The sequence below is a fragment of the Hyperolius riggenbachi genome, chromosome 3, assembly GCF_040937935.1.
Source record: "Hyperolius riggenbachi isolate aHypRig1 chromosome 3, aHypRig1.pri, whole genome shotgun sequence".
Taxonomy (NCBI): Eukaryota; Metazoa; Chordata; class Amphibia; order Anura; family Hyperoliidae; genus Hyperolius; species Hyperolius riggenbachi.
The window spans coordinates 369333951-369406039 of record NC_090648.1 but is presented as its reverse complement, the minus strand read 5'-3'; the positions used below and the strand labels follow the sequence as shown (position 1 = coordinate 369406039).

Below are 72089 nucleotides of genomic sequence, written 5' to 3'. Positions count from 1 at the left end.
CTGATGTATATGGTGGTGTCAAGAAAGTTAATCTCCTTGTGAGAGTAGCTCAATTTCAGTTTGATTGTGGGATGGAAAGCATTGAAGTTCCTGTGAAATTGGACAAGATCCTCCTCACTTGCAGACCAGATGATCAAGATGTCGTCGATAAAACGGAAGTAGGCCATGGGTTTTATATGACAAGTATTTAGGTATTCTTCTTCAATCTTTGCCATGAAGAGATTTGCGTACTGCGGTGCAAACCGTGAGCCCATTGCCACTCCCATTTGCTGCAAATAGAGGTCCTCCTCAAAAGTGAAATAATTGTGTGTGAGAACGAATCTCATTAGTCCAGCAATTGAGTTTATAGGTGTGCCCAAACCTTGAAGATATTTGCGACAGGCCGCAATAAAAAAGTAAAAAAGGGAAGAGAAAAAAAAAAAAGCAAACCTGTCCATAAGAGGACAGAAAAAAAGAGAATGGCGGGGGGGTGTTCTTTAATTTATAAGCAAATCTATCCTATGGGGTCAGGGGGCGGAGCCTAACCCAGGAGTATGCCGCCATCTCTGTATCCAGGAAAACCCCTTAAAGGAGTTATCAGGCAAATAAAAGAAAATAAGTGCTACTTACCTAAGGCTTCCTCCAGCCCCAAGCTCCCAGCATGTTCCTCGCCGCAGCTCTCCCTTCAGCCGTTTGCCGCAGCTCCGTCCCGGTCCCCGGCGATGACGTCAGGGCGACCTCCAGGTCGGCCTGTACTGCGCCTGTCCGCTCCGGCCCACGTGGCGGTGATTGACAGCGCCGCTCGCGCAGGCGCAGTACAGGCCGACCTGGAGGTCGCCCTGACGTCATAACCGGGGACCGGGACGGAGCTGCGGCAAACGGCTGAAGGGAGAGCTGCGGCGAGGGACATGCTGGGAGCTTGGGGCTGGAGGAAGCCCCGGGTAAGTAGCACTTATTTTCTTTTATTTGCCTGATAACTCCTTTAAAGAGACACTGAAGCGAAAAAAAAATATAATATAGTGAATTGGTTGTGTACTATGAATAATTACTAGAAGATTAGCAGCAAAGAAAATATTCTCATACTTTTATTTTCAGGTATATAGTGTTTTTTCTAACATTGCATCATTCTATAATATGTGCAGATTACACAACACTCAGCATTCAAAATGAGTCTTTCAGAGCAGTCTGTGAAGTAATGAACTCTCCTCTAGCAGAGGAAAAGTAAATAGTCCAGGAACAGTTGAGATAATAAAAGTCAGATAACAGCCCTCTCCACGACTAACTTAGTCACTTAGTCGGAGAGCTTAATGGCTTGTTTGCATAGAGATAACAACTGGAGTTTCTCAATTCTTCCTGTACTGGAAACAATTACACTGATGTATCTGATCTTAATGTTTTATGTCTTAGCTGTGCTACACATACAAATCATAATATCATCATTTTTTTTTTCGCTTCAGCGTCTCTTTAAACCAGACACTTTTTTTCCATTCAGACCACTGCAGCTTTAACATTTTATTACTCGGTCATACAACCTACAATCTAAATGAATTTTACCTCCTTTTCTTGTCACTAATACAGCTTTCTTTTGATGCTATTTGATTGCTGCTGTGATTTTTAGTTTTTATTATATTCATCAAAAAAGACATTAATTTTGTCAAAAAAATTATTTTTTTTAACTTTCTGTACTGACATTTTTCAAATAAAGTAAAATTTCTATATACATTTTTGTCCAAATTTATTGTGCTACATGTCTTTGATCAATAAATAGACACTTATTGAATTTTTTTTTTTGTTTGGGTAAAAGTTATAGCGTTTACAAACTATGGTGCAAAAAGTGAATTTCCCCAGTTTGAAGCATCTCTGACTTTTCTGAGCACCTGTCATGTTTAATGAGGTGCTAGAATTCCAGGATAGTATAAATACCCCCCAAATGACCCCATTTTGGAAAGAAGACATACCAAAGTATTAACTAAGAGGCATGGTGATTTCATAGAAGATTTTATTCTTTGTCACAAGTTAGCGGAAAATTACACTTTATGACAAAATAAAAAAGTTTCCATTTCTGCTAACTGGTGACAAAAAAAATGAAATCTGCCACGGACTCACCATGCCCCTCTCTGAATACTTTGGGGTGTCTACTTTCCAAAATGGGGTCATTTGTGGGGTGTGTTTGCTGTCCTGACATTTTGGGGGGTGCTAAATTGTAAGCACCCTGTGAGGATCCGCTGGGCTGCCTGCGCAGACAGGCAGCCTTTTGACCACTGTTCAGGTCTGCATTCTGCAGGTCTCTGGAAGAGAGACCTTTTGTCAGTATTGCAGCTTGCTGCTGAGGAATTTGGATACTCCCGTTATGCAAATCCCCTACCTGCTTCCTTTGATGACTGGCAATATAAAGAGCTATGTTTCCCAGAGTCCTTGGCTGGTCATAAGGATTCCTTCCTGTGAAACACTCCTGGAGGAGTGTCAGCCTTACTCTTTGTTTGAAGATCAGCTTAGAGTAATTCCTGAAACTGCGCTAGGCAGGTTTCCCTAGTGCAGTTAGGATTGTGTATCTGTTTTGGTTATCTGTTGCGATTGTCCTGTCCCAGCGGTGGTCGACAGGAAATCGTTCTGTGTGTCTGGGTGCTAACCGGAACAGCGGTTGTTACTGGTAGCCCCTTCTGATCTGTCTTACTTGGATCGCACTAGCCTCTTTTTGCTAGTGCTGTGGATCCTTCTGATCTGCCTCCCTGGATCGCACTAGCCTCTTTTCGCTAGTGCTGTGGATCCTTCTGTTCTGCCTCCCTGGATCGCACTAGCCTCTTTTCGCTAGTGCTGTGGATCCTTCTGTTCTGCCTCCCTGGATCGCACTAGCCTCTTTTCGCTAGTGCTGTGGATTCTTCTGTTTTGCCTCCCTGGATCGCACTAGCCTCTTTTCGCTAGTGCTGTGGATCCTTCTGTTCTGCCTCCCTGGATCGCACTAGCCTCTTTTCGCTAGTGCTGTGGATCCTTCTGTCTCTCGCCTGTTCCTGTTTTCGTGTGTCTGTCTTGTCTGCTACGAATGCTTGTTGGAGGCTCGGTGAGGTAACCGTTAAGCAAGCGCTCGCATCCTCTGTTTTATGTTTGTCTGTCCGTGGTTAGTTAGGCGTGCTTGTCCCTGTTGTGCTTATCACGTGGGGACCGCGCACGAACGCGTGCACTGTTGCGAATGAGTGCGGTGTTCGCGTTCAGCTAGTGTTTGTTGTTTTCCTTGTCTTTCTCTTTGTATAATTTGCTGTGCCTTTGCTACTCTTGTGCTCTGCCTTGCTGTAGCCTTGTGTCACGTCTGGCGATCGCACCTCTCGCGATCGCGTTCCCATTTCATATCTGCTGTTGTGTGTGCACTGTCGCGGGTTGGCGACTAGTTTGGTGCACACACATACAATCTGTCCCTGTGCTCATTCGCAATCGCCTCTCTTGCGATTGCGTTCCTGCCCTTCGTGCAATTCCTGTCTGGCGTGTGTGGCAGGACAGAGGAGCTGTTCCTCTGCACTCCACAGCTCCACCTGTCGACAGGAATTTCCCTCTACAGGTGCATTGCATCTTTTGCTGGGTTCCCGCAAATTATACGCTTGTGGAGGATTTCCGCAGTGTCAGCGCACGTCTTGTGCGCTGATCACGGAGAGAATCCCATAATCGTTACACACCCCTGTAAAGCCTAAAGGTGCTCATAGGACGTTGGGCCCCTTAGCGCACCTAGGCTGCAAAAAAGTGTCACATGTGGTATCGCCGTACTCAGGAGAAATAGTATAATGTGTTTTGGGGTGTATTTTTACACATACCCATGCTGGGTGGGAGAAATATCTCTGTAAATTCGTTTTTTTTTATTTTTTTACACACAATTGTCCGTTTACAGAAATATTTCTCCCACCCAACATGGGTATGTGTAAAAATACACCCCAAAACACATTATACTACTTCTCCTGAGTACCGCGATACCACATGTGTGACACTTTTTTGCTGCCTAGGTGTGCTAAGGGGCCAAAAGTCCTATGAGTACCTTTAGGATTTCACAGGTCATTTTGAGGCATTTGATTTCCAGACTGCTCCTCACGGTTTAGGGCCCCTAAAATGCCAGGGCAGTATAGGAACCCCACAAGTGACCCCATTTTAGAAAGACAACACCCCAAGGTATTCCGTTAGGAGTATGGTGAGTTCATAGAAGATTTTATTTTTTGTCACAAGTTTGCGGAAATTGATTTTTATTGTCTTTTTTCACAAAGTGTCATTTTCCACTAACTTGTGACAAAAAATAAAATCTTCTATGAACTTATCATACACCTAACAGAATACCTTGGGGTGTCTTCTTTCTAAAATGGAGTCACTTGTGGGGTTCCTATACTGCCCTGGAATTTTAGGGGCCCTAAACTGTGAGGAGTAGTCTGGAAATCAATTGCCTCCCACACAAGTCACAGCACACAAGCTGAGTTTTTTTGCAGTGATCAGAAAAAAAAATTCTGTCACTGCGGTGGGGCGGGCTGAACGCAAGTGCAGGCGAACGATCAGGCCTGATCGGTCAAACACTGCGTTTTTAGTGTATCCTAGTGACCCTAATATAGATCTGACTGCGATCAGTAATGATCACTTACAGATACTATATAGTAGCAATGCTGATTAGCGACAGTGATGATACTAATCAGCAACTAATTAGTGACTGCGGTGTGGTGGGCTGGGTGCTAACTGACGCTAACTACCCAACGCAGGACCCTAGCTAAATAACTGGCCTAACTGTTAACACTACTGATACTAAAAAAGTGACACTTTTTACTGATCACTGTTTGTAGATCACTAGGATAGTGACAGGGGGGTGCTCTGGGGGGTTCTGAGGGGGATCTGTGGGTGTGGGTGGGTGATCAGAAGCCCGCAAGGGGCAGATCAGGGGGCCTGATCTGATGGGTAGGAGTACTAGGGGGTGACAGGTGGTGACAGGAGGTGATTGATGGGTGTCTCAGGGGGTGATTAGAGGGGAGGATAGATGCAATAGATACAATCACTGCACTGGGGAGGTAATCGGGGGGGGGGGGGGGGGGGTGAGGGGTCTCTGAGGGTGTGGGCGGGTGTTTGGGTGCCCGCAAGGGGCAGATTAGGGTCTGATCTGATGGGTAGCAGTGACAGGTGGTGACAGGGGGTGATTGATGGGTGATCAGTGGGTGATTAGAGGGGAGAACAGATGTAAACAATGCACTTGGGAGGTGATCTGAGGGCGGGTCTGCGGGCGATCTGAGGGTGTGGGTGGGTGATCAGGTGCCCGCAAGGGGCAGATTAGGGCCTGATCTGATGGGTAGCAGTGACAGGGGGTGATGGGATGATTGATAGGTGATTAGGGTGTGATTAGAGGGGAGAATATATGCAAGCAATGCACTGGCGAGTTGATCAGAGGGGGTCTGAGGGCGATCTAAGGGTGTGGGCGGGTGATTCGGTGCCCGCAAGGGGCAGATTAGGGCCTGATCTGATGGGTAGCAGTGACAGGGGGTGACGGGATGATTGATAGGTGATTAGGGTGTGATTAGAGGGGAGAATATATGCAAGCAATGCACTGGCGAGTTGATCAGAGGGGGTCTGAGGGCGATCTAAGGGTTTGGGCGGGTGATCAGGTGCCCGCAAGGGGCAGGTTCGGGTCTCATCTGATGGGTGGCATTGACAGGTGGTGACAGGGGGTGATTGACAGGTGATCAGTGGGTGATTACAGGGGAGAATAGATGTATACAGTACACAGGGGAGGGGGGGGGGGTCTGGGGAGGATCTGAGGGTGTGGGGGGGGGGGTGATCAGGAGCCCCCAGGGGGCAGTTTAGGACCTAATCTAAAATATAGCGTTGACAGATAGTGACAGGGGGTGATTGATGGGTGATTAGGGGGGTGATTGGGTGCAAACAGTGGTCTGAGGGGGTGATCAGGGGGGGTCTGAGGGGTGCTGTGTGCGATCAGGGGGCAGGATCAGTGTGTGTGTGTGTGTCATTGCTACAAGGACTGCCTCCTCCCCTGGTGGTCGCTCGATTACTGGGACCACCAGCGGAGGAGGCAGCCTGTATAATACACTTTGTATACATAACAAAGTGTATTATACATTACTAACGGCGAGATCGGAGGGTAAACAAGCTGGCGCTGCTAATTGGCCGGTGGGTTGATGTCGTGGGTGGACAGAGCCTAATGCCGGCGCGCACATCCCTGCACACGATTCCTGGCTAATCAGTCCCCCAGGTGCTGCTGCCGATCGGCGTTACGCGGTCCTGGGGAAGCCACTTTGCCGCCGCCCATAGGTAGTGGGCGATCGGCAAGTGGTTAAATGGCTGACACATGCAGACCTTTTTCCAGGCCTCTATGCTTGCATGCTGCATTATGCATATTATAGGGCCGGAGTTAGGACACGTAGAGCTTGATTCACAAAGCGGTGCTAACCCAGTTAGAGACTTTAGGCGTGATAACCATTGCACCACTCTGGTGAAAAGCCAGTTTAGGCGTGATAAGTTTAGGCATGATAAGTTTAGATAAGTTTAGATCGCGTGCAAAGTCCCACACGCAAAGCAGCGCCATTAAACTCTATGCGAAGTGCACCAGACTTTGCTAGCGCAAAACTTTTGTTCAGCTGTGCACTGCGGTGCTAACCCAGTTGGTGCTTAAACTTATCACGCCTAAACTTATCACACCTAAACTTATTATGCCTAAACTTATCACACCTAAACTTATCATGCCTAAACTGAGTTTAGGCGTAGCACCGCTTTGTGAATCAGGCCCAAACAGCCTAATGGTGCCCATACATGGTACAATTTTTTTCATTCAATCTTACCATTTCTATGTAGTACAAGGTTAAATTAAGTGAATATACTGAAAGGATAATTTAGGCAGTTCCCATACATTACATAGAAATGGTAAGATTGGGTGAAAAAAATTGTACCATGTATGGGCATCATAAGACTCACTAGGAACACTTTTCTAAGCGCTTGTGATTTGAAATGTAATGCTATGTGTGTGATCCCACTTGAGGGATGTGATTTTCTAAGAATTCCCATAGAATTACATTAGCGAGAGCTTTACAAATCACAATTGCTTAGAAAAGAGCTGCTAGTTGGTCCTGTGCTTTACAGATTATGTGACTATGTGAAACAATGGTCTCAATTCACTAAGCTTATCTCCTGTCTTTATTAACTCTTCTAGAGTTGTTACCATGGTGATAAGGCATGTAGTATTCAGGAAAAATTTTACCTCAGGCAAACCTAAAGTTAACTCTTCTGTCTTTAAGTTACCTCTTTAATCCTTAAAATAACTCCAGAGTTAAAGACATGCTGTTCATTAACTGCGTGTGAAAATAACTACAGAGGAGGTAACGTAAGGAATGAAGAGATAAGATAACTCTCTTACTGTGTGGAGGTAAGTTTTCTCTTGCCTTATTACCTCCAGCATGATCTTAGTGAATTGAGGCCAATGTATTCTAAAACCTCTGCTTTTTATTTAGCTGTAGGGATAGTGGTTTGTTATTATGCTAGAATGAGTATTTGTGTGTGAGTGTGCACAGGGTTTATTGACTTTGTGGTTTGATTGGGAACACCCCCTTTAGCACCTCCACCTTACTTACTGTAAGTGTTCTCATTAGGGAAATTAGCTTGGACGCAAAATAATGCATTGTTTTGCAAACTTAAACCTCTGCCTTATAATTAGCTGTAGGGATAGTGGTTCCTTATTAGTATGTTTGAAGCAGGAAGCACACTTGGCAGAATCACGTACGTTTTCCAAATAGCAAAAAAGGCCTGTGAAATTACACAAATGTTAGGCCCAGTTCACATCTGCGTTTTTGCCAAAAAGGATCCGTTGAGCGGATACAGTCTCCGCTTCACCGGATACGGATGGCTCAGTCCGTGGCCCGTTCACATAGTGAAAACGGATCTGATCAATGATCGGATCCGTTTTCACTCAGCAAATACATACCTTATCTTCATAGGCAGCCGGCGGTAGAGGCTTCCTCTTCTTCCGCTGTGACTACACAGTGCGTCATGTGATTAGTCACATGACGCGTCATGTAGCCAACCCACCCGGCTGCTGCACCCTCCCCTCACCCCAGAACCCCCCCCCCCCCCCGTCGCTAGATTTGCGTCGGCCCATGCCCGCATCACCCGTGGAACGGTCCGTTTCTTCACTAGTTCAAGAAACGCTCCGTTTCCCATTGCTGCAGTACTTTTGTCCAGATCCGTTCCGCTAGGCAGAACAGTCCGGAAAATTAGGGCCTGCTACATTTTTCAGATCCGGGGACCGGAACGTATCCGTACCAATGGACACATGTGAATGGATCCATAGGTTAACATTGGAACCATTCACATCCGTTCCGTTTGTACAGTATACGTTCCGGAAAAAAACGCAGATGTGAACTGTGAAGATGTTAGTCTATGGGCTGCATAAAAATCACATTGGGAAGCATTTTCCAATGCGGTTGTTTGTGCAATTTAAAATCGCACAGAAAGTTCCTTCTATTGCATACTATATGTAAATTGCATGCGATTCACATGGAATGCTATCACACGTATTGTTGAAGAATATGGTGAAGAAAGATTTGATAGTGTATTTTTTCGTGCTTTGAATATTAGTAATTATTACAAATGCAAAATGGAAACACGCAAAAATGCATCAGAAAGACAAACAGGAAAAAAAACTGAAGAAGATGCACATGGCAGAAAACTCACGGTTTTCCACACACGCAAGTGTGCTCCCAGCCTAAATAAATATCTGTGTGCGAGTGTGCAAAGGGTTAATTGACTTTGCTTCTTTCTAGGCCTGAATGAGAGAATTACAGGATGTGTTGCACTAGTGGAGAAGAGAGATGGAAATCTTTTTTTATGATGCAATTGACTGAATCTCTTGTTGTATTAATGGAAAACGTTCTCACCTGAAGCAAGAGTAGAAAATTGCATTACCTAGAAAACCTAGTTTCATTAACTTTCTCCTCTAAATCTCCATGCGGTCAGGTTCAGTCTCACTGGCCATGGATGAAGTATGTTGTTTTGGTGAAGGTCTGGCGTGACTGGAAGAGGAGTTGAAGTGTTTCTGAGATGGACAGGAGAAGAGGAATCCATGCTTACAATACTGGTTGGCGCTTTGAGTCCGCAAGGAGAAAAGCGCAATATAAATGTTATTTGTCTTGTCTTGGTTCCTGCTTCAGGTGATTTAGCAGACGAAGTAAAACAGTAAAACCCATGTCATAGTGTAAATTATATGGTACTGTAAGATCATCCAGACCTGATAAGTCTTAAAATGGATTTCTGTAAAGGAATGTTGTAAGCTAAAAACTGGATCACAGTGCAATCGAGGGGAGACGTCACAACACTTAGTATGCATGTGATGCATACAGTACATAAAAATATGCTTCACTGCAACTGTAATGTGCTCGTTGTCCGATACCACACACCTTGCCTTGCGTTATGCCAAATGATTGTCACCCCACATTGCTAATGGGCTCATGTGAACATATCATTACAATGTCATGGCATCATTTGCCATGTAATTGTATTGTCCCACGCAACCAAGAAGTGTAAAAAAGTGTACCTTTTGCTTCAAAGGTCTGAAATACCACACACATTCATTTTACTGGCAGATTCAATCAATCTGATCAAATCTGCTAGAAATCTTTGCCTGAACACGCCAGCTCAATTGTAATTTCAATTTTGTTAAATTGCTATGGCGGGTTCATTTTGGAGTGTCAAATAAAAAGCGCGTTATTCTGCCAAGGACATTTGGGCACCACTATGGGCCGTTATGTGAGTGACGGCTATAGGGGCACTCAGTAAGTAACTTGGGCACCGGCAAAAGACTGAGCCCAAATTATGCTAAAAACAGCACTCTATTGCATTTTACCCCCATGTACAATGCCTTGAATGGGGAATAGTAATTAATGACCGCAGGGAAATTTACCACGGCAGTGGGAGACTTTTTTTGGCTTCACCCAGCACCTAAATTCCCCAGTGCCTTTTTTATATTGACCTCCATATGCTTGGATTCAGCATCGTGGTTGAAGATGCCAAAAAAGGAAGTATCGGTTATGATTAGATGTGATTTAAAAGGGTCAGTGGATAAAGTAGGGGAAGTTAGTTTTTTAGTTAGGCTAGGTTTACAGTAGGACATTGCGGTGCTGCGTTATGTCTTATATCTCAGCTCACCACACTGCAATAAGAAGTCTATGCGACGTTCACGTGTTATGGTAACGCATTGCTGAAGTGAGTGATCCTACTGTGAACCTAGCCTAGTACTAAAGGTGTAGCATTAGGAATGTGTTAATATTACAGGGGTAGGTTAGGCAGTAGTTACCAGTTAGTGCTGGTAGAGGTTACGGTAAGGCATTACATAAGGTTGATGTTAAAATTAGGCAGGTTAGGGTTGGATAACGTGAAGGGGATAACGTGGGTGGACAAACGCTCACAACACTCCTGAACACAGTATTGCATTCCTGAAGTACCCGAGTCTCAGCAAGTAGTTTTCAGGTATTTGACCCCCACGCCAAACACATACGATTGGATAGACTTGATTACCTTGTCCACCACTACAGAAATGTTCTCATCTCCTTGGAAACGTAAGGTGACTCCTCTGATGAACAAACCCCATCAGCAATGCTTGCCCAAGTCAAAGAGCCCATGTGACCATCAGTTTAGTGAATGAAAGGATGCTGAGAAAGTTTAGAGACTGGGATGATGCTGAAACCAGTCTGTGTTCGCTTAATTTGAATGTTCTTTCCTGGAAGTTCCAAGGAGTTGTTTTAAGGCCAAGGTGTGTATATTCTTTATTCTGCACATATTAGCTGATATATAGCATCTCAGCCTGGTAGTAGGTACCATGTTTTTGTAACACCTATCTTGTTTCAGTTAGGGATGGTTAATGAGATGCAAATAATTCCGAATTGATGCAAAATTATGCAAATTTGTTATACAAATGTATACAGCTTGAAAATTGACAAATTAAATGAAGCCAAGGTTGGGATTTTGTTTTTAAAGGGGCACTACAGCAAAAAAAATGTAAAATTTAAAATATGTGCAAAAATATACAAAGAAGTACATTTTTTCCAGAGTAAAATGAGCCATAAATTACTTTTCTCCTATGTTGCTGTCACTTACAATAGGTAGTAGAAATCTAAAAAGTGACAGGTTTTGAACTAGTCCATCTCTTCATAGGAGATTCTCAGCAAGGCTTTTATTCTTTATAAAGATATTCCTGAAAAAGGATTTAAAGAGAACCTGTACTGAGTAAAAATATTTAAATTAAACACATGAGGTAACTTCAAATGAACATTACATAGTTACCTTGCCATCAGTTCCTCTCAGAAGCTCACCATTTTCTTCTGACAATAATCCCTTCCAGTTCTGACAATATTTTGTCAGATCTGAAATATATCAGTTGCTGTCAGTAAAATATCAGTTGCTGTCAGTTATAGCTGAGAGGAAAACTGATGTACCAGGTAATGTCCATGTTTCCCTATGGCTCAAGTGGGCGATGTTACAGTTTAACTGTGGGCTGACCAGAAAGCTGTTATGGGTAATGGCCATTTTCAAAATGGAGGACGGAAAATTCCCTTGATCACAGTGAACAAACAGGACGTGGGACAGGAAAAAGACACTGAGGAGTAGACTACATGGAAGGTAAGTATGACTTGTGTATGCTTATTTTGACTTTTAATCTTCAGTTCAGGTTTTCTTTAAACAATGATGCTGGCCAGCTTCCCTGCTCCTCACACAGTTTATTGGCAGTTGGACAGAGCAACTGCCATTCACTAAGTGCTTTTGAAAATAAATATATCCCTGAGAATACCCTATAAAGAGATGGACTAGTCCAAAACCTGTCACTTCTGTCCGATGTCCACTACCTACTGTAAGTGACAGCAACATAGGAGAAAAGTAATTTATGGCTGATTTTACTCTAGAAACCGTACTTATTTGTATATGTTTGCACATATTTTACATTTTTTAGCTGTAGTGCCCCTTTAAGCTGTATATATTTGCATAATCCTGCATCAACTCAATTATTTGAATCATAATCACCATCTCTAGTTTGAGTGGGGATCATAAAAACCTTCATCCAGAAACTAATCATCACCTACATAAGGATCCTGGAAGCCTCTGAAACACTCATTATCTAGCACAATCTAGTGCAAGGCCCTTATTTATCTTCTGACCGCACTTCCAGCAATGGCCGAGCACGTGTGGACCGGCATGCAAAAGCAAGGCCTGCACATGCCCTGTAGATTGAAGCTGCTCATGCACAGATCCTTTACCTCCATGTACAAGTACTTCATTCTTCTAGGCATGCACATACCTTGTTTGCACATGTCCAGTCCTGATGCACTCATTCAGGGCCAGGGGTGCAGCCATAAGAAGTCTATTAGGCCTCATTCACATTGCGTTGCGCTCACACTGAGCGATTTTTTTTTCAAATCACCCTGCTCTGCGTGTTAAGCACTTTAGCAGAGCAATTATTTAAATCACTTCCCGACATCAGTCAGGAAGTGATTACTTTGCGCCTGGGAATCAATAAATACAATGTATTAAAGTGCTGGGGAAATCGCTATACAAAACGCTTTTTTCAAGCGCTTTGCGATTTCCCTATACCTTGGCCCATAATCAATACACTTTTCTCCTAAATTTTCTCCTAGGGGATTATTTTTCATCTTCTGTTTAAAATAATAATACAGTGAAAGTACCAAAAAGTTGGTGAAAAACCCTGTTAGAACTTACCGGTAGCGGTATTTCAACGAATCCTCCAGGATGGCTAAAACATGAGAGGAAGCCTGCTCCACCCCAAAGGAAACACCCCCACAATTATTCAATTAGACAGACCATATAGGTCCTCCTCTGCCATAGTCCCTCAGTAAATATAGAGTACAACCTAGGAGGACCCCATAAAGTAAGAACAATACTACCATACGTATGCATAATAATTAATCTAATATCTCCCAAGATAGGGAGGGAACTAAGGTAGCCATCCTGGAGGATTCGTTGAAATACCGCTACCGGTAAGTTCTAACAGGGTTTTAACAACTCATCCTCCAGGATGGCTAAAACATGAGAGACCAACGAGAAGTCTAATAAAGTTACCTTAGGGAGGGATGATGTTTTGTAGAACTTTTCTCCCAAAAGATAAGTCTTGAGCTGATAGTAGGTCGACTCTATAATGCTTCACAAAAGTCTAATGACTAGACCAGGTTGCCGCTTCACAGATCTGTTCTAAAGAGGCCCCTGATCTTTCAGCCCAGGAGGTAGCCAGGGATCTGGTAGAATGTGCATTCACAGCTTGGGAAATAGACTGTCCTGCCTTGGCATAGGCTAAGGTGATAACCTCTCTAATCCACCTCGCTATAGTACTTTTTGAAACTTGTAACCCTTTCCTTGACCCTGCGAAAGCTACAAACAAGTGATTAGATCTTCTGAAAGGCTTTGAGGCTTCCAGATAGGACAGTAGAATTCTCCTGACATCCAACTTGTTAAATTTTTCCTCTTTTTCATTGGAAGGAGGATCACAAAAGGATGGAATAATAATATCTTGAGATCTATGAAAGGCCGAAGATACTTTAGGGAGGTACGTAGGATCTGTTCTAAAGACTATTCTATCGGGAAACACAGTCATGTATGGGTCCTTTATTGAAAGGGCCTGAATGTCCCCAACCCTACGTGCCGACGTTATGGCGACTAAGAAAGCCGCCTTTAGAGTTAGCCATTTTATCGAAATTGAGTTGAGGGGCTCAAAAGGAGACTCAGTTAAATAATTCAAAACCAAACTTAAGTCCCAGGGAGAAAATAATTTTGACGGGATTGGTCTCGATCTGGATACTGCTTTTAGAAAATCAATAACTGCCTGTTCCTTGGCTAATTTGAAATTAAGAAAAAAGGATAGAGCCGCAACCTGGACTCTTAATGTGCTAGTGGCTAGTCCTAGTTCAACACCATCTTGTAAAAATTCCAAGATACTCGGTATTGTAGTTTCTTTTATGCTTTTTCTTTTCTTCCAAGAAGCAAATACCCTCCAAACTTTACAATAAATTTTACGTGTCGTCAACTTACGGCAATTGACTAACGTAGAAATAACTCTTTTGGAGAATCCTCTTAACTTCAGAGATTCCCCTTCAAGAGCCAGGGCGCTAGGGCAAATTTCTGAGGGTTCGGGTGCAAAGTCTCGGCTTGAGACAAAAGGTCCACCCTGGGAGCTAGAAACAAAGGTCCCTGTATAGAGAGTTAAAGTATTTTCGAAAACCATACTCTCCTCGGCCAGTGGGGGGGGGCCACAAAAATTACTAGAGCTGACTCCCGCTCTATTTTCCACAGGGCTTTCGCTATCAAGTTGAAGGGAGGGAATGCATATAGAAGGTCCTTCGGCCATGGTACCGCTAGAGCATCCAGGTGTGCAAGGTTGGACGAGGGATGAAGTGAAAAGAACGTTTTGACTTTTGCGTTCTGTGGTGACGCGAACAGATCCACTGTCGGCTGTCCCCACTGAGTTACTATCAGGTCGAATACCTGTTTGTTGAGAGACCATTCCGCTTCCGTGCATGGCTCTCTGCTTAGTCGATCTGCTAAAATATTTAGAGAGCCCTTTATATGCACCGCCGAGATCGTTTGCAGATTTATTTCTGCTATCTATAAAATTTGTAGCGCTAAATCCCTTAGATCTTTTGACCTCGTCCCTCCTTGCTTTTGAATGTAAGATACGGTTACCATATTGTCTGATAACACGGTTACATGGCAATTTTGTATGGTCGGGAGAAATCTGAGCAGCGCCAATTTTACTGCCAGGAGCTCCCTGAAGTTGGAAGATTTGACTTGAATATCTGGAGTCCATTGTCCCTGAGCTTGGGCATGCTCTAGATGGGCTCCCCAGCCATCTAGACTGGCGTCCGTATATATCCTCTTCTGAACTGGCGGATTCCATAAGCGACCCTGATTGAGGTTCGTGACCTCCCCCCACCAAAGGAGGGATGAGATCACACAGGGTGGAAGCGAATAGGACTGATCCAGACTCTCCCTGGATTTGTCCCAAACTGTTAGGAACCATTCCTGAAGAATGCGGGAATGAAATTGTGCCCAGACTACCCCCGGGATCGTTGAAGTCATCAAGCCTAACAAAGAAAGAGTCTCCCTCAGGGATACTCTTGGCTGTGCTCTGAAGTCCCGTACTCTGAGAATCAGGCTTAATTGCTTGTCTTCCGGTAACAGAAAAATTTCGTTTATTGAATCCACCCAAAAACCCAGAAACTTCACTTTCTGGGTTGGGATCAACATTGACTTGTCGTAATTCACAAGCCAACCCAGCTGGGAGAGATAATGGATTGTTAGATCTATATGGCTTAAAAGAGTCTGCGTGGAGTCTGCTATCATTAGCAGATCGTCCAAATATGGAATTATTTGGATCTTCTGCAGATGCAAAAAAGATGTTATTTCTGCCATAATTTTCGTAAATATGCGAGGAGCCGAAGAGATCCCAAAGGGAAGGGCTCGGTACTGGTAGTGGTGGATTGTATCCCCCACTCTTACCGCAAATCTCAGGTAGCGTTGATATGCCGGGTGTATCGGTACATGTAGATATGCATCCTGGATATCTAAAGTCGCCATAAAGGCTTCTTTTGGGATCAGATTCCTTATTGAAAAGATGTTCTCCATTCGGAACTTCTTTTCCTGAATGAACGGATTCAATTGTTTGAGATTTAAAATCATTCTGTATTTGCCGGAAGGTTTGCGTATCATGAAAATTCTGGAGTAAAAACCCCTTCTGCATTGGGTAGCCGGAACCCGGGTAGTCACATTCTGCTGCAGGAGTGTACTTATTGAGTCTAGCAGAGCAGATGCTTTTTCCCGGTCCTTGGATAGACCCGTAAGGACAAAGTTTTGGGGAGGACGGGAGGAGAATTCGATTTTGTAACCTGTTTTCAGCAGGTCGAAAATAAACTCGTTTGTGGTAATATTTGTCCACACGTGGCTGAATGATAGGAGTCTCCCCCCGACCGGTTCCCTGTCACTTATTTTCTCTTGGATTTGAGGTGGCTGGTTTGTTAAAGAGAAAGGGAGTTTTTGATTTTGAGGAGTTATATGTCCATCTCTTTTTCTGGGGCTGCGATTTCGCCTCCCTCTGGTTAAACTGTCCTTTGCCTTGAAAGTTTTTACGAAAAGGCCGTTTCTTTCTCTTGTCTGGAAACTTTTTGCCTTTACCCGACGATCTCTCCAGGATATCTTCTAATCCTTTGCCAAATAATTGATCTCCCTCAAACTTCATTACACATAGTTTTTGTTTAGAGACTATGTCACCTTCCCATATATTTAGCCATAGGGCCCGTCTAGCTGTATTGATTAATGCTAGAGCTTTGGCTGCTGATTTTAGGGATTAAGTAGCAGCGTCCGCTAGGAACGCCACCGATCGTGCGATCACCGGAAAAGATTCTAGGATAGTAGCATGAGGCGTACCATCCACTAAATGTTTATTAAGCCCTGCTAGCCACTTATTTAAGTTGCGGGATAGACAAATAGCTGAGATTGCCGGGTTAAAAGAGAAGGAAATAGATTCCCATGCCCTTTTTAATAAATTTTCAGCTTTTTTGTCCATAGGGTTTTTCAGGACCCCTGCGTCCTCAAAAGACAAATCAGTATTCTTAGAATACTGCGATAAAGCAGCATCCAGTCTGGGACATTTCTCCCATAAGGCGATATCTTCCTCTTTAAAGGGAAATCTGCGTTTAAAAGACCTGGGAATATACAGCCTTTTTTCCGGGTCCTCCCACTGCGATATCATTTTTTGAATAGCTGGATGGACCGGAAAGGTTCTACCTTCTGAACTCTCCAACCCAGAATATATATCATCTCTTGCAGATGAGGAGGCTACTGGCTCTGCCAGTTGTTCCGCCTCATAAACTGCTTTAAGTAACTCTGACGTTTCCTCAGCGTTAAAAAGGTATTTGGATAATTTTTTTGGAACGTCTTCTGGGTCAGAATCAGGCCCACTCCTCTCTTCCTCCTCCTCTAAGGAGTCAGCGGAAGAAGAAACCGCATAATCCTGAGGGTTGGGGACCGATGGGTTCCCCCCCCCCCCAGATTAGCCGGAATGTCTAGAGGAGGAGCAGGAGAGGGCAAAGGCTGAACACCTGACGGAACAGGTAGAGTCGGCACCAAGGGTGAGGTTAATTGAGGTACCGCCCACTGAGCCGGAGAAGACATGACTGATCTAAATGTCTTAAATGTGGAGGAAAATTCCTTGCGCATGGATTCCATAAAGTTCATCATAACTACCGAAGGGTCTGGAGGTTTAGGGGTAGATGAAGACTTTATACATTTTTCACACTGTGATTTAGTCCAAGATTTTGGCATTTTTATATTACATTATTTGCAGCGCCTGGACTTGTCAACAGACTTCTGAGGTTGGCCAGGGTCCTCAGGTATTGAAGAGGAAGTCTGTAAAAACACAATAGAGAACAATATTCCTATAAGCCCTGTGATAGCTAAATCTTACATGCAGATTACACAGGAAAATATAGGATAAACCTTGCCCAGCGACCCCCACAGAAAATACAGCAGTTTTCTCTGTGGACAGACTTTTGGCAATGTCTTCCCAAAACCCCAGTCTGTCCACTCTCACCTGTCCTGCCGCTTGTGTGGTAGCGTCCGGAGGTCCGATGGGCTCAGAGGGTAAGGCGTCTGACTGCTCCATGCCTTCCTCTGCAAGCACTGACCGGCATGTAATGGCGCCGGGAACGCTGAATAACTTCCGCCTTATGCGGAATCAGCCGTGCGTCATCACGCTGCCTCCTCCCTCCGTGCACAGTTAAAGTCTCGCGCGTTCGCCTAAGGAGACTCACTCTGCCCGCAGACACGGCCAGCATCAGACCTCCATCCGTGCCGCCGCCACCCATGGACGCACGAGCTCTCTCTGCTACACCACAAGCGAGAAGAGCTCAACACGCAGTTCTGTGCGCTGGAGGGGGAAGGAGGCCTGAAAAGAAAACGTAGGAGACAGGTACTATACTGCCTCAGAGGGTGTCCTTCAGGTGTAGGAAACACACTAAAACTGAGGGACTATGGCAGAGGAGGACCTATATGGTCTGTCTAATTGAATAATTGTGGGGGTGTTTCCTTTGGGGTGGAGCAGGCTTCCTCTCATGTTTTAGCCATCCTGGAGGATGAGTTGTTAAAGTACTGTCAAAAGTATTCAGAGTATTTTCTTGCTTGCTGGTGGCTGTAAAACGCATTTTATTGATACGTAGTGAAAATATCCCCTAAGAAGGAGAAAGGGGAGGGGGGGAATACCTTAGCAGAAAATTTGAATTAAATAAGGGCCACTGCAACTTCTGATCATTTCTCCACATACTCTCCTCCTTTCCAGTATTTAAGCTTTTGTCATAGCTTTTTACCAGGTCACTGTTCCTTAGTTGTAGTAGCATTGTTGTAGTAGCATTACTCTCCTCACCCATGAGGGAGGAATGAGAGGAATATGAGAGGGAGAGAGGGCTGGTGCACACCAAAAGCCGCTAGCGGATCTACAAACACTAGTTTTTGAAGAGGTTTTTCAGAGCGATTCTAGGCTTGTTTAGAGAGATTTTCTAAACATGCCTATCATTTTTGGGGGAGCGTTTGTGTAGCAGTTTTTATATTTTGTTACAGTACAGCTGTATTTGAACACCGCCACCTCGTGTCACATGTCGGGTCTCATGTCAGTCCCGGCCATCCAGCCTGCCTACGACAGCCGCCCGCTGCTATCTTCATACTTTATGCAGGGTGGCCGGACAGACAGTCTGGCTCGCTGCAGAGTGTGCTCACTGGCAGAGGAGGAGAGTGCAGGCTGCAGCTGGCTGCTAGGAGGCATAAATGTATAGCGTGGTAGGGTGCTTTTATCTGCTTGCTCTCACTTCACTGCCCCACAGCCGCCTAAAGAAGTCTCATTTTCTGGTGCCCTAGGCCTTGGGCTATGTAGCCTTGCCAGAAATCCAGCCCAGACTCCAGTCTGAAGCAGGTAATGTGGGCACCACCATAAACTGTAATGTTAATTGCGGCTATTGTTTTATGTGTAATTTGGGTGCCGGCAATAGCCAGAGCCCGAATTACAGCAAGAATAGACAGGTAGGGGGGCGGAGCCGACTATGGAGGAGTGAGGTCGTGTGGCAGTGGAGCTCCTGTCCCCGTGTGCGTTAATCAGCTAACCAGAAGCACAAATCCTTGTAAAAATCACCCTGAGGGGTATGAAGAGAGCTGGGAAGCAATCTGCTGCCGCGGGGTCCCAGAAATATACCACACAGAGGCCGGTGACCCGGTATTTCCAGACCCTGAACTCGAGCGCAGCTTCATCCAAGATGGCGGATCCCGCTGCGCAGGAGGAACAGACGGCCATATCAACCTCTATGAGAGCAGGACCTTCCGCTCTCTGCAACCTGGAGGATATCTGGCGTTACCTCCGCAGTCTACCTACAAAGCAAGATCTAGATGAGCAGACAGAGAGGATTGTCGCGTCCACCAGATCTGAAATAGCGGCGATCCACGCGGACGTCTCAGGCCTGTCGGAGAGGGTCACCGCAACGGAATCCGACATAGTCGCACTGCGGGCTGAGGTCGCATCCCTCAAAGCAGCTGGGGAAAAGCAACTGGCCTCCTCACAGTCCTTCCGCTGGCAACTAGAGGACCTGCAGAACAGAGGGCGCCGAAATAACATTAGGATCCGTGGTGTTCCGGAATCCGTACAAGCAGAGGAAATTATTCCCACGCTCAGCAAAATCTTTAATGGTGTACGGAACCGGCCGGAGGATCAGAGAATCAAATTTGACCGAGCGCATAGAGCCCTGCGCGCTGCCCCCTCGGATCAGGACCCGCCGAGAGACATCATCTGCCGCCTGCACAATTATAAGGAGAAGGAGGAAATAATGGCAGCCGCCCGCGGGAAAGATCACATGGAGTGGCAGGGCTCTCCTATCTCTCTTTTCCAGGATCTGGCGCCCTCCACCCTAGCGCAGCGATGGGCGCTGCGTCCACTCATCAAAGCTCTCCAGCAGGCCGGAGCATCTTACCACTGGGGGTTCCCCTTCCAGCTCGTAGTGCGGAAAGGATCCAAGTCGGCCACTCTACGCCATCCACGTGAACTCCCTGAGTTCTTTGCAGCGATCTCCATGCAGTCGATTGATCTTCCAGAGTGGGACCCGGATTCTTTTGACCCCTCTCGCCCGCCGAAAAACCGCAGATCGAAGCGCCAGTAACGTGAGTACTTTGCGGGATTGACTGGTCACCGGTTCCCCTGTTAACTCTGGATCGATTGTTCCCACGAACTTGGGCCTCTGCTTGGCTCTCTCCCCCCCCCCTCGTATTTGACTGCCGCTACCCCTCGACAGACTTGTGGGCTGCCTAAAACTCTGTCAGGACTGTATCTGGCCTGGATCTGCTGTGGGACGAGGCTTGCTGTCCGGACTACTGTAGCCTGCAAAGTCCCCGGAAACTCTCGGCTCACATTTACGACAGGCCTATACACCGGTCTGGGATCTAAAGACTCGTGGACGTGGTGTACCGGGGATGGTGGGGCCTTGTGTCGATGGGCTGTCTCCCCCTGTCCCCTCTGGTACAATGATGGATCCCCGTGCCTCCCTCCCAGTTTGCATTATGGGTACCCGCGCTACATTTCCTGTACTATCTTATGCTCTATTATTATTATTATTTATTATTATTTAGTATTTATATAGCGCCGACATATTACGCAGCGCTGTACAGTGTATATATATATATATAACTGTCCCTCAAAGGAGCTCACAATCTATTCACTGATGCTGTACTAGGTTAACTACTATATACTCACCTCAGTATTCCATTCAGTATCTGTGCTCCTAGGATGAGATGTGCTGCACATATGTACCCTAAATGAGGTTGATGGCCTGGGAGGTGCGGACATAGGGTCCTAGGTCCGGGGGGGTGGGGGGAGGGGGCGGCTGGAGACGGGGGGTCCCGCATCTTGGGGTCTCCACTAGCATAATGGGAGCTAGCTAATTGCCCTCTAGCAGCATAGGGCCCAGGCCTACACAGATCGCAGCGTTACTGGTTTATAATTGCTATAGGATGAGCTCTTACAGAGCATCTAACCTTTATCATATGGGGCTCTTATGGTAGTGGGGGTGGGCACGCGCAGAGTGGGGGGGACGGACGGAGGGCTTTGGTTTAGGTTCGGGCTCTCCTATGTTGGTGAATATAAATACACACTAACGGCTATAAAATGGTTATATTTGCATTGTTACGGTTCTCTCATTTTATGCGCTGAGGATATGCTGTACTATGTTATGCTGGCACACGGGGTTTTGGAGGCAAAGACTTCACTCCTAACCATGGTGTGGACTCTTTTACCCCAGGGCGTTTTGCCACCCCGATCCCGGGAGCCCTTCAGGCCTCCGGAGGTCTTGGATATGTATGTCCATACACAGGCCTATTTGAGGCCTAGTAGCAGGGCGGTATATACGAGTATACCTCCTGTGATTCTTCTGTGGTTTGTTACACAGCTACTCAAAACTTTCTTCTTCTCTGTACCTTCTCCCCTTCTTGTTCTATCTCCCTTTTTCTCTATTGTAAGCGTTTGGCTGGGGCTGGGGTTCGGGTGGTCTGGGGGGCTCTCGGGGCTTTTGCCCTATGCTCAAACAGTCACTTAAGGTGCTATCCCTCAACGCCAGGGGGCTGAACATTCCAGAAAAAAGGTCTGCCACGCTGAACTTGTGGCGCAGGGAACGAGCCAGTTTAATCTGCTTACAGGAAACTCATTTTAAGGGGCCCGCGCCCCCCAAATTATTCAGCAGATATTATAAAACTGCATTTTATAGTATTCCGCAGGACTCCAAAACGAAAGGTACCGCTATCCTCATAGCTAAGGATACCCCATTTACACTTATTGAGGAGTTTGGAGATACATTGGGTCGCTTTAATCTGATTAAGGGCATTCTTTACAATCAAAAGGTGACGATTGGCTCGTTCTATGCTCCCAACTCTCAGCAAGAATCCTTCCTCCAGAACTTTTTATCCAAATTAAGTGCATTTGCTGAGGGCAGCATCATTCTAGGGGGTGACCTGAATGTAGCTCTAGATCCTACCCTTGACTCGTCCTCGCAGAGATCCCCACTCTCTCCTAAAGACTCCTCCGTAGATGTAAAGCTCTTTTACATGACATGCAGCTAGTTGATCTGTGGAGACTTCATAACCCCTCGCAAAGAGACTACACTTTCTTCTCCTTCCCACATAGTTCCTATACTAGGATAGACTATATTTTTGTTTCACACAATCTGCTGTCCTTCTCCGCCTCTCCGGGGATTGGAAATATGACCTTGTCGGACCATGCACCTGTATGGGCCGAATTGGCACTGAGTGAAAGTGGCTCCAGACCCCCCACTTGGCGGATCAATAACTCCTTGATTAAAGACAAAAATTTCGAAAAGCTCAAAAAAGAAATGGAGGCGTTTTTTCAGATAAAATGTGCGTGAGGACACGTCCCCCCTAGTGGTATGGGAGACACAAATGTTTTGTGCGAGGTCTGTTAATAAGAGAAGGAGCTCGCCGCAAGAGGGAAAGAGAAAAAGAGGTACTAGACTCATTGTCTCGAATTAAAGAACTTGAATTAAAGCACAGGGGGGGGGGGATCTGTCCTCAACCACGTTGTCTGCCCTATCTGAGGAGAGGGATCGTCTTAAAGGGACTCCGAGCAGTGCAGAAACTATGGAAAGATGCATATCATTTTAAAGCACTCTTTCTCCTCTTTCCAATGCTATATAAACCACCACCCTTCGTCTTTTAGTTTTCGCTATTTTCGCGATTGAAATTGCCGCGGCCGCGATTTCGATCGCGAAAATAGAGAAAACTAAAAGGTGTAGGGCAACGATTTAGGTGTCGTCAGAAAGAGGAGAAAGAGAGCTTTAAAATGATATCCATCAAGCCATAGTTATATTGTATTACACAGGACGACACTTTCCCCAGTGTCAGCAGCTCCATTCTGCTGAATGCAGCTGCTGACTTTGACAAAAAGTCGCCCTGTGTAATACAATATAACTATGGAAAGATGGATATCATTTTAAAGCTCTCTTTCTCCTCTTTCTGGCGACACCTAAATCGCCGCCCTACTCCTTTTAGTTTTCTCTATTTTCGCGATTGAAATTGCGGCCGCGGCAATTTCAATCGCGAAAATAGCGAAAACTCAGAGGCGTAGGGTGGCGGTTTATATATCATTGGAAAGAGGAGAAAGAGAGCTTTAAAATGATATGCATCTTTCCATAGTTTCTGCACTGCTCGGAGTCCCTTTAAATCTCTACTGTTCCATAAGGCAAAATATGCAGCCGAACGCTGCCGCCGCTCATTTTATGAGTGGGGCAATAAATGCGGGTCCATGCTTGCGAGGGCCTTGAAGTCTCAGCAGTCATCTAATTATATCCCCTGCATGAAGGACAAGTCCTCTAAGCTCCATCATGAGTATAAGGACATATCGAGGATCTTTAAAGAGTATTACTCAGGGTTATACAATCTCCCCCCTCCTACGCCCAACTGCACGACAGCCAATAAGCGCAGCAAAATTGAGTCCTATTTGAGGAACTCTCAAATGCCTCGCCTCTCACTCCCTGAAGTTAAAGAGCTGGAGGAGCCTTTCACGGGGGACGAACTGGGGATGGCCCTCTCTCAGATGCCGGCGGGCAAGGCCCCTGGACCTGACGGATACTCCTCAGAATATTATAAAAAATTTCAGCAGTTACTCTCTCCCCACCTTCTGAAGGCTCTCAACACAATCACAGACACACCTTTAGATCAGAACTGGTTCTCTTCTCAAATGCTGGAATCCCACATCACAGTTATCCATAAAGAGGGGAAAGACCCGGCACAGTGCCAGAGTTACCGACCCATATCCCTACTGAATGTCGACCTAAAACTGTACTCCAAAATGCTGGCTAACAGGCTGGCTCCCTTGCTTCCCAAACTAATCAATTTAGACCAGGTGGGTTTTGTCCCGGGCAGAGAGGCCAGGGACAACACTATCCGCACCCTGGATGTGCTTCACTGGGTGAGGTCCCGGTCCACCCCCACTTTGCTTCTCTCTACCGACGCTGAAAAAGCTTTTGATAGGGTGGACTGGGACTTCATTGAAGGCACCCTACGCCACATAGGCCTGGGTGGAATCATGAGAAAGAGAATACTGGCTTTGTACTCTGGCCCCAACGCCAGGGTCAAGGCTAATGGTATCCTATCCGAAACTTTTAATATACAAAATGGAACCCGACAGGGGTGCCCACTATCTCCACTTATTTTTGCTTTATCCCTTGAACCTTTCCTCTGCACAATCCGCAATAACCCTGATATTAAGGGAGTTGACTTCCCAAGATCCACGCATAAAGTTGCCGCTTACGCGGACGATATGCTTTTTTATCTAACCAACCCGCATATCTCCCTACCCAACCTCCTGCTAGAGTTTCGAACATACGGGCTTTTATCAAACATGTCAATCAATTATGATAAAAGTGAGGCGATGGGGGTGCTCCTCCCGGAACCCCTCAAACTGACAATCCAAAGTAACTTCCCGTTCCGCTGGCCTTCACACCATTTGAAGTATTTGGGGGTCCACATTACCCCTGACCCAAAAGACCTAGTTTCCAGCAACTTCCTTCCGGCGCTGCAGAGAATCAGGCAGGACCTGCAGCGCTGGAACAAATCGCAATTTTCCTGGTTCGGGAGATCGAATATTGTTAAAATGACCATTATGCCACGCCTACTTTATTTCAGACCCTTCCAATCCCAATCCCTGCCACATTTTTCAAAGCAATTACCCAAACTTTCTCCAAATTCATTTGGTTTGGGCGGAAGCCCAGGCTGAAATATCAAATTTTAACGGCACCAAAAGAACTGGGAGGCATGGCTGTTCCCAATCCCCGTCTTTACTGTGCTGCAGCAGTTCTAACCCGTATTATCGACTGGCATAGACATGCTGGTCATAAAAGATGGGTTGGAATGGAAGAAGAAATAAAAGCTGAGATTAAACATATCCCCTGGTCGACACGGTCCTGGCATTCATCGGACCCAGCGGCATCTCTCATTACCCACACAGCCAACATCTTTGCTAAATACAGGCAGATGCCCCTACTCTCCCCATGGCCGACCCCGCTCCTTCCCATATTGGATAACCCGTCCTTTCCTTTGGGCCTCCCTGCCAAGAGCTATTTAGCCTGGCGGGGCAAACATGTGCTCCGAGCTCAACATCTCACCATAGGTGGTAACTGGGTTCCTCTTTAAACACTACGGCAAAACCTGGGCTCTCAAGTTTTGGACGACTGGAGTTGGATCCAATTCAAACATTTTCTCCTGTCACACGGACCCAAAAACAACTTTGATCGACCCCTTACTGTTTGAAAAAGCATGCCAAGGTGAGGGTCAATTAAGAGGCACGGTTTCACTGACATACTCCTTACTGAATGACTCTACCTCCCCATCAGAACCCTTTAGAAACAAGTGGGAACAGGACTTAGGATTCACATTTAGTGATAAGCAGTGGGATAAGGTTTTGGTGTTTGCACACAAATCTCCATCTCTTCCAGGGCTCAGGAGGCCGGCTACAAAATCTTAACAAGATGGTACCTGACACCCCATCGTCTTCATCTTATGTTTCCAAACACCACAAATCTCTGCTGGAGATGTGGACAAGAAGTGGGTACCATATTACATATTTTTTGGTCCTGTGCTAGGCTCTCCCAGTTCTGGACAGATGTAAGAAATACAATGCATGAACTAACAGACTTTCTCCCACCTGATTGCCCAGCGTTCTTCCTGCTACACCATAACACATGGTCCATCAGAAAATATAAAAAAAACACTCACTAGACATTTGGTCAATGCTGCTAGGTGTCTGGTGGCCAAACATTGGAAATCCACTGACCCACCTACAGTGGTGGAATGGCTTAGAGCAGTAGCACAGACACAAAAGATGGAAGAGCTCACTGCCTCCATCCAGGACAGACAGGAACATTATTGGAAGACATGGTTCGGGTGGTTTGAATTTCAAGAGACACAATGCTATCGTTCACTAATGGGTAGGTGACTCACTGGTTAATGGGTATGATCTAGGCCCTCAGGGTTGAACGCTCTCATGATACAGCCTTTTGATCTGTGGCTGATCCATCCTCTACCTGGCGTTGGGGGGAGTACCTTCTCCCTCTCCTTGGGACCCCCACGCGGGCCTGCCTGGGCCTTGGCCGCAGCCATTCCTACTTTCCAATTCCCCCCCTTTTCTTATCACTCTGTCCCTCTGTCTCTCTTTCCTAAGCAGTCTCCCAGGGAAATGATTAACTTGCTGATCTTTTCAACAGTTTTGGGCTTCCTCCCATACTTAACTTGATTTAACCCAAGACGCTTGTCCCGATCCTGCCCAGCGCCTTGCCGGCTCTGCTGGACCCCCGATGGAAGTTTCCTCTGGGCCCGGGGTGTCCGGCTGGCCTGCTATGGGCGCTGACCGGGTGGGAGAGCAGTTTATATTATAGCTATGACTAGAACACTTGGGCTGCCTTTATGCTCCCCCTTACTGTTGACTAACTTGTGCACTTCTTGTTGAATATATGGAGCCGTGCTGGATTACGTCTCCACTTTATTATGTTCATATATGCTATTGGATTGCATAAACCTATTCTAATTCTATCATAGGACTCCCTGTTAAGAGAAACATGTTATTTGCTGACAATCGTCATTGTTTTTGTTCTTTTTTTCTATGTAAAAATAAAAGAATCTTTAAAAAAAAAAAAAAAAAAAAAAAAAAAAGAATAGACAGGTAGTGTTTGGCATAGGGTTTATAGTAGTGGCTTGATTAGGAAGTAGCTAGGGGTAGAATTTGTGCATGTAAAAATGCTTTAGCAGAATATGGGCAGTATTGCCAGTGCCTTTTTCCTACACATGCACTCTAGTCTACTCAAAAGCTTACTTTGCATGCTAAACATTTGAATAGAATGTTTGCAATCATCAAAGTTGCACAAAATTAATCTTTAACCTTTCAAAAATTACAGTATATCGATTGGTTTGGTTTCTTGACTTTAGCAATCAGTATTTCATCAAGGCAAAATGAGGACAACAAAGCTGAGTCTTTGTAACATTAGTCATTATCTTTATTGAAGAAGATCACAGCAGCAATCCAAAACAGCCAATCAGCTCCCACTTCCCGACTGCTGAATTATAGCTAGGCTGCTATGAGTCGATGCACATACTGTATCTGTTGTCTGCCTGTGCACTTCCTATGAAGGTTTGTTAGGATCTGAATCAGTAGTATAGAAAATATAACATTCATTTCTCAAAGAACAATCTTTTATTTTTATAAAAACAAGCAATCCAAGAACTTGAATAAAAGGCACATTCGGATGTGACAATAGCAGCATGTGTTTAGCATTACACACGGAAGAAAAAAAATGCACTGAAATTCTCATTTGAAGATCTTTCAATGTTGGAGTCACTGAACAGGGAATACTGAGAGGACAGAAAGTAGAAGACAAAACAAACTGTACCATGTGCCTAAGCGTTTGCAATTCTTTTCACTGCAGGATATAGAGTAGACGGTCCACAGTGATCTGCTGACACTCTGGAGCCTGGCAGGAAATATAAAGGCTCAAGTATGAAGTTCATAATAGGTTTATAGCACAGAGTGACAATCTGGCACAGCTGATGGAGGAAACACTGTGCCCACATGTGAGGAATGTAGAACAATTAATTTAATACAGAGCTTAAGGCAATTTAGTGAGAAGGCAATAACATTAAGGCAAATCTTCCAGGCCTCCCTGAAAAACAAAACAGAGGTGACATCAGGCATACGCAAGCTTGTCAAGTATTATACAGTAATGGCAATAAATTCTACAATATATGAATTCACGCGATCAAGGAAGCAATAAGTACACAATAAGGTGATAAGGGACAGCACTCCTAGTGAGGAGCGCTGTCATTTATCACCTTATGCTTTCCATTTTCTGGACTTTTGATAGCGAAAACTCTTCAGTGTGAATTGTATAAGTTTGAGGTTCTATTACATATTATTGAGGTTTGTCCGTAAAGTTGGAACATCTGTAAAGGATAGGCGCAGTTTGTTTGTAAATTAATAAGTACACAATACAATCTCTTTATAGGAGCAGGATTAAAGTGCAACTCTGTCCCCGTGCATGACTCGGATTAGAGCCAGTTGAATAGAGGATGAAGGCGTGGCGCATGCTCGATCCACTCCACCTCATCTTTCATGTATGCTTGCATGGCTGTGTACAGCAGTGTCCGGGAGACTTCTAAAGGACACATGCAGGGCCGGTTCTAGACTTTTTGGTGCTCCCCCCCCCCCCCCATTTGGAATGATCGTACAGCACCCGACAATTTACTCTGCTTCATTTAATGTTCTTACATGACATGCTGCAGCTCAACACAATAACACACTGGCTGGCTGTGAATCTGTGACAATAAACTGCTCCCGCTCAGCCACTCAATTTCTCCTCATTCAGGAAAGCAGTGCCACCTCCTCCCTTTTGCTGTGCAAGTCAAGTGAAACCCTGCCCTCCTGCCTCTCCCCTCCTTACTCGCTGTCAGACTCCTCACGCAGCACAACAAGCTGATTTTCCCCCAATGATGACCTCTTCACCTCGCTCTCCTCTTGCTTCTCCTACTCTGTCTGCATGCTGTTAGTGTAAACACAGTATAAACATGCTGCCCCTGTAATCTCTGCACCTGATGCAATATTTCACTTTGCTTCACGAGAGAACCAGCCCTTGACGCACACCCAGAACTCTCCCGGCTGCTTTGCATAGCCATGTGAGTAAATGCACGTATAGGGAATACAGAATGACAAGGCATGGACACAAGAACATTACAGGGAGAAAACAGTCACCACACCAGGAAGGCTCCTGCTGGTCCCCAGTACTCCTTTTCTCTGCAGATACCTTCTCTACATACTGCAGTCACAGTAGTGATGATCCATGCTCTAAAATGTTTACCTCACTCAGTCTTTCTGGTAATTAGCAATGTGGGTAGTTTAGAAGCAGCTTAGCTTTGAATGCCAAGAGTTGGAGTCAAGGAGTCTGAGTAATTTTGGGTACCTGGAGTTGGAGATTTCATAAACTGAGGAGTTGGATTTTTGTACCGACTCCACAGCCCCAGCTGCTCATTTTCCATAGCTTACATGAGTGGACATAGCCTTTCTAGGTAGCAATGTACTTTTAAGCTTAATTTTAGCTTCAGGCTATACACAGCTGATGTAAGTTAACAAATCTATATTCATATTAGTCTTCAGTAATCTGCTTCACAGCAGCAGTCACACTGGTAGAACGACAGGTATCACTGTGCAGTCTTGCTTAAACGTTTTTTTTTTTTGTTACTGAACACATGGGTCTGGACAGAGCCCACATCACTGCGAGTACTGCTGAATAATCGTGTTTCGGATAACTGGGCATCTACTGTGTATGTACATTAAATATGTGTATTTTTTATTTTTAAAGAAATCATAAGCAGTAATTTAATGTAATTTATAACAATCAGAACAAATACAAAAAGTTTTTCAAATTTTCATTTAAGAAGATTAAAATTTTTTACTATGAGCACATTCATTACCTGGATTGTTTCAGTGGAGGGGTGCATCTAAGACCAGTGGTATTTCAAGTAATATATGACGTCTGAACTCAGCTGAGGTCCAAATAACGGATTTACCTGAGCCAGAATAGCAATGAGCCAACTGCATGCAACAGAAAGAGAAATGCATTAGTCAGGACATGCAATCCATTTATTAAAATCAGTCTTAATTTGCTATCCGATCTGTAATTACAATGCAAAGAGATAGGACTCCCGGGCCAACTACTGACTACAACTGCCGGGCTATCTACTGGTTACAAACATCACTCCACAGCAGCCTGTATACTGACCAGCAGCTTTACCATCTCTGTACTGTCCCCTGCATACCTTTCCTGTTTCTGTACATAACCTGTACCGTTCCCCTGCATAAATTTCCTGTTTCTGTACACAACCTGTACCGTTCCCTCGCATACCTTTCCTGTACACAACCAGTACCGTTCCCTGCATACCTTTCCTGTTTCTGTACATAACCTGTACCGTTCCCTGCATGTCTTTCCTGTTTCTGTACATAACCTGTACAGTTCCACTGCATACCTTTCCCGTTTCTGTACATAACCTGTACCGTTCCCTGCATGCCTTTCCTGTTTCTGTACACAACCTGTACCGTTCCCTGCATGCATTTCCTGTACACATCCTGTACCGTTCCCTGCATACCTTTCCTGTTTCTGTACATAACCTGTACCGTTCCAATGCATACCTTTCCCGTTTCTGTACACAACCTGTACCGTTCCCTCGCATACCTGTCCTGTACACAACCTGTACCGTTCCCTGCATACCTTTCCTGTTTCTGTACACAACCTGTACCGTTCCCTGTCATACCTTTCCTGTACACTGGATTTCGACACGTGCTAAAGACAGGTGTAAACCTGGGATTCTACTGTAATACCAGTTTCCTGGCATCTTGATGATCTCTTTGGCTGCAGTAGTGTCTGAATCACACACCTGAAACAAGCATGCAGCTAAACCAGTTAGACTTCAGTCAGAAACCTCTGATCTGCATATCCTTCAGAGTTTACTAGAAGGAGACCCTACTGTATTTAAGAGTAAATAAATATGGCAGCCTCCATACTCCTCTCACTTTAGGATTCCTTTAATGCAAGCCAGAATTATTTGCATATCAACGACCATCTCCACTGCAGATCACCAAGATATAATAATTTAATGTGAACAAAAGAAAAAAAAAATGCAACAAAAAAACCCAAAATAGTACACCGTATACATTCTTCTCTGGTGAACATTCAATTTAAGCAGTACTCATAGCTGGGCATACATCATCCAAATGGGAAAGTGACCATCGACAATGGTAAATATATAGAAGCGGACATCAGTGAAGTACACAGCTGAAGTATCACAGGAAGATTATAAACTGTATTCATAAGAACAGGGCTGTGGAGTCAGGAGTAATTTAGGGTACCTGGAGTCAGAGTCGGTGTTTTCATTAGCTGAAGAGTCGGAGTATGATTTTTGTACCAACTCCAAAGCCCTGCATACAAATGCATGATCCCATCTCCCATAGGCCATCTCCAGGGAAGAATCGAACCAACCTGTGGGAAGGAAAAGCGATACTCACCTCTCCAGGAATGTTATCTCCAATCCTGACCGACTCTTCTCTTTCCAGGTCCCTTGTTCCCAGGACAATGGGGAAGTCTACAATGAGAAGCTCTATATGGCAATATATGGCTCCTTTCGCTCAACATCCAATAATGACCTTGTCCATCCAATCCACCCCCATGCCTTACCATGAAGCAGAGTACTAGTGCCCATCTCAGAAAAGAGCAACGCAGTATCTTCACTTCTGTCATAATGGCACCAGGGGACAAGGGACACAGCAAATCAAGACGAGGAACAGTGGTCACCTGTAAGCAGCTTTTCTGGGAAGAGGAGGGCCGACATTTCTACCCACATCGGTATTTATAGGGGGTGCCTGGAGTAGTTCATTCAATAGCCACTAAAAACAAAAACTCTTTGCAGACCACACAGTAAAACCTGAAAAGCCTACAAGCTGGGCACCTGAAAGATTTCTGCTGCAATATACATATCATAGCATACATATATAATATTTAATTAAATCAGATTGCAAAAAAATAAATAAATAATATATGAGAGATTTAAACTAAAATGAAGTAAAGCTCGTGGTGATGGAAGAAAAACAAACAGCTCTCTCAGGAGGAGCGTGTGCTGCGTTTTGTTTTGTTGCATTGCAGGATTTTAGGGGAAACACAGAGTATGCTAGGAGAGTGTGCAGAGCTGCTGGAAAGTACAAGGTTATATAATGCTGTCCCAGAAATTCCACAAGCTAATGCTGATGAATTCCACAATTCTGTTCAGCTCTAGGAGAAGATGCTGTTATCACTAGTTAGGACTGGTATTCAGCCTTCACTGCATGAAAACAAATACAAGCTTCTGTGTAATGCAGGAGCCTGGTAATGTGCCACAGCAATGTATGAAACCTGGATGTGAGTCAAATACCAGTATAGATGTACTAATGCTCTCTGCACTACAGAACAGAAGCAGAATTCGTTGTAGTCTTTGCGTGTGGTCACTTATACACTATGGAACATTTTAACCACTTGAGGACCGCCCCCAGCCGATGGGCGGCGGCAAACTCCGGGCCCAAACGACCGCAATACGCCCATCGGCGGGGGGCGGCTGCGGGAGTGGCTATGCGGCGATTGCGTCATTCGTGACGCGATCAGCCGCCGGGGACTGGCTCCGCCCACCGTTCGCTGTAACCCGCCGGCCGTTCGGAAGCACCGCCGGGTTACTAGCACCCGTATCGCCGCTGACACATTGTATAATAGGCTTTGTAATGTATACAAAGCCTATTATACTGGCTGCCTCCTGCCCTGGTGGTCCCAGTGTCCGAGGGACCACCAGGGCAGGCTGCAGCCACCCTAGTCTGCACCCAAGCACACTGATTTCCCCCCCCCCCTGCCCCCTGATCGCCCACAGCCCCCCCTCAGACCCCCCCCCCCTGCCCACCCCCAAGACCACTGTTTGCACCCAGTCACCCCCCTAATCACCCATCAATCACTCCCTGTCAACGCTATTTTTTTTTTTAGTCCCTAATCTGCCCTCTACTCCCTCCTGATCACCCCCTTACCCCTCAGAGATTCTCCCCAGACCCCCCCCCCCCCGTGTACTGTATGCATCTATCCCCCCTGATCACCTGTCAATCACCCCCTGTCACTGCTACCCATCGATCAGCCCCTAACCTGCCCCTTGCGGGCAATCTGATCACCCACCCACACCAATAGATCGCCCGCAGATCCGACATCAGATCACCTCCCAAGTGCAGTGTTTACATCTCTTCTCTCCTCTAAACACCCACTAATTACCCATCAATCACCCCCTATCACCACCTGTCACTGTTACCCATCAGATTAGACCCCAATCTGCCCCTTGCGGGCACCCAATCACCCGCCCACACCTCAGAACACCCTCAGACCCCAGCCCTGATCACCTCGCTAGTGCATTGCTTGCATCTATTTCCCCCCTCTAATCACACCTTGAGACACCCATCAATCACCTCCTGTCACCCCCTAGCACACCTACCCATCAGATCAGGCCCTAATTTGCCCCATGTGGGCTCCTGATCACTCGGCCAAACCCTCAGATCCCCCTCAGACCCACTTCCGATCACCTCCCCAGTGCATTGATTGCATCTATTTTCCCCTCTAACCGCCCCCTGAGACACCCATCAATCACCTCCTGTCACCCCCCTAGCACTCCTATCCATCAGATCAGGCCCAAAACATCCTGTTATCTAAGAGGCCACCCTGCTTATGACCGGTTCCACAAAATTTGCCCCCTCATAGACCACCTGTCATCAAAATTTGCAGATGCTTATACCCCTGAACAGTCATTTTGAGACATTTGGTTTCCAGACTACTCACAGTTTTGGGCCCGAAAATGCCAGGGCAGTATAGGAACCCCACAAGTGACCCAATTTTAGAAAGAAGACACCCCAAGGTATTCTGTTAGGTGTATGATGAGTTCATAGAAAATTTTATTTTTTGTCAAAAGTTAGCGGAAATTGGATTTTTATTGTTTTTTTTCACAAGTGTCATTTTTCACTAACTTGTGACAAAAATAAAATCTTCTATGAACTCATCATACCCCCTAACGAATACCTTGGGGTGTCTTCTTTCTAAAATGGAGTCACTTGTGGGGTTCCTATACTGCCCTGGCATTTTAGGGGCCCTAAACCGTGAGGAGTAGTCTAGAAAACAAATGCCTCAAAATGACCTGTGAATAGGACGTTGGGCCCCTTAGCGCACCTAGGCTGCAAAAAAAAAAAAAAAAGTGCCACACATGTGGTATCGCCGTACTCAGAAGAAGTAGTATAATGTAGTTTTGTGGTGTATTTTTACACATACCCATGCTGGGTGGGAGAAATCTCTCTGTAAATGGACAATTGTGTGTAAAAAAAAAAAAAAAATCATAAATGTGTCATTTACAGAGATATTTCTCCCACCCAGCATGGTTATATGTAAAAATACACCACAAAACACATTATACTACTACTTCTGAGTACGGCGATACCACATGTGTGACACTTTTTTGCAGCCCAACTGTGCTAAGGGGCCCAAAGTCCAATGAGTACCTTTAGGATTTCACAGGTCATTTTGAGACATTTGGGTTCAAGACTACTCCTCACGGTTTAGGGCCCCTAAAATGCTAGGGCAGTATAGGAACCCCACAAGTGACCCCATTTTAGAAAGAAGACACCCCAAGGTATTCTGTTAGGTGTATGATGAGTTCATAGAAGATTTTATTTTTTGTCACAAGTTAGCGGAAATTGATATGTATTGTTTTTTTTTTCACAAAGTGTCATTTTCCGCTAACTTGTGACAAAAAAAAAAAAAATCTATGAACTCACCATACTCCTAACAGAATACCTTGGGGTGTCTTCTTTCTAAAATGGGGTCACTTGTGGGGTTCCTATACTGCCCTGGCATTTTAGGGGCCCTAAACCGTGAGCAGTAGTCTAGAATCCAAATGCCTCAAAATGACCTGTGAATAGGACGTTAGGCCCCTTAGCGCACCTAGGTTGCAAAAAAGTGTCACATGTGGTATCGCCATACTCAGAAGAAGTAGTATATTGTGTTTTGGGGTGTATTTTTACACATACCCATGCTGGGTGGGAGAAATCTCTCTGTAAATGGACAGTTGTGTGTAAAAAAAAAAAAAAAAAAACAATTGTCATTTACAGAGATATTTCTCCCACCCAGCATGGGTATGTGTAAAAATACACCCCAAAACACATTATACTACTTCTCCTGAGTACGGCAATACCACATGTGGCACTTTTTTGCACCCCAACTGCGCTAAGGGGCCCAAAATCCAATGAGTACCTTTAAGATTTCACAGGTCATTTTGCAACATTTGGTTTCAAGACTACTCCTCACGGTTTAGGGCCCTTAAAATGCCAGGGCAGTATAGGAACCCCACAAATGACCCCATTTTAGAAAGAAGACACCCCAAGGTATTCCGTTAGGAGTATGGTGAGTTCATAGAAGATTTTATTTTTTGTCACAAGTTAGCGGAAAATGACACTTTGTGAAAAAAAACAATTAAAATCAATTTCCGCTAACTTGTGACCAAAAAAAAAAAAAAAAAAAATTCTATGAACTCACCATCCTCCTAACGAAATACCTTGGGGTGTCTTCTTTCTAAAATGGGGTAATTTGTGGGGTTCCTTTACTGTCCTGGCATTTTAGGGGCCCTAAACCGTGAGGAGTAGTCTTGAAACAAAATTTCTCAAAATGACCTGTGAAATCCTAAAGGTACTCATTGAACTTTGGGCCCCTTAGCGCAGTTAGGGTGCAAAAAAGTGCCACACGTGGTATCGCCGTACTCAGGAGAAGTAGTATAATGTGTTTTGGGGTGTATTTTTCCACATACCCATGCTGAGTGGGAGAAATATCTCTATAAATAGACAATTGTGTGTAAAAAAAATAAAACAATTGTCATTTACGGAGATATTTCTCCCACCCAGCATGGGTATGTGTAAAAATACACCCCAAAACACACGAGTACGGCAATACCACATGTGTGGCACTTTTTTGCAGCCTAACTGCGCTAAGGGGCCCAAAGTCCAATGAGCATCTTTAGGCTTTACAGGGGTGCTTACAATTAGGCACCCCCCAAAATGCCAGGACAGTGAACACACCCCACAAATGACCCCCATTTTGGAAAGTAGACACTTCAAGGTATTCAGAGAGGAGCATAGTGAGTCCGTGGCAGATTTAATTTTTTTTTGTCGCAAGTTAGAAGAAATGGAAACTTTTTTTTTTTTTTTTTTGATGTCTACAAAGTGTCATTTTCCGCTAACTTGTGACAAAAAATAAAATCTTCTATGAACTCACCATGCCTCTCACTGAATTAATTTGGGATGTCTTCTTTCCAAATGGGGTCATTTGGTGGGGTATTTGTACTATCCTGGAATTTTAGCCCCTCATGAAAACCTGACAGGTGCGCAGAAAAGTCAGAGATGCTTGAAAATGGGAAAATTCACTTTTGGCACCATAGTTTGTAAACGCTATAACTTTTTACCCAATCCAATAAATATACCGGTACACTGAATGGTTTTTTTTTTTTATCAAAGACATGTAGCAGAATAACTTTCGCGCTCAAATGTATAGGAAATTTTACTTTATTTGAAAAATGTCAGCACAGCAAGTTAAAAAAGTCATTTTTTTTGCCAAAATTCATGTCTTTTTTGATGAATATAATAAAAACTAAAACTCGCAGCAGCAATCAAATAGCAGCAAAAGAAAGCTGTATTAGTGACAAGAAAAGGAGGTAAAATTCCTTTAGGTGGTAGGTTGTATGACCGAGCAATAAACCGTGAAAGCTGCAGTGGTCTGAATGGAGAAAAAGGCTCTGGTCCTTAAGGGGCGAAAAGACTGTGGTCCTTAAGTGGTTAAATATTAGTTCCCTGTGGGGTCTTAATAGCAAAAGAGTGACATGCAATCCAACAGAAATCAAGACAAAAATGAGTGCCTGGACAAGAGTTATTTCTTAATATACAGTTTGTGTAGAGCTTTCTTTCTATATAAATAGAGGAACTCGGACCCTACAGGCTAAGCAATAAGAACTAGGATGGGGGGGGGGGGGGGGGGGGGGGTTTCCATAGGGATGGTCAATGAGATAAAAAGAATTCCAAGTTGATATTGAAATACTGTGAACACAACAGCGAATTTCAATGTCAAATAATTTTTGTATATGTAATCTGAACAACATGAGCTGAAAACAAAAATGTGTACTGCACGAAAAAGAACCAAGAGCCTCATATACACTGTGTAATTTCTACTAAAAACTAAAAATATTGGGAGAAAACTAAATGTATCCTTTGAGGTGTAACACTACACCTGAAGTCACACCAATGCATTACAAGGATATGCAAATGAACGGTAGGCTCCAGAAACCAATTGCAAAACAGTCCCCTTATCTTTAATGTTCAAAAATATACAATCAAGACTCTTCATCTGTGATAAACATCCAATAATAATAATAATAATAATAATAATAATAATAATAATAATAATAATAAATAATTTCAAGGGAAAAAAAAAAAGCGCTCCAGTGTCCACAATGCAATAAAAGTTATGCAGAGATATATTGCTCTAATGAATGCGCTGCAACTTGGCTGGCAAAATGTAATATGTACCGGTAAATTAATGATGTCCAGTGCAAATCACAGTATACTGTGATGTGCGCTTGACATCATTAATTTACATATTCAATAACAGTAATAAGCATAGGCCCATTACAGCTTAAATTGTTACAAAACTTGTGTTTTGGCCAATAACGCCAGCTTGTTCAGGGGCTAGATGGCCCTTCTACAGCCTGTGACGAATCAACGTTTATTCGTCCTAAAAAAGTAGTTAGAGCCTTATAAAATATTCCCTGTCGCCACTATTAACAGGGACAGCAGAGGGAAAGGCTTGGTTTATAAGAAGATCAGGGGAGCCAGGGGTTAATACAGTTTTTGGTTTAAATACACTTTTTTTTTCCCTTCACCAAAGGGCTGGAGAAATCTTTTCATGGTCAATGTGACAATCCAGCCCCGCGATCCCGTCGAGATCTGCTCCCGTTAGCGTACGCAGGAAGTACGGGCGCAGACGGACAACGAGACCAGTTGCTGGATCGTCAGAGGTAAGAAGAAAAGGCGACAGAGCGTGCCAATCCCGTCTAATCTGCTCCCGTTAGCATACGCAGGAAGTACGGTGAACAGACTGACAATAAAGATTGGTCGCGCAGCTGCCGACAATATGTAATGGGACAAACATCCCCAATCCCGTATTACTAGGCCACTGTTGCCATGCAGGTCTCATGCACTAGAGGGCTGCTGGAGGCAATTCACTGTGTGCGTAGTAAACGGTTAAGATTGGTTGGAGGTGCCCATACATGTACAATTTTGATTGTATATACAATCTGTAAACTAAAAATATCGATTTCGCGCTGGAAATCGGATAAATACACTGCCACCACTGTCTGATTGGATGAATGGAGCAGACAGTCTCCAACTAGGGCGAAGAGACCCCAACGCTATCATAAGACGGTAGCCAGCCCAATCACGTTCAACACGCTCAAGTCACCGTTCGGGGAATAAACACTTCCGACGGCTTAAAGACTGTGAGCAATGTGACGTTAAAGAAAGGTTACTGGGTCCCTATATGATGCAATCTCGAATTGTATTTATAATCGAGAAACGAAGTTATCGATTTCGCACAGTAAATCTGGTACTAGCTAATCCTAGAAGGAAGAAACGGTTATTTACAACCTAGCTAGCAAATCAACAATTTATAAGCAAATCATAAAACAATGCGGTAGTATGACTGACTCTTCAGAGGGCAGATTCGTTATAGCAGCAATCAGATGACCAGAACAGGCACAAGACTGAACGATAAAATCGTTAGTTTATTTCTAAACTACATACACACAGCTTATTTTAGAACAGATTGATTGACAGAGAGAAGAGAGGAAAAGAGAACAGAATGTCTTAATATACAGTTCAAATACCGTTATTGGTAGTCCATGCGGCAATCGCAAGTCTTTGGCGAAAGTCCCAAAATGGCGGTTGCCATGCGGCCAACAGGCCTTTGTTAGGAAGTTCCAAGAGGGAGGGTTTGCCCGCGTCCTTGCGGGCTGCCAGGATGTTACTAGGCATCAGATTGAAGGTAAAGGACACAGAGCTTTCTGGGCTCTGTCTGGTTATAGCCCCCACTCCAGCAAGGAGGGGTTAGGGGGCGTGGATCACACACCTCTTTGGAATAGGAGATCCCTGCCCCTCTTCGAGAGACAAAATTTTACCTGAATCATGATAAGTGTGCTCATCTGCACCCCGTACAAGTTGTGTTAAATCTAATAACATTTTTAGGTTTGTCAGAATTTATCAAGAACGTTGATACCAAACTTGGGGAATCAGACCCCTGGGGTATTAGAGGGTTATTTTAAAACAATCTTACGCTAGATCTGGCAGTCCGATTGGTCCGTAAACCTGTCAGAACCAGCGCCCTGTGGAATCCCATAACCTGTGCAGATTTCATGGGCAGGGAGATCTGCTATGTCAGGAATTATGAAGGAAATATGGAGGACATATGAATCTTGGGATTCCTGAGGTCACAGCAGGTTTTCCTAAGGTCATTGAGAAAGCCAGCTGTAGTCTCTAAGTGGCTTCTGCAGGATGTTAGCAGGACCTCCTGTGGCTGCTCTTTTCATGTACGGAGCTGAGGAGCCACCAAGTCGGGGTTAGGCAGTGAAGGTGTGAGATTTCCCTCCTTCTGCCTGGTTGGGGGTCCCTGTGCTGGCAGAAAATCTTTTCAACAGGAGGCTAATTAGCTGACCATGAAAAGATTTCTCCAGCCCTTTGGTGAAGGGAAAAAAAAAGTGTATTTAAACCAAAAACTGTATTAACCCCTGGCTCCCCTGATCTTCTTATAAACCAAGCCTTTCCCTCTGCTGTCCCTGTTAATAGTGGCGACAGGGAATATTTTATAAGGCTCTAACTACTTTTTTAGGACGAATAAACGTTGATTCGTCACACCTCCCCCTTTTAAGAGATTAGCTGGGGAGGAGTCAACAAGACTCTGAGTAAAGCAATCCACTGTCTGCTGGGTCTGGTACGCCACATTCGGAAAGGCTGGGTTGCGCCTGACCTTGGGGGGTTGCCTTTCACCCATGGCATTGGTCAGTGGGTTAGTCAGGAGGCTACAGGGCGTAGCACACATCCTGTAGTATCCCGCCGTTTCCAGAGAGGCCTGTACCTCTGTCATCACAATCTGATCTGCGTCTGGTTCAACGGTCAGATTGTCAGCTGACAGCTGTCCTAGTACCAGGGACGAGTGATCGCAGTGTTGCTCCCAAGTCGGGGGGAACACAGGGATGTCATCCGGGTACGTGACTGTACAACCGTGTTTGCCCTTCAACAGGTCGTTCCAGGCCTGTTGGAAGGTGGCTGGGGTATTCCTCCTACCAAAAGACATCCGCATCGAGGCGTTTAAGTCCAAGGGCAGGGTGAATGTGGATTCCAGGCGCGCCTCTGGCACGGTTGGAATCTGCCAGTATCCGTTGCTCCGATCCATGATAGTCAGGTAGTTGGCGGATGCCAGCCAATCCAACAGATCACCGAGGGGAGTCATGGGATACGCAACAGTTACTGGGATGTCGTCCGGCATCCTATAGGCCTCACAGAACATGGTGGTCTGTGAGCTAGAGGATTTGCGGAGGACAGACATCTGTAACATCTCCTCATACTTCATCTTCACTTTTGCTTGCACCTCCGGAGAGGCGCTGTAGGGGATCTGCCATAAGGGCTTGTGAGTCCCCGGGTCCCTTCTGTGAACTGCTGTATCCTGCCCAGGGTTGCTGCAAATATCTCGCTGTGGGGGGCGCAGTGCGCTTCAGCGAGGCCTTCGGGGAGTACGAGAGGTGGGGGGTGACTTTCACATCATCCGCCAATTCTCGTGTGGGAGCTATCAAGCCTGGCAGGGGACCTGTGTCTTCCTGTTCTAATTGGCCGTGCTCTCCCAGAACTAACTGCGTTCTATCTGAATAGGCTTCTAACAGATCCACATGGACCGTGCTTTCACCTGGGGTGTCAGTTACATGGGGAATGGGTTCACTGGGGTAGTTACCATTCTCCCTGTACACCTGTAGTGGAGCTTCCACTGCTGGCGGCTTAGCGGTCTGGCCACTAAGCGCACGCAGGTTGGAGTCGCTCTGTAGTATCCTCACGGATGTGGGACTACAAGTCTCAGCCAGCTGCCTAGTGTGATCTGAGGTCAGCTGCTGAAAATCAAACTCTCTGGGGTCAGAGCTGACAGGAATGCCTGCAAGCTCTGAGCTCAGGTTACCAACAGTACTGTGTGTGTCTGTCTGCACAGGTATACCACAATAAACATCACCTTTTGGGTAAATCAAAATCACGTCAATATTGACATTGGTCCGGGGGTCAGAGATATCAGGGGAAGTCGAGACTCCTCCAGATAGTCCTGAGTCCGGACTACCGGTGACACTGAAGTTGTCACCCAGCGTACTCTCACAAACATGCACAACATTATCAAAAGCATTTGCATAACATGATATGTCATTTTTAGCATGAGTGTCACCCGCCTGAAAGTCAGAATTGTCAGAGGGAATCCCTGCTGTCAGCTCTGAGTTCATGCGGCTGGCCATAGAGCCTGTAATGGCCAAAGAATGTACAGCGTTTCTATCACAATTATCACCGACACCTGCAATTTCATTAGTAATAACAGGTGCAGAAAGAGATAAAAGACAGTCAGTTGCTGGTACATGTAAATCTGAGGGTACCTCCCGCCCAGCGGCGTTAGGTACAGTAGCCATAGCAGGTAAGGGTTTGACATCTCCCTGTTTTCCCATAGGCTGGTACAGTACCTGGTGGTCAGGGAGTCCTGCTGGGCACTCCTGCATATCAGCAGAAAATTCCGAAGGGCACACAAGCATGCCTAGATCAGTGCCAAGCACAGGAGGAGAGGGAAACTCAGCAACAGCCCACTCTGGAAAACCCACCCCCCATCCGGCCTTCTCGGGGCCTGGGATAACAGGGTTGTGGTGGTTGGGCCTGACTTCAGTCAGGGTGAGGAGCTTTTGTGGGAGAATATCTTCCTCTGTGGCAAGGTCGGAACAGACCAAGGAAACATCTGCTTCTGGAGCACTGGAGCAAAAGATGATCTGGTCGTCCACTGGAGCACTGTGAAGATTTCCGGAACCGTAGAGCATCTCTGACACGCTGACAGGCTGTGCAGAAGGTGATGCAGGTGACGGATCAGGGTTGCTAGCCATCTTCGGGCTAGGGACGGTCGTTCTCTTCCTCTTGGGACAGAAGAACTTTATGTGGCCAGTTGCGCCACAAAGATTACACGTGCGAATGGCAGGTGTGTCAGACTGGGATGCAGCAGTAGCAGCAGCTGCAGGTCTCAGTGGCACAAAGCTCACTGGACCAGGAGGAGCAAATGCAGTAGGCTTACCTCCTTCCAAGTCTTGGGACAGTGTTCTGTGACTGTCCAGCACCAGAGTTCTCTGGCTGTCAGGTACAGGAACCTGATGGTACGCCCTCTCAGAGGTGCGCACAGGAAAGTCTCGTTCCGTGCCCTCTTCCATGGCAGGAAGTTTTGCTGTGGGGGGTCACGGGTAGAGGTTTGCATCTCTCCACCGAAACACATAGTGAAGAGTGCTGATTTGATTGGGTTAGCTGGGCCAACTCCAATTCACGCTGGAGCCGTAGCTCTTCGATCTGGAGATCCCGCTGGCGCAGACACTCTCGGTGCTCCTGGTATCTGCGCAGTTCCTCGCCGGTCAGGTTTGCCAACTCCAATTCACGCTGGAGCCGTAGCTCTTTGTCCTGGAGATCCCACTGGCGCAGTCGCTCTTGGTGCTCTGCTTCACGCTGGAGCATCCGTGCTTCATGCTGGAGCATCTCTGCCTCATGCTGGCGCTGACATTCTTGGAACTCCTGGTACAAGCGCAGATCCTCGCCGGTCAGGTTTGCCAACCACTCCGGGGTTATCAGGACTGCAGGGAATAGAGGCATCAAGCAAGGTGGCGACAAGGATTCCATCTCTGGCGTAATGCCACCAGCTCAGCCTTGTCTGTGCTGCAAGCAGCAATGCCGTGCGATTCGCAGAGGGCTTGCACGTCAGGAACTGACCAATTTTGGTGAAACTGAACTGAATCAGACATTCAGAAGAGAAGAGTATAAGAAAGAATAGGATATAGCAAAGAAAAAGTTAGGAAATGTAGACCAATCTATTGCTATCAATGTGTACCGTTTTGTGCCCAGAACTTCGGTTCTGCAAGACAGGATACTTAGCGACCACTGTCTTATTGTTCTGGTTGCAAAGACTGAGTTTGTCAGATCTTTGCGCTCTGATTTCCCAAAAGCTGGCTATGCCTGGTTTTGGGGTGTGCTATCCCACCGCTGCCACCAATGTGACAATCCAGCCCCGCGATCCCGTCGAGATCTGCTCCCGTTAGCGTACGCAGGAAGTACGGGCGCAGACGGACAACGAGACCGGTTGCTGGATCGTCAGAGGTAAGAAGAAAAGGGCGACAGAGCGTGCCAATCCCGTCTAATCTGCTCCCGTTAGCATACGCAGGAAGTACGGTGAACAGACTGACAATAAAGATTGGTCGCGCAGCTGCCGACAATATGTAATGGGACAAACATCCCCAATCCCGTATTACTAGGCCACTGTTGCCATGCAGGTCTCATGCACTAGAGGCTGCTGGAGGCAAATTCACTGTGTGCGTAGTAAACGGTTAAGATTGGTTGGAGGTGCCCATACATGTACAATTTTGATTGTATATACAATCTGTAAACTAAAAATATCGATTTCGCGCTGGAAATCGGATAAATACACTGCCACCACTGTCTGATTGGATGAATGGAGCAGACAGTCTCCAACTAGGGCGAAGAGACCCCAACGCTATCATAAGACGGTAGCCAGCCCAATCACGTTCAACACGCTCAAGTCACCGTTCGGGGAATAATCACTTCCGACGGCTTAAAGACTGTGAGCAATGTGACGTTAAAGAAAGGTTACTGGGTCCCTATATGATGCAATCTCGAATTGTATTTATAATCGAGAAACGAAGTTATCGATTTCGCACAGTAAATCTGGTACTAGCTAATCCTAGAAGGAAGAAACGGTTATTTACAACCTAGCTAGCAAATCAACAATTTATAAGCAAATCATAAAACAATGCGGTAGTATGACTGACTCTTCAGAGGGCAGATTCGTTATAGCAGCAATCAGATGACCAGAACAGGCACAAGACTGAACGATAAAATCGTTAGTTTATTTCTAAACTACATACACACAGCTTATTTTAGAACAGATTGATTGACAGAGAGAAGAGAGGAAAAGAGAACAGAATGTCTTAATATACAGTTCAAATACCGTTATTGGTAGTCCATGCGGCAATCGCAAGTCTTTGGCGAAAGTCCCAAAATGGCGGTTGCCATGCGGCCAACAGGCCTTTGTTAGGAAGTTCCAAGAGGGAGGGTTTGCCCGCGTCCTTGCGGGCTGCCAGGATGTTACTAGGCATCAGATTGAAGGTAAAGGACACAGAGCTTTCTGGGCTCTGTCTGGTTATAGCCCCCACTCCAGCAAGGAGGGGTTAGGGGGCGTGGATCACACACCTCTTTGGAATAGGAGATCCCTGCCCCTCTTCGAGAGACAAAATTTTACCTGAATCATGATAAGTGTGCTCATCTGCACCCCGTACAAGTTGTGTTAAATCTAATAACATTTTTAGGTTTGTCAGAATTTATCAAGAACGTTGATACCAAACTTGGGGAATCAGACCCCTGGGGTATTAGAGGGTTATTTTAAAACAATCTTACGCTAGATCTGGCAGTCCGATTGGTCCGTAAACCTGTCAGAACCAGCGCCCTGTGGAATCCCATAACCTGTGCAGATTTCATGGGCAGGGAGATCTGCTATGTCAGGAATTATGAAGGAAATATGGAGGACATATGAATCTTGGGATTCCTGAGGTCACAGCAGGTTTTCCTAAGGTCATTGAGAAAGCCAGCTGTAGTCTCTAAGTGGCTTCTGCAGGATGTTAGCAGGACCTCCTGTGGCTGCTCTTTTCATGTACGGAGCTAAGGAGCCACCAAGTCGGGGTTAGGCAGTGAAGGTGTGAGATTTCCCTCCTTCTGCCTGGTTGGGGGTCCCTGTGCTGGCAGAAAATCTTTTCAACAGGAGGCTAATTAGCTGACCATGAAAAGATTTCTCCAGCCCTTTGGTGAAGGGAAAAAAAAAGTGTATTTAAACCAAAAACTGTATTAACCCCTGGCTCCCCTGATCTTCTTATAAACCAAGCCTTTCCCTCTGCTGTCCCTGTTAATAGTGGCGACAGGGAATATTTTATAAGGCTCTAACTACTTTTTTAGGACGAAGAAACGTTGATTCGTCACAAGGCCTATGCGGTTTTTCTTTACGGTACATTTCTTTTAAGTCAGGGCTTGTACACACTTAGGGCTTTTGCCCTTTAAGCGCCGACAATTTTTAAAATCGCCCCCTAAAAGCGATTGTGCAATGATTCCCTATGAGAGTGTTTACATCTGAGTGACTCGTTTCTGATCCGCTCAGTAAAGCGCTGCCTGTACCATTTTCTCAACTTTTTGCTTAATGGAAGGTATAGGGAAATCGCAAAGCGCTTGAAAAAGTGCTTAGTGTATCGATTTCCCCAGCGCTTTTAAGAATAAATACATTGTATTCTTTCCCGGGCCATAAAGAGAAAAATTGCTCTGCAAAAGCGCTTTATACAAAATCACAGTGCGCAGCTAAGTGTCGGGAGGAGAAAAGAAAAACACGGGGGGGGGGGGGGGGAAATCGCAGGCGTTAGTGATTTTGATTTTATATGTGAACAAGCTCTCAAATCTTTCTTAAAGGTGGCCACACATCACTTGATTTTCCACCAAGAGATTAAGTAATACATTTTATTGAACGAACAACAGTTTGGTCGACTAGTGGCCCACACACTGCAAGCGAGATCTGGCATTCTCCTTCACTATTCGAGATGAACGATGTTGTGCCTCTATGCTCCGAAACCAAAAATGTATTCTGTGTCGATCTAAACCATGCAAACATTAGCCGATTATTTTACTATTGACCGATAATTTACACCCTGTGTAATCTAGGAAGTTCAAAAATACAAAAAAGAGGAGACACAGAGAGCCCAATATAGTGTAGTATGTACTGGTGATAGTGTTTGATTCAGTAAGTATATATTTGTATATTCACAAACCAGGGTTACCATCCAGGCAACCACTGCAAGGGCAGGTGGGGGAGATTAGACCTGTCTCCACTCAGGATTAAGATGTTGCTCTCTGTAGATCGGAAGAAAGGGGCAACACCCCTCCACCAAGGATGGATCCAGATAACGTATAAGCAGACAGGGGTGCCAGTAGGATAAAAATTGCTAACAAAAAAAAAAAAAAAAAAAAAGTTAAAAACAGAGGAGGCAGTGGTAGACTTACCTTCTCCAAGTACACACAAAATACTTTTGATAATATTTAACAAAATTGTTTATTTACATACTCCAAAAGTGCTGTGCAACGCATTTCGCAGGCATGCGCAGCTTCATCAGGCAATAAACTGAGCATATATCTATTGCAGGCCTAGTTTAAAGTTTGGCACCTCTAGGCTCTTTTTAGCCTGATGAAGCGGGATATGCCTGCAAAACCCATTGCACAGCACTAGGAGTATGTAAATAAACAATTTTGTTGAATATTAGCAACAGTGTTTTGTATCTACTAGGAGGCAAGTCCACCACTGCATCCTCTGTTTTTAACTTTTTTTTAGCAATTTTTATTTTACTGGTGCCTCTGTCTGCTTATAAGTTAATCTAGTAATAAGTTACAAGACAAAAGGAAAGGCATTCGGTGGAAATTAAATAGGAGGTGCAGAGGTGCTCTATATGCGGTTGACAGGATCTATGGGCACTTTTATTTGGCCTGAAGAAGTGGGTAGGATCTTATATACGAATTGGTCTTCATTGAGGTAAGCCACCTCACACTTTTCATTTTAATGGTTTTAACATTTTATCTTGTGCCGCCACCCCCCTCCCTTTGGGAGGGGTACCACCAACATCTGACCTTATAGGTCATCAGAGTGTGTGTACTTTTCACAAAAGTGCGACCGCTTCCAGTTGATCTGGATACCAGAGTGGAGTTGGAGTTCCACATCTCCACCCTCCTGCTGTGGTCGATTGCCCTTCTGCAACCCACCTATGTGAGTATCATCCAATCACCACCCATCCCTGGCTGAATTTTCGTGATGTACTGCACCATTTAGGCTCCCGTTGTATCTGTTTTTTCCTTTTAGGGTGCAGTCCTTTACACAAACTACCACAATCTATTAAGTTGGTCGATTCAACCAGATATTGGTCAATTTCCACTGATCGAGCAGAATGGAACATAATCCATTCTCCCCAATTAAATGATTAAATCAAATAGTCAATCGTACAGGAAAAATCAAGTAATTTATAAGCACCTCAAGTAGCAGGCTGAAAAAGTACAATGTTGCAAAATACATATGCATTTCCTACAGCCTCTATTTTAGCCTGGACTGCTACGCTAGTTCCCTGTCTGGCCTTTTGAGCTCCTCAGTGTGGCTGGATAGTGTAATGGTTAAGGGCTCTGCCTCTGACACAGGAGACCAGGGTTCAAATATCGGCTCTGCCTGTTCAGCATGCCAGCAGCTTATCAGTAGGAGACTTTGGGCAAGTCTACACGGCTACTGCCTATAGAGCGCGTCCTAGTGGCTGCAGCTCTGGCGCTTTGAGTCCGCCTGGAGAATAGAGCGATATAAATGTTATTTGTCTTTTGTCTTGTCTATATGATGGTTATTAGCCTACCATCTTTATGCCAATTACAGGTCTCCCCTAATGTCAGCGTTCACCTGTTTAGTGATCCAGCAAGTTTGATAATACTTATGCTCAACACACACCATACAATCTTGGTTGTACAGAATTACCAAGTCTATGTAGTATAAGGGCCAACAAATTGAAAATACCTTGAATGATTGATTGGATAAGCTCTTATACTACATGAAAGCGGTAAGATTTAATGTCAATTTGATAAAATCGGATCTCCCGAAAAAATAGAAACCTTTTTTTCATTGGACTGAAAATTCCAATCGAATTTCCCAGTTTCTTTGATTTTTATCGATCTGGAATGCCAGATATTTTTCTTCAATCTTTCTAAAGATTGTATGGTGTGTGTTAGATTGTCAATTAATACACACCCTAGCAATTTTGTCAGAGTTTCCAATCATTTTTATCATAATTTGGGAAAAATTGAACATACCGTATATCCTCGAGTATAAGCCGAGTTTTTGAGGCCAAAAAAGTGGCCCAAAAGTGGGGGTCTCGGCTTATACTCGAGTGCCCACCTCCCCGAGTGCACCTTCCTTCCGCAGAGTGTAAAAAAAAAAAAAAAGCTGAGCAGCGCTAATGGTTGATTAACTTCCCCCTCCCGCTCGCCGCAATGTATACAGTAACCCGCGTGTCCTCCTCCCCGCTATGTGTAAAGTGCTGTAATCCATGTGACAGTCTCTCCCCGGCAGACTGGAGTGTGTTGCCAACCTTGGAATTGTCCTCCGTGTCCCCCGAGTGTCACCATATGCAGCGCAGCTTTGAGTAACTCACAGTGATCCGCGCTGTGTTCGGATGCCTCTTCCTGCCTGTCGCAGGCTCGTTGCTATGACTCAATCACGTGCACCACGTGCGGCGTCATAGCAACGAGCCTGCGACAGGCAGGAAGAGGCATCCGAACACAGCGCGGATCACTGTGAGTTACTCAAAGCTGCGCTGCATATGGTGACACTCGGGGGACACGGAGGACAATTCCAAGGTTGGCAACACACTCCAGTCTGCCGGGGAGAGACTGTCACATGGATTACAGCACTTTACACATAGCGGGGAGGACACGCGGGTTACTGTATACATTGCGGCGAGCGGGAGGGGGAAGTTAATCAACCATTAGCGCTGCTCAGCTTTTTTTTTTTTACACTCTGCGGAAGGAAGGTGCACTCGGGGAGGTGGGCACTCAAGTTAAACATAGCGGGGGAGAGGGGCATGTGGGTTACTGTACACATTGCGGCAAACGGGAAGGGGGCACAGATTACAGTACACATAGCCACGAGCAGGAGGGGAGGGGGGAGTTATGTGATCATTAGTGCTGCTCAGCTTTTTTTCCCTTTTTTTTACACATTGCGGTGGGGGAGTGCAGGGGGGCACGCTGCCATTAGTGATAGCTTTTAACGCAGAACTCAGTACTTTCTCTCTGCTCTATAAGATACGCACCTTAAGATAGTAAAGAAAAACAATTCTTTGTTACAGCTGATACAAAATCCTGCAATACATCTGCAGTGCGTCTACTTCCTGCTTTCATGGAAGCAGACATATTAACATCCTGTGCTTTCAAATGAGCTTATTTACCTTGACAGGTGACACAGGAGAGTTCAAATTACAATTTGTGATTAGACAGATGAGGAGGAGGAATTATTTTTATTATTAATGCTGCTGCATTTCCTACCCTCGGCCTATACTCGGATCAATCATTTTTTCCAGGATTTTTTGGTAAAAGTTGGGGGGTCGGCCTATACTCGAGTCGGCTTATACTCGAGTATATACGGTACGTGTGTGGTACATTGGTTATATTTTTGAAATGTTACAATCTGAAAAATTGATTGCAATTCTTAAATTGAACAGATAAAAAAATAAAAAAAATTGTATGGTGTGTGGCCTCCTTTAGACTGGGCCCTACAGGAGTCGATATTGATATCCGGCCTAATCGAATTTGCTAGATATCGATGACACAAATGATTTTCAAATAATTGATTTTCATGCGTAATCAATTCCATCAATCATGCCAGATGTAAGATTTTACTGGATCGGTGGCAGGTCGGAAACACGTCGTTAGCAGCATTTGATTTCAGGCTGATTGACAGCAGAGGTGCTTCTCTAACCTGTCCACCAACACTTCCTATTATATATTCTCTCTACCACCCAGGCTTCTACCCATCTCTTCACTCCTGGGGAGCTGTGTACTACATGACAAACACTAGAGGCTCCTAGTACTCTTAGTAAGGCACGTGCTGAGTGCTCCTAGTTTTTGGCTCTAATGGCAGGGACACACTGCACCCCGGGAGGGAAGAGAGTGGTGGAGAGAAGACATGGGAGGAAGCGTTGGCAGACAGGCGGGAGAGGCTCTGCTGCCCCTACACTTTCATGCTGGATTTACTTTACAGGAGCCTATGGGCACAAATATCCAGGCACCTTAAACTTTGCCCTCCATGAACCTACAAACCCCCACTGAACCGCAAATGTGTTGGCTGTCCCAGCAGTCACTTCTCCCTTACCCATCATAGATAGCTACAGGTGCCCCTTAGTATTAGGTAGCCAGAGGTACCCGCTGTATTAAAGTAGCTAGAGGTGCCACCAAGTATTAGGTAACTAGAAGAACCTCAGTATTAAGTAGCTAGAGGTGCCCCTGACTGGGGAGATCTTGTCAGTGGAATGCCAAGAGCTGGGCGAGTAACCTCTCATTTACACTCTCATCAGGACTCTGCATAGGTAAGGAGGGAATGAGCTGTCTTTCCATCATAAGGCGCCTGTAGGCACAGGCCTACAGTTCCTTATGGTAAATCCGGCCCGCTGAAATCTATTGAAAATCTATGTATATTGTGTGCGGGGCTTTGATCAAATAGGTCCCTGTCTGGTCAGATAATGATCTGAGAGAGATCTGCTGGCCATATTGGCCAGTGTATGGCCCAGCTTAAATCAACTTATTTTAAGTGCATCTGTCACCGGAAGAATCACAAAAGATTGCTTCATGCAATATTTATCCTACGTGTATATGTGGCGTTAGAAAAGAATGGCTGATTTGAGGAGAGCCCAATCATCCAGTTAATTTGCTTTCTGATAGACTGCCTTTAAGGGGAACCTGAAGAGAGGAATATGGACGCTACTATCGTCATTCCGTTATACGCAATGCAAGTTGCCCAAATTCTGTGCTAATGCTCTGCCTCTATTATTATAAGTCACTGGCCCAGAATAAGCATGCAGATCGAAACCTTTGACTCAGGTCTGGCTCACTGGCTGCATGCTTGTTGCAAGCACGTGACAACACCAAGAGCTCAGCATGACAGCCAGGCAGCCTGCTTTGTTTATATGGGAGTGAAGATGGCAGCCGCTGTATTCCTCTCACTTCAGGTTCCCTTAAGAGCTCTTTTCCACTATGAAATGCAATCGCGTTTCAATTTCCACCATGCTATTGCGCTACTATACTCAGTATAGTAGAGCTCAATCGCATCCAAAACGCGGCAGGATAACTATTACGCTTGGACCAAAATCGCACTAATGGAAATTGCTGCTGCAGTTTCCATCAGTTTATTGTACCTGCGTTTTGCGATCGGAATCAAACCGCTAATCGCAGGGTAGTGGAAAAAAGGCCCTTAGTCCTCTCTCTCTCCAGGCTAGGGGGGGAATCACAGATACAGGTGTCACATAGGCTCTGACAGACAACCACACAACAGCTCTGAGACAAAGTCTGTGTACAGTATACATACACAAGATCACATGGGAGGTACAACAGCCTGTGCTGAACGAGAAACTGTCATGGATTTAAACAAGTCTGCGGAAGACAAAGCCGGAATTTAGCAAGAGAGAACCTGAACCTTCAGTTAGAGCGATTGTGGTCGAAACTGGGCGTTGGTCAGAAGATGGTAGCCACAAATTTACCTCAGCATCACTTAAATACCTTTAATGGGCTGTTTTTACTGCCACACACAAAAAGCGCAAGACTATTTTCTCACAAAGAAAGGCAATGGTGGCATAGGCAAAACAGTGCAGACAAAAGGACACAGATCAATATAAAGCAAGGGAAACAGGTCAGCTCACACTGACTTTACAGGCTGTGCTCATACTTACAACAAATAGCAGCAAACTGCACACGTCACTAGCATTGTGTTGATGACCCTGTAAGAGAAAACAAGATGGCTGTTAAAAGCAAATACTGTAAAGATCGATTATGCATTCAGTAAGATTAGCAGCTCCAAATTACATACACAGCAGAAATTATGTTTGATTGTTTCATGAAATGTCTGTGTGATGGAGATCTAGATGGCAGGTTTCCAACTCCAGTTTATTAAACCACTGACCGAGTACCCAGAATTGCTCCAACTCCACAGCCCTGCCCCCCCCCCCCCCCCCCCCCCAACAGCTACGGCTCAGACGGGAGCCTACTTTGGAGTTCCTGCAGCAAGGTGCTGCTCACTTGTCCTCCACCCTCAACAGAAGGGAACAAGCTGCTCCAGAACCCAAACAGAGCATTACATTAGCAAGAGGTTTTCAGGCTAGGCTCACAGTAGGATGTTGCAGCGCTGCATTATAAAGTCTTATAACGCAGCTTACCACAATGCAATAAAAGTCTATGCGACAATCACACTGCGACATTAGCCTTGCATTGTAACGTGTAGCATTATGGTAACACTGCTGCAGTGTGTCACCTCTAAACGCACACGTTACCAGGTACAGGAAAGCACACTTCATTGCCTGTATGATTTATTATTATTAATAATAATAATAATCATCATATTTAGTAGTTATATAGCGCCGACATCTTCTGCAGTACTGTACAGAGTATATTGTCTTGTCACTAACTGTCTCTCAGAGGGACTCACAATCTAATCCCTACCATAGTCATATGTCTAGTGTAGTGAATGTATCGTAGTCTAGGGCCAATTTTGGGGGAAGCCAATTAACCTATTTGTACGTTTTTGGGGTGTGAGAGGAAACAGAGTACCCAAAGGAAACCCACACGGACACAGGGAGAACATACAAACTCCTTGCAGATGTTGACCTGGCTGGGGATTCGAACCAAGGACCCAGCGCTTGCAAGACGAGAGCGCTAACCACTACACCACCGTGCTGCTTTACTGTACCCATTTTATGTGACGGTAAAAAAGCATTAATCTGCATTACCACTTTTTTTGTAGTGTTGCGTGCATTGCAACTTTACAACGCAATATCCTACTGTGAACCTTGCTTCAAATCACTGCTGCTTAAAGAGTAACAGTCAGGCATAAAATCCAAAATCAATTCTCTATTACAAGCTGTCAAATAAGTAAAAAGGATGCTAACCAGGCAACTCAAAAGTTTAAAATCAATTTTTTTTTTCTTCACCAATACATTATTAGTCCCCATGCCCCTGGCTCTCATCTCGTACACTGGCGCAGAAGAGAAGTTGTAATGCATGCTAATTAAGCCTGATTGGCTGAAGCCTCTGTCCCTCACCTCTGTTACTCTCTGATTGGCCGCCTGTTTTTGGTCGCACTCGCAGCTGCTAGGGTGCAGGAAGAGGGGCCAGAAGCTGTCTTCGCGCCCCCGTCCCTCCTGTTGTGTGCCATGTCCGACCCCTCTCAGCATTCCTGCCACAACCCCCTCGCGCATCTCCTCTCCTCCCCACACTATTACACTGCGAAGGGGAGAGGAATAAAAGCAGTGCACACAGAGTCACAGACATATGGTTCCAGGCGCTGGAGTTCTTGTCCATACCGCCGGCGGTAGTGCAGAGAGTATAGACAGAAACTTCAGAGCCACCATGAGCAAAAGGAGTCTGCTCCTACTGCCTTTATTCTTCTCCGCTAAGCTCTGTGATAGTGCAGGGAGGAGAGGAGATGCGAGCGGGGATGCGGGGGAGGCGGACGCCGAAGCCTGTGAGACCCAAGATGGCCCCTGCCATGAACAGTATTCTCTATTCATTTGATTATATAAAATACACTGAAATCAAAATGTGGGCAGCGCAATACATCTGTTATGCAAGTAGAGCAAGTAATTATCTACTTAAATGTGTTTGTTTTCATGGCATAGTATGGCTAATAGTTGCTCTTTAAACACTTCCTCCTTCTGGGTTGAAGGAGGAAACGTAGTAGTCACGTGACGTGGCTTAGAGTGGGACGGGTTAAAGAAGATGCTTGGAGTGGGACGGGTTAAAGAAGATGCTTGGAGTGGGACGGGTTAAAGAAGATGCCTGCTGGGTACTTTTAACCCCCTCTCGCACACCGGCTCAGGTGCTTTAATTACCTGGATTTCATCCAGTGAACATCCCCCTCAGCCCCACACAGAGCCGGCAGCCCCCTCAGCCCCACACAGAGCCGGCAGCCCCCTCAGCCCCACACAGAGCCGGCAGCCCCCTCAGCCCCACACAGAGCCGGCAGCCCCCTCAGCCCCACACAGAGCCGGCAGCCCCCTCAGCCCCACACAGAGCCGACAGCCTCCTCAGCCCCACACAGAGCTGACAGCCTCCTCAGCCCCACACAGAGCTGACAGCCTCCTCAGCTCCACACAGAGCTGACAGCCTCCTCAGCCCCACACAGAGCTGACAGCCTCCTCAGCCAGCACACTACAGGCCACTCTGATACCATTGCTGCATTAATCTGCCCTGTGCATACACCCAAACAGCCACAAACTTCTCATTAAGAAAATGTGCTTCAAATGGTGAGTACAACAATTCTTATATTGTCGTTTTCTTTCCATTTCCAACACCATGTTAACTGTTACTAGAAAAACGTTAAACGTTTTACATCGAAATTTTGTATGCATGTGTTCCGGCCCTCGAGATTTTTCTTGATTTGAAGTTCGGCCCTCGGGCCAAAAAAGGTTGAGCACCACTGCTTTAACTGACACTCTAGGATTCTTCTTTACCCTATTGAGCATTCTGCGCTGTGCTCTTGCAGTCATCTTTACAGGACAGCCACTCCTATAGAGGGTAGCAGCAGTGGTGAACTTTCTCCACCAACAATTTGTCTTACCGTGAACTGATGAACTGCAAGGCTTTTGGAGATCCTTTTAGAACCCTTTCCAACTTTAAGCAAGTCAACAATTCTTAATTGTAGGTTTTCTGAGAGATCTTTTGTGTGAGGCATTATTCACATCAGGCAATGCTTCCTGGAAAAAAGCAAACCCAAAACTGGTGTGTGTTTTTTTATAGGGCAGGGCAGCTGTAAACAAAAACCTCCAATCTCATCTCATTGATTGGACTTCAGCTGGCTGACACCTCACTCCAATTAGTTCTTAGTCTAGGGCAGGCATGGGCAAACTTGGCCCTCCAGCTGTTACGGAACTACAAGTCCCACAATGCATTTGCCTTTATGAGTCATGACTGTGGATGTCAGACTCCTGCAATGCATTGTGGGACTTGTAGTTCCTTAACAGCTGGAGGGCCAAGTTTGCCCATGCCTGGTTTAGGGGTTCACATACTTTTTCCACCTGCACTGTGAATGTTTACATGGTGTATTCAATAAAAACATGGAAACATGTAATTATTTGTGTGGTATTCGTTTAAGCAGACTGATTGTCTGTTGTGATTTCGATGAAGATCGGATCATATTGTATGACCTATTTGTGCGAAATATAATTCCAAAGGGTTGACATACTTTTTCTTGCTACTGTATGTCCAGTAAAATGTCACTTTGGGACAGGCAGCCGAGAGCTGCTGTACAAATGCTCGACTTGATAACAAACACCTCTGCCGAGTTTTATTTGGCGTGTGTACAGGCTGGGTGCTGGCAACTAATGTGGATGGATCATGTTTGCACATCTGACCTGGCTGTACACAATATAAGCCTAAACAAGGAGTCAGTGTGATGACAGTAAACAAGGGGGACGAGAACCTGCTGAAGCACACAGGATGGATATCACCTGACATATCTGACTATTGTGTATACACTAAACAAGAACAGGCAGCTCAGACTGGCTGATCCAGGGACAGTGCAGCAATAGGGTACTTCAGTTATTTATGACAACAGTATTGTCTATACACAAAACATAGTAAATGCCTGCCACAAGCCTGACACAGACATCAGATAATACTCAAATATATACAGCGCAATCCAACTCCCAGCTTTCTAACCAAGAATACACCAGCCAACATGAAAGTGTGTACTGATATCAGGCATGTTATATCTGAAATGATCATTCATAGTTGTTTTGGCTGCAAGTCTGCTGTGCCCATCAAAAGAAAGGCAACAACCAATTGCTCATGACGAAACTGCAAGCAGATGTTTTAGTTGTCACAAATCTAACATCTGTACTGGGCTTTACCCTTTCCACCACTGAGACCTTCTACAAACTTCTTGCTCTAGTTACCTTCAGCCTTTAGGGGTTACAGCTTATGTACAATACCTACTCACCCAATGCTACAGAATGAAAAGCCTGCCACCTGTATGAAAGACAGCAACCTGTGTATGAGCCATATAGAAATGTCTTCATGTACATCTGCTCCTACTTACCACTGCTACTAAAAGGTGTCTGCTTTGAGTATAATTATACAAGAGCAATTGATAAGCTCCTTACAACCAACTAGGGCTACAGTTTTGTATATAGGCAGGTTCTCTATCTACAGAATGATAAGCCTGCAGGTCATACACAAGGCTACGACCTCTAGTATTTAAAGGAATTGTCAGGCATTTAAAAAAAAAAAAAAAAAAAAAGTTTCACGCAATTCACTGCTTCTTCGTTCCCCCGCTGCCAGCTAGTTTCATTTTTGCCGACCTCGGGGTCCTAAACATTTACGCAATGCACCACTAATGCGTAAAAATGTGTGTGTTAATGTTCATGCACCAGCTGGAATGCGTGCAAATGTACGCGTGGCGGGCCACCAACCCCGAGGTCGGCAAAAACTAAACTAGCTGGCGGCGGGGGACTGGAGCAGCAGTGAGTGACTACGGGGGCACAGGATGGCTGCATGGGGCTGGTAGAAGCCCCAGGTAAGTGAAACTTTTTTTGCCTGACGATTCCTTTAAAAATGTATAAAAAGCAAGGACACAAACAAATGTTCCTCTGCTAGCTAGACCCATTGTTACCCAGCACTAGACAAGGTAAACATGCTACACGTGGGTACAACAGAAATAAGGTTGAATAGGGGAGCGCCCTTCTCTTTTACAAATTTATTTACAGTCAAAGAAATAGACCAGCATTGCTGGCCATGCGACCAGACCAAAATCAAACCGGCTATTATTAGATACTGATTTCATGATATTCTGATATTTTTACACATACTGCCGTGTGAGTGCACCCTCCACTCATGCCTGGCATGACTTTCAGAGCTAGTTTGGTTAAAGTGACCCAACGAGAAAGTCCATCTGGAACAGTTCTCCAATCACTGCAAGAGCTGCAACTTGAAGCTTTCTAATTTGCCAAATAGTGTGGTCGTATTACTAAAAACTGAAACCTAGCAGTTCAAGAGCATGCTGTTCACCCAATCACGTTAGCGGATTTCTCAATGGACTTTGTCGGGCCACCTCAACCATGTAGCGGCAATTTCTGCCCTTGCTTTGTTTCACAAGACTGGGGTCAGAGGAATGCAATGCTAGCCCTCTTGAATGACAGTGTTCAGTTGCGATTTTTGGGACATATTTTAGTGCAAAACAGAATTTAAAAAAAAAAAAAAAAAAAAAAAAAAAAAAAAAAAAAAAAAACTTACAGTGCAGAAATACACCATTTTAAATCTATGAAACTGTTTATATAGTACAGCAAACATAAGTGAAAGACACAATAACACTGGAAGATCTCATCAGTGTGATTGTATTAGCCAGGAGGTCTATGCAATGCACAGACACCCTCACAACAACTGAAGTGAGAGACATATAGAGGCTGCCATATTTATTTCCTTTTAAACAATACTAGTAGCCTGGTCAGATCTGGCAATGTCAGAAACACCTGATCTGCCTGCTTGTTCAGGGTCTATAGCTAAACGTTTTAGATGCAGAGGATCAGCAGGACAGCCAGGCAACTGGTATTTCTTAAAAGCAAATATATAGCCTCCATATCCCTCTAGCTTCAATTATCCTTTAATTAAACTTGGCATAATTGGGGGGTTGGGGGGGGAGAGAGATAGTTAGAAAAGAAGGTAGGCCTGCTGCTGAAAGGAAAGACTTTACCTTCTTACAGGCAGTGTCACTGAACAGGAGGGCCCAGTGACAGAACTAGGAAAGCAGAAGTTAGACCATTTACAGTCATTATTTGACCTTCAGGGGTATAAAAGGTTTAGAAACTGTAAGTGCAGTGTAATATATGTACAGCAATGATAAATTGGAATGTATCATATAGGTAGCATTACAAACTGTGGATAACATCCTGTCTTAATCTACACAACATAGAAATAACCTAACTATAACATTTTACATCACTTACATACTTGCTTAAGATGACAGATAATAGCCATGAGGGCCCTTTTCCACCAGCGCAAACTGAATCGCAAAAACGCAAACCGCTAGCGATTTTACAATCGCTACGGTTTGCTTTTTAACATGGGAATCGCGGTAGGTCATTTCCACTACCGCGATTCGTTTTTGCCGGGACCGCGAACGCGCGGCGGAGCGATAATTGCCACGATTTTGCTATGCAGTGCATAGCATAGCAAAATCGCGGCCGCGAACGTCGGGGAATCGCCGGTTTTGCGATTCAGCAATCGCTAGTGTTCAGCGTGAACGCTAGCGACTGCAGGTGGAAAAGGGCCCTAAGTGTTCTTTCAAGCCATTAAGCTATAATTTGCAGCATAGCATCAGAAATGAAAGCTTCCTTATTGTGCATTTTTAGCTAATAAAAGCATGTCTTATCACTGTGGTCACTTGGGTGTAGCACATGACCACTATCCAGCCTTAACCTCCAACATAAGACTAACGAACCCAAACCTTCCCCTGTCCATGTATTGAACGCGATCCTAGTATATGCTTAGCCCTATTATATACGCCACCTATATATCTAGCCCCATCCTAAACTCCTATATATGAATACCTAACTTATATTATTTCTTAGTGTCTATACCATACCTAGCCCAAAGATGGCCACATTCCAGGAGTGAGGTGGCCAAGGGTGTAGCAAGCACTTCTGTTTTTGTCAATGGGTAGGAACTAGCTCCTTAATCCTGTAATAATTTGTCCACACCTGCCCTAAATCACATCCCTCTTATATCCCAAAGTCCACTCAACTGTTGCTCTGCATTGACCCCGTTTGTGACTGCGCTGCATTTGCGCACTGGACATGCCAATCAGATATGTACTTGTCTGTCTATCCCTGACCTATGACACCTCTCACCCTCCTAAATTATACGAGGATAACCCATCTGACTGTCTCCCTCTCTCTTATAATTTGGCTATACACCTATCAGAAAACGTGTTTGTGAGCTCCAAACACCCTGAAGCAGCTTCGTGCCCTGTCCTCAGCCGCACCAGCAATTACAACGAGGTAAAGAGTGCAAAAGTATGAAGAGCAGCCGTACCCTCGGTTGGGTCCCTTAGGAACGAACCACGGCACCACAGCGCCCACAAAGCCCCAGAAGACGGTCATGACGATGATGGGGACGAGCAGGCCGGGATACGCCATGACGCCAACAGTCCGATCGCCGTACACTAGCTAGAAACGTTCTGCGCTGCGGGAACTCTGCAAAGTGACCGGAGAACTGACTGCATTCAGTCATGTGACTACGCTCCGGCGTCATCATACCGCAGCCACGCCTCTCTGAAGGGTAGGCACGGGGAACTTATAAGAGGAAGTTAGCAGCAAGGCCAGCTCACTTAAGGGGACACGGCCATGTTCTCGGAGACCACGTAACCAAAACGAATAGATTTATATATCCACTGACTATTTGCTGTTTTACATTAAACTAAACCGTTACATTAAACTAAATCAAATTAGTTTACACTTTTAATTTAGATGTAGTTTTGAACTATATGGTTGTTTTCAGTGCTGCTCGGATACCCCTTTTCAAAATCCGGATCCGATTCGGATCTGCATACCCCGCTATCCGATCCGGGTCGGATATCCGAGTTCAAAAATTTCCGATCTGAATCGGATATCCGACCCTAGTATCCGATGGATAGAAAACCAGAAGTGGCCTTTAAATTGCTTCTAAATCGTTTTTTTAGGGTAAATGAGGCATGTAGCATCATTATTTTTTAAAGAGGAACACTAATTGATGATGTGGGAACTTAAAATCCCCCCCCCCCCCCCAAAAAAAATGGCTGTCAATTAACATCAGGACTAGGTTCTAGGAAGCGGTGGTACTGCCGCAGTTGGGGCCTCCCCACAACTTGGACAGCACAGACACCTCCCAAAAAAAAATTACACAGCAATTGTGTTCAGTTAATCGCTATGGCACCTAGTGTTGGTACCACGGCACATGTAAAACGTTAAAAAAGGAGAGGTTCCAGGAAACGGATGTACTGCCGCAGTTGGGGCCTCCCCACAACTTGGACAGCACAGACACCTCCAAAAAAAAATTACACAGCAATTGTGTTCAGTTAATCGCTATGGCACCTAGTGTTGGTACCACGGCACAGGTAAAACATTAAAAAAGGAGAGGTTCCAGGAAGCGGTCCTACTGCCGCAGTTGGGTCCTCCCTACAACTTGGACAGTACAGACACCTCCAAAAAAATTACACAGCAATTGTGTTCAGAGAATAACCATGGCACTAACTTGGTAGTAGCACGGCTGTAAAAAAATTATAACCTGGCTTATGAATGAAGATGGAGCCAGGAGGTTGTGGTGGTAAAGGGTGGTGAGGCAGGCATAGTGATTCCCACTCAGCCACTTCATTTCCCCCTCTTGCCAACAACAGGGGCCAGGAACTCACCAACCGCCCAAGCCTGGTTCATTTTTAAAAAAAAGTCAGTCTGTCCACAGACTGGGAGGACAGACAAGAGCGCTTCTCAGTGACCACGCCACCGGCTGCACTGAAGCACCTTTCTGAAAGCACGCTGGAAGGCAGACAGGACAGCACTTTCAGGGCGTACTGTGCCAGCTCGCTCCAGATATCCAGGTGCTTGACCCAGTAATCCAAGGGGTCCACAGGGGTGTTGGTGTCAAGTCCGCTGTAGGACCCCATGTATTCGGCCACCATCTGGGTCAGGTGCTGGTTCTGGCTTTGAGAGCCGAATGCTGCTGCGGGCACCTCCTCTGTAGGCAGCGGTACTGGCGTGGCGTAGAGCGCCTTTGTCAGAGACAGCAGGTTTGTTGGGCGCCTGCTGCTGCTGGATGCAGGCACCTGCTGCTGGATGTAGGCACCTGTTGCTGTGCTTGCTGGACTGTGAAAGCAGGGGGGGGTGGGAGGCTGGGGGAAGGCTTCCTCCAAGCGCCGAACCAGAATCTGCTGCAAGTCCCTCATTTGGCGCACAGGGTCTCCTCCTACAGGCAGGAACTGAGCCAGCTTCCCCTTCAGCCATGGGTCCAGCATCAGGGTAATCCATATGTCCTCCCGAGCACGCATCTGCTTCACCCTTGGGTCTTTGCACAGGCACTGCAGCATGTGCGCTGTCATGGGGAAGAGGGCTGCCATCTCTGCTGACACATACTCATCTTCATCACCCCCAGTGCTGTCCTCCTCCTCTGATTCATAATCCTCCTCTTGCTCTCTCCACCCCGCACCACTGCAGCTGCACTGCGCTGTGCCCCCTCCTCTTCAAGTTCAGGGACCTCCAAGTCCTCAACCTCCTCCTCCTGCCGCACAGAGGTGAACTGTGCAGGTGGCTGCTGCTCCTGCTGGATCAATGCTTCCTCTCCCACTTCCAGCAGAGCATCGAGGGCCTTTTCCAGCATGCACACCATTGTCACCCACTCACACAGCGATGCATGGTCCCGGCTGACCATGTTGGTGGCCTCCAGGAAGGGTGCCAGCACCAAGCACACCAGCTGCATTTTTCCCCACTCAGCAGGGCGGATGATGTCCAGGAGGTGGGTGGTGCCGGTCCTGGACAAGTTGGCCTCCATGGTGGCTTTGACCAGGTAGTGGTTGACAGCCCGCCTCTGTTCAGCCAGACGTTCCAACATTGCCAGGGTGGAATTCCAGTGTGTTGGAACGTCTATGATGAGCCGGTGCTGTGGGAGGTTCAGCTCCAGCTGCATAGCTTCCAGGGACGCTGTGGCACCACCTGAGCGGCAAAAATGACCTACAGTTTCCTTGCCGCTCCCAAAAGAGTGTCCATCCCCTGGTAGGTGTGCAGGAATTTCTGCACCACCAGGTTCAGGACGTGGGCCAGACGGGATGTGGGTGAGGTTTCCCCGGTGGATGGCGGCCACCAGGTTTGCCCCATTGTCGGCCACCACCTCTCTGATTTTCAGGCCTCTGGGGGACAGCCAACTCCTCTCCTGCTCTCGGAGCTTGGCCAGGATATTGTCTGGCGACAGTCTATTCTTCCCCAGGGTGACCATCTGCAGCAGCCTTTAGCAGTGGCGGGCCTTCACGCTGCGGGCCTGTTTGGCGGAGGATGGAACCGGATCAGAGGTGGAACCTGCTGCACTTCCCCTGACTCTGTTGCGGGGTGGCACCACCCACTGGGATGATGATGCTGCTCTCACCCCCTTGAAGGAGGAAGTGTTTGACCGGCGCATGCGACGCTTGAAGCGCATCCTGGGAGGCGACACGTACGGACCAATGAAGACGTCATTTAGGTAAGATTGACCCCCGCACAGCTTTACTGGGAGATATCCGGATAGAACTATCCGGGTATCTCCCGAATTCGGATTTGAGCAAGCATGCTAACTAGCAGGCAGCTGCTGCAGCTCAATGTCTGACTGACTGACACTAACAAATTACACAGACTAGCTAACTACAACACAATATAACAGTAGTGTAGTGAAGGTGTTTATGTGTAAAAACGCTGGGTTTATCACTGAGATAATGCACTTGCTTAGTCAAACACACTGGAGTTGTCTCTCAGTGGCAGTCACAAAGCAAGGACGAGTTTCTCATCATGTCCCCCCTCCTTATATACAGGAGGGACTGGCCAAGGTTCCCCTCTGTGATTGGTTGCTTGGGCTTAGGCCGGGAGCCCTCTGATTGGCTCAATGACGTCATGGACGTCACCTCCATGGTAACAGTACCCGGATCCGGATATCCGCATGATATCCGCGGATATCCGGGTATGCGACCAAATATCCGCGGGTTGCCATCCGGATTTGGGCCCAGGTATCCGGAATCCGAATCTGGTCGGATAGCTGAAAGATGTTCGGATATCAATCCTGATGAGCAGCACCTGTTGTTTTTAACACTTATAAGCCCACGACAGAAATATTCTATATTTATATGTATTATCTTATGATATTATTACTAGAACTAAAGGTGCCCACTAATGATACAATTTTTTTTACCCCTTCTGTGTAATATGAGGGACTGCCTAAAATTTCCATTCAAAGTATATACACACAGTTTACCCTTCTACTAAATTGATTTGGTAAGACTGTACTATTTTTTTCCCCCCTAATTTTGCCTACATACAGATCCCTGGTGTCTAGTATCCCGCAACCCCCATATAACTTCCTTGGTGCCTTGTGCTTCCCCCTTCCTAATATAGTTTCATTGGTGGTGTTGGTGGCCCTACTCCCTCCCCAACATAGGTCCCTGGAGGTATTAGAGCCAGCCCCTTCCCAGTTTAGGTGTTAGTGCCCCCTTACTCCCATATAGCTTCCCTGGTGGTGTTAGCATCCCAAGGGCTCATTCACACTATGTGCTGCGCCGTCAGTTTTGACGAAACGCACATTGTGCACATCCATAGACTTTCATATTATCATTCACACTACAGGTGTGTGTTCCCATGCGTTATGATGTAACGCATCTGGGGACATTTTATCGCACAACGCATACATTACCAGATGAGTACAGCTGCCGACGTCTGTTCTTAGCACACCCCGACATGCATTCCGTGCGTTGACCGTGCAATGGCAATGCATGCACAAAATCGTGTTCGTGCATGCGTTATGTAGTGTAAATGAGCCCTTAGCTTCACCAGCTCCAAACTTCCATCCCATAACACTCAGCAAAATCTCTGACTTAAAGGAATACTGTAGGGGGTCGGGGGCAGGGCCGGGCCGAGGCATAGGCTGGAGAGGCTCCAGCCTCAGGGCGCAGTGTAGGAGGGGGCGCAGAATTCATTCAGCTGTCATTCCTAATTGTGTTTAAAGCAGAAAGAAAGAAGAAAAGGGGATACATGGCAGTGACTGCAAGCCATATAACTAGATATTAAGGTGTTGGGGAGGTTGTGGGCCCTGTGGCGCCTCTTAGTCTAATAGCAATCAGTGTGTGATGGCTGGGGTGGAGGGATGGAGGGGCGCACTTTGGTGTCTCAGCCTTGGGTGCTGGAGGACCTTGTCCCGGCTCTGGTCGGGGGGAAATGAGTTGAACTTACCCGGGGCTTCTAATGGTTCCCCGCAGACAACCTGTGCCCGCACAGCCACTCACCGATGCTCCGGCCCCGCCTCCGGTTCACTTCTGGAATTTCCTACTTTAAAGTCGAAAAACCACTGCGCCTGCGTTGCACAGTATGGTCTGTGCCTGCACAGTATGCTCCTGGTGACATCAGCGAGAGCGAGGACACAGCAACGCAGGCGCAGTGGTTTTCCGACTATAAAGTCGGAAATTCCAGAAGTGACCCGGAGGTGGGGCCGGAGCATCGGTGAGTGGCTGCGCGGGCACAGGATGTCTGCGGGGGACCATTAGAAGCCCTGGGTAAGTTCAACTCATTTTCCCCCGACCCCCTACAGTAGTCCTTTAAAGCGGACCTAAACTCAGAACCTCCTCTTTGCTCTAAAAGATAAGAAACAACATAATAACCTTTAGGTTAGGTGCACACTTAGTAGAAACGCAAGCCATGCGGAAAACACAGAGTTTTTGCCGCTAGAGGAAGTCTATGGGCCGCATGAAAAAAATGCCTATAAAAACACATATGCTTTTTGTATGCGTGCGTTTTTAAAAACGCTGGTTTTGTTGCATGATGTTCAAAAACGCATAAAAAAGCACATAATGAAAGTCAATGGGAACGCAATGCGACCTTTCACTAACTACTGAGATTCTGCAGGTTACTAACTGGTTTCATGGAAGCACAGAAAAAGTTAACTTCCTGTGTTTACATTTAGCCTATCTGAACTGCACAGATCAGACAGAGATAGCAGCTCAAATTATAGTGGCTCATTATATTTGCAAATAAGGGTGAATTAGGCTGTTATCTCTAACTATATGTAAATTATAATACACACAGGGTGGGCTTCTCTGTGTTTTCCTTCTCTCCTGTGGAAGAGTTTAGGTCCGCTTTAGGGCCTGTTCAGACTGTCAGCGTTTGTAGAACGCATATGAATTCAAAGAAACACAAGTTGAAAAACGCATGCATTTTCTTGCGTTCGAATGCGTTTTCTATTGCGTTTTGCACACACACGTGACCCAGGAAGAAAAAAAAGAATTATGGGAACCGCAGAGGAAAACGTACGCTAAAAACGCAATAGTACGCGTTTTTGATATGCGTCCATAGACTTTCATTGCGTCCGTTTCTATGCGTGACGCACACAAAACTGCGTGCAGCAATGCGGATGAGAAACGTATGCGTCTCATACGCATACATGTGAACGAGGCCATTAGAAAACATTAGTAGCCGTTTCTATGCGGAAAGTCTTCCTGTACGCGTTCTGGAAAAACGGCTAGGAACGCACATAGTCTGAACAGGCCCTAAAGTGAGCTGGCTTGTATCTCTTGCCAATGCAGTCACTATGATGACTTTCATCCCTGCTGGTCAGCAGACTTCAGGTCAGAGGTCATGCTGGACATTATGAACTTCGCTACAGACAAACCCATTCTGCAGAAAAATCCATCCCCACTGGCAAGTTGACTTTGGGTCAGAGGTGGAAATTGGAACCCTCTTCTAATAATCTGGTCCTTAGATGTGTGCCCTCTCTCACAAGTATCCCTTACTTATTACCAGAAATAGTTCATGTGTACCTGAATTAACCTACATGATAAAAGTGTATACAGTGTCAGGAACCGGCCTGCGGCATGCCTGCGTATACGGTTCCCGACTGCGGGTTTGACCAGATCAAGCGGGGAGCAGCCTTATTCGAGCTACAAACAAGGCTTTGACCCCTCAAAAGTTCCTTACTGCCACCACTAGCGGTTTGCTAGACACGTCCACTCGGCTGTCGGGTGCTCAGCACGCAATCCACGTTTTCGTATTCGGGTCAGCTTTGCGCTTTAGGCCGAATACGGGAACAGTTGCAATCTTACACTGTAGTGAAGCAAAACCACTAACAGTCGTTCCGAACGATACTGTTAGCTACTCTGCTGTCGAGCTACTCGCACTGGCGTTTTCGTACGTTGGGTCAGCTGCGCACTTTAGGCCAACGTATGACAAACGCCCCCACACACAATGCAATTACAATCTCATACGGTAGGGTTACTCAAACGTACAATTAGGCATGGATTTATACACAGTTGCACTTCAGTCTCTTCTAGTCTATGAGTGTTGGTTTAGTACAGCAGAAGTCAAACTTATTTAAATAACGATTTAATATTCCAGTAAAACGTGGAACAATGCAGAACTTAATATATACAAAAGATGTACAAAAAAACAAAGTAAAAAAAGTTACAAAGATAAAAGTTACAAAAATACACACAAGGATATTTGCATAAAATAAAAATGGGATATAACGTTACCGCGTAGGTTAGAAAGTGGTTTGGCGGGAGAACGCCGTTCCGATTCGCTTTTTATACTGTAAGATACGCCCAGAGGCTGCAACTTCCTTGGGGAGGGGATGAACTAGTTTTAAAAGTGTATTTCGCAGCCGATCAAAGGTGGGGACTTGACTGCTCTTGGCATAATAAGCCATTTCCTGGCCAGAGGCAGTTTCTTGCCACAAGACTAACGCAATTTCCCCGTTTGTGACATCACGGTCTGCCAAGCCACTTGTCACATCTGGGCTAGGTGTGACATGTAAATTTCAAGGTTTTTCCTGTCTCAGTTTTAAGGTCATCAAAAAGGACTTCTCCCACACCAGGTGACCATTGATTAAGGCTTCCTCAACCTTCCAGCAGGCCTGTCATATGTAAATGTCAAACATTCCTGTCCACTTTGAACTTGGCAGACTCACTTAGTCGGATATTGTTTTGACCAACAGGCAGCCGTCTACATTAATACAAAAGATCAAAGCAATGCCCCACATTTGCAGGGTGGCAGACAAAAGGGAACCTAATTACCTGTTTCTGGCTGTCCAGAGGAACTGCATGCTAATGTCGGTCTATTGACACACACACACAATCACATTAACCGTTTCCTGGGGCCAGGTGGCACCTTCAAGAGCCAGACTAGCTTTTAGCAGACATAGTAGACAGAAAAATGACAGAAATATGTTCCTGTATTCCATAACATCATCAGCACCCCAATATATCACCACATACAGTATACAGTGTCGCCAAGCATAAATATAACTAGTAGTGTTAATGGTGGCACCTCCCTCCCAAATATAGCTTCCTTGGTGGAGTTAGTGCACCATCCTTCTCTGGTCCTCTGCCGAGCTCCTCCAGCTAAGTCTATGCAGAATATTAGGGGCAGCTGGGCATTGTGTAATAGTAAATGTAAGGAAGGGAGAACAGGGAAGGGTAGAAAAGGGCAAAGGGTATGGAAGGGCCACTGGATAGGAAAGGTTAGAGAATGGGCACATGACAGGGGAGGGGTGTAGGCTGTGTTCCTTTTTTCTTACTCTCATTGTAAGAGTTAAACTTCCAGGCTTCCGAATAACTGTTTCTCTCCAGACTTCAGTTGGACTGTAAGTAAAGCTTCGTATACATGCTAGATGATTCTTAACCGAGGCAGCAATTTCACTTCAGCTGTCTGTATGAACTAGCCCTAACCATCTAAAGTGGATGCCGCGTGATACACAGGGAACAATTAATTGTCATAACATGTTCATGGGCTAAAGGTGGTGTGAATCGTAATCTTTATTTATATTTAGAGAACAAATAGCAGTTTCTAATGCAGCAACCAAAGCAAGGGATGGGAAGAGAAAGGATAGGGTAAGGGCACAGGGTAGGAAATGTTAGAGAAGGGGTACAGGATGGTAGGACAGGAAAAGAAGGGGCCACAGGGGAGAATAAGGAAGAGTGCATAACGTAGAGTAAGGAAGGGAAACAGAGTAGGGTAGAGACTATAGGGTTGGATATGAAGGGAACACGGTATGGATGTAGAGTAGGAAAGTGGAACATGGCAAGGTAGAGGGAATTGGGTAGGGAAGGGGCACAAGGTATACTAGGAAGAGGTACAGGGAATGGGTGTAGAGTAGGGAAGGTGCATAACATAAAAGCAAGGAAGGGATAACCGGGTAGGGAGGGGCACAGAATAGGGAAGAAGTCACGAAGGTGGACTGCGCTCAGGGTATGGAAGGGTGACTGGATAGGAAAGGATAGAGAAAAGGCACTGGATTGGAAAGAGGTGTAGGCAGAGCCGGATCATCCATAAGGCAAACCTACGCAGTTGCTGGGGGGCTGAAGAGAGACTAGGGGCCTGGTTCACACTAGTCCCCACCATATTTTACAAAATAAGCAATGTGTCCATCAAAGGTGGGCCCATTGTTGGTACTTGCTTAGGGCCTCATTTCACAATGATCCTTTTCTGGGTGTAGGGTGAACAAAGGGGCACAGAGCAGGAAAGAGAAGGGACACAGTATAAAGTACGGAGAAGGGGCATAGGGTAGGAGAGGGATACAGCACAGGATAGAGTAGTAAATGGTACCAGAGTAGGGTAGGGAAGGGACTTTATCTTAACCACTTGCCGACCGCGCACTCATAACGCGCGTCGGCAAAGTGGTAGCTGCAGGACCAGCGACGCAGTACTGCGTCGCCAGCTGCAGGCTAATTAATCAGGAAGCAGCCGCTCGCGCGAGCGGCTGCTTCCTGTCAATTCACGGCGGGGGGCTCCGTGAATAGCCTGCGGGCCGCCGATGGCGGCTCGCAGGCTAAATGTAAACACAAGCGGAAATAATCCGCTTTGTTTACATTGTACGGCGCTGCTGCGCAGCAGCGCCGTAAGGCAGATCGGCGATCCCCGGCCAATCAGCGGCCGGGGATCGCCGCCATGTGACAGGGGACGTCCTGTCACTGGCTGCACAGGACGGATAGCGTCCTGTGCAGCCCCGATCACCGGGGATGACAGGTAGGAGAGGGAGGGGGGGAATTTCGCCGCGGAGGGGGGCTTTGAGGTGCCCCCCCGCAACATGCCAGCCAAGAGGAGCGATCAGACCCCCCCTGCACACCATCCCCATAGGGGGGAAAAAAGGGGGGCGATCTGATCGCTCTGCGTGCTGCCTGATCTGTGCTGGGGGCTGCAGAGCCCACCCAGCACAGATCACAGAATACTGCGCTGGTCCTTAAGGGGGGGTAAAGGGTGGGTCCTCAAGTGGTTAAAGGTGTGGCAGCATGATGGATGTGGCTTTGGATTATTATTATTTATTTATTGTATTTATAAAGCGCCAACATATTACGCAGCGGTGCACAATAGATAAATGGGTTAACATACAAGGTAGAACATACAGGAAACTCACAACAAAACAAGATCATGCAAATGATTTGATAACAATAGTGTCATAGGTCATGGATGGGACTACCACTTTACCATGGTATAATGAAATGATGGTGAGTAATGAGGAGGAAGCGAGAGAAGTAGATAGAGAGGAAAAAAATGGGCTGATACACCCCATGCATTTCTGCCAGGCCCATTCCCGAGAACAGTCCCTGACTCAGCTGTGTTTTCTGATTTAGCCAATAACACAGTGAACTTTCCTTAACCTGCATTTTATATCCTCTGATCTCCATCTTTTCCATCTCTGTGCATCTCTCAGACTTTAGTACACCTGTCATGTGGGAAGTAAGTAGGTTGCTATCACTGACATACTTCTGAAAATGCCACTTCCCTAGTTATGCTGAGCCTCCGCTTGTAACACATTCTGCATTGGAGAAATTAAAATCTCACTGATCATAATACAGTAACATTTGTAAAGCACTTTTCTCCCATAGGATTCTAAACTAGTTTCTAATAATTGTAATAATTTTAAGTTGAAACTAATTTTATGTTAATTGTATTCAAATTAATGCAGCTTGGAACAAGGGTAATTAAAATCGTCAGCTGCATAAACTAACATAACATTTGAGGAACGCATGCTGCATGCATTTTTCCCCCAGAACGCGCGGCTGTCCCATTCACTTTCATTCACTTTCAGTGAATGGGATCAGCCACGCAACGCATACAAACACGGATGGCGTGCGTTTGTACACGTTGCGTTCCGAATGCACGGCCGTCCGCGTTTGGTAATGTGAACAAAGCCTTAGTCTTATGGTCCGGAGAGTCCAGTGGCGTAGCTAAGGAGCTGTGGGCCCCGATGCAAGTTTTACATTGAGGCCCCCCAAACACTCTATACACAACAATTGATACGGCGCACCAAAACCTGCCAATGGCAACTACAGTATCAGAGGTGCAAGAAAAGGATGGGGAACAGTGTGTTAATGATTATCACTATTCATAGTATCTGTAGAAGTGATTATTATGAGCACAGGACCAATAGAAAGGTAATACTGTAGTTGAGGCAGGGCCCCTCTGGCCCAAGGGCCCCGATGCAGTCGCTACCTCTGCACCCCCTATTGCTACGCCCCTGGGAGAGTCTTATGGAGCGAAAAATACAGTCATTCTAAATTGGCAGATATATGCAAATGTTACTGCAAATCTATGCAGCTTGAGTATGCACCAGGGAAATGCTTTTACTGCAGGATTTGATTAGTCCATTCTACAACAGATTTCATACTTGAATACTTGGATCATAATAATTAGCATAATTCTCAATCATCTCAAATTTATTTGCACTTAAATAACAATCTTACTGTAACACCCGCAGTAATGGCGGCTGCGGACACTCAGGGTGTTTCCGCAGCCGCCTTGCCTTCATGTTCAGGGACCTCGCCCGTGCCTCTGGCGTCTAGTACGCCGAGGACGGGTCTGACGTTTGCACATAGAGTTGGCGTAGCGCGCGCGCGCGGAGACAGGACCTTTATGCAGGGAGGAGGCGTGTCAGCTGACCGGCCGGTCGGCTGACGTCAGAGGAGGCTCACGGCGCTCCGGATTGGTTGATTGTTGTGGGTGTGGCGGTGGGGTCTCCTCTGCTTCATAAGCCTTCTCTGTTCACTCGCAACTGGTCTGCTGTTGCGAATACTTATGTGCTAGCGCTCAGACCTTAGATAGTGTCCGGTGTGCTTTGATCTGGGAGGAAACCAGGGATTTCACACAAGACTAGGGTTGTATACTGTTATTGATATTCTGTGTATGACTCTTGCTACCCTCTGACTCTGCTCTTGCTTATCGTTCCTGTACATCTGCCTATCTGACTCTGTTGCTGAACCCTGCCTGATATCTTACTATTCTCTTGCCTGTTGATTCTGTACTGTGCCTGCCCATTTGTTACTGATCCTAGCCTGTCTGACCTTTCTACTCACCAGTGAGCCCTTGTCACTGGTGAGGTGCTCTACTGATAGTACCCACCAGCTCCTCTGGTAAGGTGAAGCCAGACTATCAGTTATTGTGTCCTGATAGTACCCACCAGCTCCTCTGGTGAGGTTTAGTCAAACTATCAGTTATTGTGTTCTGATAGTACCCACCAGCTCCTCTGGTGAGGTTAAGCCAAACTATCAGTTACTGTGTTCTAATAGTACCCACCAGCTCCTCTGGTGAGGTTAAGCCAAACTAATCAGTTACTGTGTTCTAATAGTACCCACCAGCTCTTCTGGTGAGGTTAAGTCTAATTACTCAGTTACACTGTTCTATAAGTACCCACCAGCTCCTCTGGTGAGGTTTAGATACTATTCTGTTACTGTTGCACCAAGCACTACATACCTCGTTCCTTACCAGCTATACTTGTATTATTGGTGATACTGCAGATCACCACATAATCAGGTATAACGTCTGTATTATTGGTGATTCTGGAGATCACACATGATCAGACATCTGTGTTGCTACACCAATCGTTACACTTACTAATTTGGACTTTGGTACATGTAGATTTGGGCAAGACATTTAATAAACACAACACAAGCTTAGCTGGCACTGAAGTGTAGCTTCTCAAAAAAAAAAAAAAAAAAAAAAACAGCTGTCATTCTAAGGGTTAAAAGGAAATATGTTATCCTTCATATCCCTTTCACTTCAGGTGTGCTTTAAATTATGAAGGCTTTGCAGCACTGTGGACAGGAGAGCTGTAACATCTTTTTAGAGACAGAATTTCAATATTTACCATCTAGCTAAAGACCTGGAGGCTTTCCCTGCTTGATTTTTTTTTTAGCTCTGAAATTGCAGATGCTAAGTTTTTCCATCAATTCCAAAGTTGCTTTTAGCAAATATTGACTTGTATGATGAAAAAAAGAAAACAGAAAAGCATTTTTTAGGTCAACCTTGGCCATAAAGTCGAAAATTTCTGTTTTGCAGGCATGTTGCTGGTTTCATCTATATATCCTGAAGGAAGATAATTTCCCAGAACTATTTAATCTGGTGACACTGATCACTGATCCATGGCCCACTTATCTTTTTGGAATTACAGTCAGGCCCAGAAATAGTGAGACATCGACACAATTCTAACATTTTGGCTCTATACACAACCACAATGGATTTGAAATGAAACAAACACAATAGTGCTTTAGCTGCAA

General features: G+C 45.7%; 1 protein-coding gene across 1 annotated transcript; it reads right to left on the bottom strand.

The window, feature by feature from the left end:
- Window positions 1-27049: 27049 nt before the first annotated feature.
- On the bottom strand, window positions 27050-59101 carry ATP6V0E1 (ATPase H+ transporting V0 subunit e1). The gene is made up of 4 exons (XM_068277165.1): window positions 58880-59101; window positions 51529-51576; window positions 29539-29659; window positions 27050-27734 (listed from the first exon to the last, which is right to left on the bottom strand). The coding sequence occupies exons 1-3, from the start codon at window positions 58981-58983 to the stop codon at window positions 29566-29568; spliced, it is 246 nt and encodes an 81-aa protein (XP_068133266.1). The 5' UTR covers window positions 58984-59101; the 3' UTR covers window positions 27050-27734; window positions 29539-29565.
- Between the last annotated feature and the right edge of the window lie 12988 nt (window positions 59102-72089).

What these genes read in the sequence shown, in the direction of transcription:
- ATP6V0E1 (XM_068277165.1), bottom strand. Translation starts at nt 58,983, where the DNA reads ATGGCGTATCCCGGCCTGCTCGTCCCCATCATCGTCATGACCGTCTTC. An exon ending in CCTAAGGGACCCAACCGAGG is followed by an intron (nt 51,577 to 58,879) that starts GTACGGCTGCTC and finishes TTTCTCTTACAG; the next exon opens with GGTCATCAACACAATGCTAG. An exon ending in GCAGTTTGCTGCTATTTGTT is followed by an intron (nt 29,660 to 51,528) that starts GTAAGTATGAGC and finishes TGTTGCATGCAG; the next exon opens with TTGGCTCATTGCTATTCTGG.